The following is a 72,089-nucleotide window of genomic DNA, read 5'->3' on the forward strand; positions in this document are numbered from 1 at the left end:
AGATAATCGTTTATTATCCATGCTAGAATTGTATTAAATGGAAACTCACATACATGTGTTGATACATAGACAACACACTGTCCCTAGTAAGCCTCTAGTTTACTAGCTCGTTGATCAAAGATGGTTAAGGTTTCCTATCCATAGACAAGTGTTGTAACTTGATAACGGGATCACATCATTAGGAGATCATGTAAATCACTGACACTCGCAAAAAACCTTGTGTGTATCAAACGTCACAAACGTAACTTAGTGACTATAAAGGTGCTCTACAGGTATCTCCGAAGGTGTCCGTTGAGTTAGCATGGATCAAGACTTGGATTTGTCACTCCGTATGACACAGAGGTATCTTGGGGCCCACTCGGTAATACAACATCACAACAAGCCTTGCAAGAAATGTGTCTAAAGAGTTAGCCACGGGATTTTATATTACGGAACAAGTAAAGAGACTTGCCGATAACGAGATTCAAATAGGTATAGACATACAAACGATCGAATCTCGGGCAAGTAACATACCAAAGGACAAAGGGAATGTTATACGGGATTAACTGAATCCTTGACATAGAGGTTGAACCGATTAAGATCTTCATAGAATATGTATGATCCAATATGGACATCCAGGTCCCACTATTGGATATTGAACGGAGAGTGTCTCAGTCATGTCTACATAGTTCTCGAACCCGCAAGGTGTGCATACTTAAGGTTCGGTGACGTTTTGGTATAGTTTGATTTTGAATGTTGGTAACCGAATGTTGTTTTGAGTCCCGTATGAGATCCCGGACGTCATGAGGAGTTCTGGAATGGTCGGAGACGAAGATTGGTATATAGGAAAGGTACTTTTGGCTTCCGGAAAGTTTTCGGGCATTACCAGTAAAGTATCGGGAGTGACGAATGGGTTTTTGGGTTCCACCGGGAGGGGCCACCCGGAAGGAGACCAAATAGGCCCAAGAGTGGCGCACCAGCCTCTGGTGGGCTTGGCGGCCACCCCAAGTGGGCCTATTCGGCCGAAGTAGAGAAAGAGAGAGAGGTGGGGCAAACCTACTAGGAGGAGGACTCCTCCTCCACCAAACCCAATTGGAGGAGGAGTCCTTCCTCCTCTTGGTGCGTCGGCCTAAACCCTAGGGATTTCCCTAGGGCGCCACCCCTCCCTCCCTCCTATATACAATGGAGGGAAGATATGATTTTTGCACCTCGAGCCACAGCGCAGCCCTCTCTGCCTCCACCACTTCGCGACACCCCGTAGTTATTTTGGTACGGCATGGTGAAGCCCTGCTGGAGTAGCTCCACCGTCATCACCGTCACACCGTCGTGCTGCCGGAGAATTCAGCTACCTCTTCGCCTCTCTTGCTAGATCAAGAAGGCGAAGATGGTCATTGAGCTGCACGTGTGCTGAACGCGGAGGTGTCGTCTGTACGACGCTAGATCATGATTGGATCATGGGACGGCTTGCAGTTTTGATCGTGAAGACATTCGACTACATGAACCGTGTTTCTTAACGCTTTCCACCTAGCGATCTACAAGGGTATGTGGATCCGATCTCTCCTTTCGTAGATGGTCATCACCGTAGATAGATTTATGTGTGCGTAGGAAAAATTTTGTTTCCCATGCAACGTTCCCCAACATCATTACCATAATTTATTTCACTAAATATAAGCTATGGAAACACTAAAACACGCAAACTATGCATGCAAAAGAGAATCTATCAAAAACAGAATAATTTATGAAGATTTGAAGTTAATCCAAACTTCCATGTCTTTAATAATTCTGAAAAATTACTAAAATGTAGACAATTTTCATAGCAAAACTGCGTAAAAAATTCAGAATTTTTTTATGCTCTAGTAAAATCAGAGAAATTCTGCACCCGACGTAAAAATTTCTGTTTTTGCACAAAATCAAACAAACAAGTATCCATACTATCCCAAAGGCTTTACTTGGCACCTTATTTAAATGAAAGACACAAAACATGATTACTACAGTAGCTTAATCATGTTAACACACAAAAAACAGAAAGTATAAATATTGGGTTGTCTCCCAACAAGCACTAATCTTTAAAGCCTTTTTAGCTAGGCATGATGATTTCTATGATGCCCACATAAAAGTAATAAATTGAAACACAGTGGGAGCATAATGAAGCATATGGCAAGCACATTTAATTCTAACCCTCTTCCTATGCATTGGGATTTTGTGAGAAAATAATTTATGGGAACAAGAATCAACTACCATAGGAAGGCAAAACAATCATATCTTCAAGATTTTCAACACATAGGGAGGACACTTGATATTATTACAATTCCTATAAACATAAGTTCCTCCCTCATAATTATTTTCAGTAGCATCATGACGGAATTCAACAATATGACTAACATATAAATTATTCTTTTCAAGATCCTTAAGCATAAAAAATTATTACTCTTCCCGCAAGCAAACTTCTCATACATAATAGTGGGAGTATCATAGGTTACTCGAATGCTATAAATTGTTTCCACATTAAAAGATCAATGTTCCGAAAAGGGGTATTCATAATTGTGGCGAGTTCCATAATAATAATCATGACTGCTTTTTATAACATAAGTATCATCAAAATAATCATCATAAGTAGTAACTTGGTTCTCGTCATAATCAATTGAAACCTCTTTCAAGATAGTGGAATCATTACTAAATTAAGTCATGACCTCTGCAAATTCAGTTTTATCATTATAATAATATTCAACACCATCCAAAATAGTGGGATCACTAGTACCTAGAGTTGACACTCTTCCAAACCCACTTTCATCAATATAACCATCGTAAATAGGAGGCATGCAATCATCATAACAAATTTGGTCATTGAAAGTAGGGGAACTAAAATGTTATCTTCATACAAAATTGCATCCCCAAGCTTGGGATAAACATTATTTTCAGCAAAAAAAATCTCAAACATGTCATTTTCATCAAACATAGCATCCCCAAGCTTGTGGGTTTGCATATCATTAGCATAATCATCAATAGCATGAATGACACCAATAGTATAACAATTATTATCATGATTTCCAAGTTAGTACCAAAAATATTTTCAATATTATAAGGAGTATCGTTATCTTCCCAATCATCCTCATCACAACAACTCATAGGCATAACAAAATAATCATCAAGTGTATCACCGTTGATACTACTTTCGGATTCATTCTCAATAATGATAGGAGCAATAATATTCTCAACCTTTTTACCTTTACCGTTTCTTCTATTCTTCTTCTCACTTACCACATTTTGTGTGGGTTTAAGTAATTTTTTCAATTTTCTCATTGAAGAGTTTGGTTTGATGGGAAGCTCCTCCTTGCACGCATCCTGATTCATTATGAGAAAGTAGGAGGATATTGGGAGACCTTTACCCTTTCATTAGTATTCCTCTTAGATTCTATTGGTTTTCCAACTTTCTATAGTTGGCAATATAATCATTCTCATCGCAATTTACTACGTAAAACATATATACTTCTTGCAGATTAGTTTCATTATCATTACTGATAAGGGATATATCAAACCAATCATTTCTATGTGGCAAGTCTTCACACCCCCAAAATAAATAAAGTTCATTATAGAGTTCACCGGAGACCAAATTATCACAATATTTGGAAACAATTTGAGCATGAATATGTATGCATTGGAATTAAGATGGCCAACCCTATTGCAAAGTTCACAAGTAATGGGATTAAGAGAGCATAATCTTGTGGCAAATTCATCTATCACTTTAAGCCACCAATTAGTTTGATCATGTTTATGCTTCTTACAAAATCTATCATCCCTATATGGCATGTCTTCACATATTTTATTCACTCCATAAAAATTGACATGATTATAGGAAATATTTTTATCGTGACTAGTGCAATCATCATTAGCATAATGGAAATTCGTAGAATTCGTACTAGCAATCTTACTATCATGCTCATCATCCAAGGAATTCATATTAACCATTTTATTCCTCTACTAGTTTAGCACAATTTTTCCGACCCATCAGTTTCATGAAAGACATTATAAATGCAAATAAATTGAGGCAACCTAAATTCCATTTTTATAGTCTTTTTTATAAAACCAAACTAGTGAAAAACAATAATCTAAAAGGTTATCTACAAGATCTAAAGATATACCTTCAAGCAGTCACCTCCGTGATAACAGCGCCAGAAAATAGCTTGATCTCTACTACGCAACTTTATTTCTTGTAGACGTTGTTGGACCTCCAAGTGTAGAGTTTTGTAGGACATAAGCAAATTTTTCTCAAGTGGATGACCTAAGGTTTATCAATCCGTGGGAGGTGTCGGATGAAGATAATCTCTCTCAAACAATCCTTCAATCAAATACATAAAATCTCTTGTGTCCCCAACACACTCAATATAATGGTAAATTATATAGGTGCACTAGTTCGGTGAGCATATGGTGATACACGTGTAGTACGGATAGTAGAAATAGATTTTTATAATCTGAATAAATAGAAACAACAAGGTAGCAAGTGGCAAACAACGACAAAACTTTGTATAAATGCTTGGAAATAAGTCCTAGGGTTAATACTTTCACTAGTGCAATCTCTCAACAATGCTAATATAATAGAGTCATATGATCATCCATCAAAGTGCAACAAATAATAACTCCAAAGTTCATAAGTAGTAGAGAACATATGATGAAATTGTTGTAGGTAGTAGAACCACCTCAAAGTTACCCTTCTGATCAATCTATTGGGCTATTTCTATAGGTGTCACAAACATCCCTTTATTTCGTACTAAAATAACACCAATGATACATATCAATCAACCCTAATATCATCTAGATACTCCAATGTCACCACAAGTATCCGTGGGCTAATTATCAGACATGCATCAAACTATTTCAGATTCATCATATTCAATCCAACACAAAGAACTTTAGAGAGTAGCCTAAGATTTCTATCAGGGAACGTAGGACAAGAGTCTGTATCAACCCCTATGCATAGATTACCCCAATGTCACCTCGGGAATCAGCGAGTTGAGTACCAAAACATATATCAACTGAATCAATAGACCACCCCATTATGACCACGGGTATCCACATGCAAGATATACATCAAGTGATCTCAAATCCAATATTCAATCCGACATAACAAACTCTCAAAGGGAAACATTGAAATCATCACATCAAGATAGAAACGATAGAACACCATATGATCCAACTATATTAATAAAGTTCATGATACATCAAGATCTTGACATCTCAAGAACACGAGAGAGAGAGAGGGAAAGAGAGAGAGAGAGAGAGAGATCAAACACATAGCTATTGGTACATACCCTCAGCCCCGAGGGTGAACTACTCCCTGCTCATCATGGACACTGTCGGTATGATGAATATGGCCTCCAGTGATGATTGTCCCCTCCGACAGGGTGACCAAATAGGGCTCCAAATGAGTTTTCTTCGGTATAGAGGCTTACGGCGTTAGAGCATGAGTTCTAGGTTTATTTCTGAGGATTTCTGTATATATAGGATTTTTTGGTGTTGGTATCATCCTAACCGGAGCCACGAGGAGCCCACAAGCTACCAGGGCGTGCTAGGTGGGGTGGGCGCACCCTGTTGTCTTGTGGCCCCCCTCTCGTGGTTCTTCGCTCCGGTATTACTCATATTGTCCAGAAAAAATCATCAATAAGTTTCGGGCGATTCCGAGAACTTCTATTTTCTACATAAAAACACCACCATGATAATTCTGCTAAAAACAATGCCAGTCGAGTTTAGTTGTAATGAAATAATATAAAATGCATCAAAACCATATAAAAATATTGTAAACATAGGTAAATATGTCATGAATAGTTCATAAATTATCGATGCGTTGGAGACGTATCAATTCTCAAGGCAAGCATCTTGAACCCTTGATATGATGAATGTTGGGTAATTGTTTGCTAGAATATTTGGATCATACATTAGGTTAATTGAAATGAAATTTGCATAATGATATTATATACATGTGTGGGTTCCTGTAAAGTACTTGTCGTCACTTAAACATGGTATATATGTGGATGTGGTTATTAATCTGCATGAAAGAATTAGTCACGAGAAAAAGTGACTGTGAGACAAAAATCTCGTGTGACGAGAATGATAAGTGAGGGCATGTTAGGAAATGCCAGGTGGTGGCCGTGTTGGGAACTACCAAGGGATTATGTTGTGCTAACCACTGCACGAAACTTAAACGTCATGGGTCGACAGTAGACCGAGTCTTGTTTCGGTAACCCTCATACTTGACTAGTGCTGCCACACGTAGGGTACGGTTCACTAAGTTGTTAATCCCTTTCCTCCACACACCATACAGAGAGGCCATAGTCGAAGATACCAAAGGCCTCTTGTAGGCATGTCACTTGGTCAGGGGGCATGTGTGTTTCCCGCTGAGGCCGAGAGGGGGGCACCCTTAGTTTGCACGTGGTATAAATTGTTATCCCATGTTATTTGAGATTGGAGTCTCCCCAACTTAGAGCTTTTCTTGGATATTCCTTGGTTGATTCCGGACATTGGGAAAGTTAAGGTGGTGTGTGATGGTTAGGTGTGTTTTCAATCCAAAGACTATAATCAAAACTATTTCATGTCTCGGGGTTTACTAAAGAAATCCTTTACTTGTAGGTAAAGAGTACAACCTGTGCAAAGTATAAGACCTATTCTAATAGTCCTGTCCACAGTTAAGGACTACAATCTCGGAAGGGTCAAATGTTAGTCTTAGTGTTGGTCTTCGGGGGAATTAATTAAACAAGGAAATTTATTATGAAGTATGATGTATGAATATTATCACAAATGTTGATATGGACTAATATTTTCTCTTATATGAATTGTTGTGTATCTCTTGGGAAGGTCCTACCTCCTCGATACTCTTGTTGTTATATTCAATATAAGCCTTTTAAGTGTTGTCGATTGTGGCATTCTTTTAATACTTTCTTTTAGGTTCCTTGGGACGGTTCTACCTAGTGAAACCCATTTTAAAATTTTGGTGACAATATGATTATTTATATTTGTCCAAACTTCATTTTCTGTACGAATAAAGTACTTGCATAACACGACTCTTTAATTAACCTCGTGTCATGTTATAATAATATTGAATACAATTAAAATTTTACTTCATGCATTATGCCTCCTTTATTATATCTTTTGTTCATGAGCTTTGCGATTACATTCAAAAGTACTCACTATCTTGTCTCTAGTTATTGTCTTAGACAGATCACAATTCATGGATGAGAACTATGAAGACACCCCGCAATCTAGGAATAGAAGATAGATGACTCGCGGGATAGGAGTTATGCACGTGAGTTATTTCTGTGCGAATGAAGTCCCATAGACATGGGAGATCCACAATCACTTTCTGTTGGAAATATGCCCTAGAGGCAATGATAAAATAGTTATTATCATATTTCCCGTTTCAAGATAATCGTTTATTATCCATGCTATAATTGTATTGAATGAAAACATAGATACATGTGTGGATACATAGACAAAACAATGTCCCTAGCAAGCCTCTAGTTGGCTAGCCAGTTGATCAAGGATAGTCAAGGTTTTCTGACTATATGCAGGTGTTGTCACTTGATAACTGGATCACATCATTAGGAGAATCATGTGATGGACTAGACCCAAACTATGAACTTAGCATGTGATCGTGTCATTTTGTTGTTATTGTTTTCTGCGTGTCAAGTATTTATTCCTATGACCATGAGATCATATAACTCACTGGCACCGGAGGAATACCTTGTGTGTATCAAACATCACAACATAAATGGTGACTATAAAGGTGCTCTACAGGTATCTCCGAAGGTGTCCGTTGAGTTAGTATGGATCAAGACTGTGATTTGTCACTTCGTGTGACGGAAAGGTATCTCGGAGCCCACTCGGTAATACAACATCACAAACAAGCCTTGCAAGCAATGTGACTAAGTATAAGTCACGGGATCTTGTATTAAGGAACGAGTAAAGAGACTTGCCGGTAACAGATTGAAATAGGTATGCGGATACCGACGATCGAATCTCGGGCAAGTAACATACCGAAGGACAAAGGGAATGACATACAGGATTATATGACTCCTTGGCACTAAGGTTCAACCGATAATATATTCGGAGAATATGTAGGATTCAATATGGGCATCCAGGTCCCACTATTGGATATTGACCGAGGAGTGTCTCGGGTCATGTCTACATAGTTCTCGAACCCGCGGGGTCTGCACACTTAAGGTTCGATGATGTTTTAGTATAGTTGAGTTATATGTGTGGTTACCGAATGTTGTTCGGAGTCCCGGATGAGATCACGAGCGTCACGAGGGTTTCCGGAATGGTCCGGAAACGAAGATTGATATATAGGATGGTTTCATTTGGTCACCGGAAAATTTCGGGCATTACCAGCAGTGTACCGGGAGTGACGAATGGGTTCCGGGTATTCACCGGGAGAGGCCCACCCACCCGGGAGTGAGCCTAGTGACCCTAGGGTGGCGCACCAGCCCTTAGTGGGATGGTGAGGCCAGCACAATAGGTCCATGGCGCCACAAAGGAAAAAAACCAAAGGAAAGAAGAAAAAAAGGAAAGAGGGAGGTGGGAAGGAAGAGGAGGACTCCTCCTTCCCCAAACCGAATCGAAGTAGGAGTCCTCCTCTCCCTTCGGCCGATGCACGAAGGGACTCCTTGAGCCCCAAGGCTAGACCCTCCCCTCCTCCTATATATACTCGTGGTTTTAGGTCTTTTGTGACACAACTTTCCCACGCGCAACTCAAACCTATACCACGTAGTTTTACCTCTAGATCGGATTTTTGCGGAGCTCGGGCGGAGCCCTACAGGAGTAGATCATCACCACCACCGGAGCACCGTCACGCTGCTGGATAACTCATCTACTTCTCCATCTCTCTTGCTGGATCAAGAAGGCCGAGATCGTCATCGAGCTGTATGTGTGCTGAACGCGGAGGTGTCGTCCGTTCGGCGCTAGATCGGAACGGATCGTGGGACGACGGTGATTTGAATCACGAAGCTGTACCACTACATCAACCACATTTCTTAATGCTTCCCGCTTAGCGATCTACAAGGGTACCTAGATCTAATCTCCTCTCGTAGATGGACATCACCACGATAGGTCTCCGTGTGCGTAGGAATTGTTTTGTTTCCCATGCTACGTTCCCCAACAGTGGCATCATGAGCTAGGTTCATGCGTAGATGTTATCTCGAGTAGAACACAAAAGGTTTTGTGGACGTTGATGTTCAATTTGCTGCCCTCCTTAGTCTTTTCTCGATTCGGCGGTATTGTTGGATTGAAGCGGCCCGGACCAACATTACTCGTACGCTTACGAGAGACGGGTTTCATCGACTAACATGCAACTCATTGCATAAAGATGACTGGCGGGTGTCAGTTTCTTCAACTTTAGTTGAATTGGTTTTGACCGAGGCGGTCCTTGGAGAGAGGTTAAATAGCAATTTGCACAACGCCGTTGTGGTTTTTGCGTAAGTAAGATGCGATCATACTAGATACCCATAGCAGCCACGTAAAACATGCAACAACAAATTAGAGGACGTCTAACTTGTTTTTGCAGGGTATGCTTTGTTGGAAATATGCCCTAGAGGCAATAATAATTAGTTATTATTATATTTCTTTGTTCATGATAATCGTTTATTATCCATGCTATAATTGTATTGATTGGAAACACAATACTTGTGTGGATACATAGACAAAACACTGTCCCTAGTAAGCCTCTAGTTGACTAGCTCGTTGATCAAAGATGGTCAAGGTTTCCTGGCCATAGGCAAGTGTTGTTACTTGATAACGGGATCACATCATTAGGAGAATCATGTGATGGACTAGACCCAAACTAATAGACGTAGCATGTTGATCGTGTCATTTTGTTGCTACTGTTTTCTGCGTGTCAAGTATTTGTTCCTATGACCATGAGATCATATAACTCACTGACACCGGAGGAATGCTTTGTGTGTATCAAACGTCACAACGTAACTGGGTGACTATAAAGATGCTCTACAGGTATCTCCGAAGGTGTTCGTTGAGTTAGTATGGATCAAGACTGGGATTTGTCACTCCGTATGACGGACAGGTATCTCGGGGCCCACTCGGTAATACAACATCACACACAAGCCTTGCAAGCAATGTGACTTAGTGTAAGTTGAGGGATCTTGTATTACGGAACGAGTAAAGAGACTTGCCAGTAAACGAGATTGAAATAGGTATGCGAATACTGACGATCGAATCTCGGGCAAGTAACATACCGAAGGACAAAGGGAATGACATACGGGATTATATGAATCCTTGGCACTGAGGTTCAAACGATAAGATCTTCGTAGAATATGTAGGATCCAATATGGGCATCCAGGTCCCGCTATTGCATATTGACCGAGGAGTCTCTCTGGTCATGTCTACATAGTTCTCGAACCCGCAGGGTCTGCACACTTAAGGTTCGGCGTTGTTTTATGCGTATTTGAGTTATATGGTTGGTTACCGAATGTTGTTCGGAGTCCCGGATGAGATCACGGACGCCACGAGGGTTTCCGGAATGGTCTGGAAACGAAGATTGATATATAGGATGACCTCATTTGGTTATCGGAAGGTTTTCGTGCATTACCGGAAAAGTTTCGGGCTCATCGGTAGTGTACTGGGAGTGCCGGGAGGGGTGCCGGGGACCATCGGGAGGGGTGTCACGCCCCAAGGGGTCTCATGGGCTATGGGAAGAGATAAACCAACCCCTAGTGGGCTGGAATAAGTTCCCACTAAGGCCCATAAGGTTTGAGAAGGAAAAACACAAGGTGGAAAGAGTTTCCAAGTGGGAAGGTGGAATCCTACTCCAAGTAGGATTGGAGTAGGACTCCTCCACCTCCAATTTCGGCCAAACCTTGAGGGTTTGAGGCTGCCTCTTCCCTCCCCCTCCCTCCTATATATACTGAGGTATTATGGCTGATTTGAGACAACTTTTGCCATGGCAGCCCGACCACATACCTCCACGGTTTTTCCTCTAGATCGCGTTTCTGCGGAGCTCGGGCGGAGCCCTGCTGAGATTAGATCACCACCAACCTCCGGAGCGCCATCACGCTGCTGGAGAACTCATCTACCTCTCCGTCTCTATTGCTGGATCAAGAAGGCCAAGATCATCGTCGAGATGTACGTGTGCTGAACGCGGAGGTGCTGTCCGTTCGGCACTAGATCGTGGGACGGATCCCAGGACGGTTCGTGGGACGGTTCGCGGGGCGGATCGAGGGACATGAGGACGTTCCACTACATCAACCGCGTTCACTAATGCTTCTGCTGTGCGATCTACAAGGGTACGTAGATCGGAAATCCCCTCTCGTAGATGGACATCACCAATATAGGTCTTCGTGCGCGCAGGAAATTTTTTGTTTCCCATGCGACGTTCCCCAACATGCTTGTGATATTATATGGCCAATGACGTGATGTGATATATTGGTTGTATGAGATGATCATGTTGTAATAGTTAATATCGACTTGCACCTTGATGCTACGGCAATCGGCATGAGCCATAGGTTGTCTTTAAACTAAAGTTTTTGTTTGCAGATGCGTTTAGTATATTGCTAGGTTGTAGCTTTAGTAGTAATAGCATAGATAACATGACAACCTCGATGGCGGCACGATGATGGAGGTCATGATGATGGAGACCATGGTGTGGCACAGGTCACAAGAAGTGTTGGAATTATGCCCTAGAGGCAATAATAAAAGTATAGTTATTATTATAATTCCTGTATCAAGATAATAGTTTATTATCCATGCTATAATTGTATTGAATGAAGACTCATTTACATGTGTGGATACATAGACAAAACACCGTCCCTAGCATGCCTCTAGTTGGCTAGCCAGTTGATCGATGATAGTCAGTGTCTTCTGATTATGAACAAGGTGTTGTTGCTTGATAACTGGATCACGTCATTGGGAGAATCACGTGATGGACTAGACCCAAACTAATAGACGTAGCATGTTGATCGTGTCATTTTGTTGCTACTGTTTTCTGCGTGTCAAGTATTTATTCCTATGACCATGAGATCATATAACTCACTGACACCGGAGGAATGCTTTGTGTGTATCAAACATCGCAACGTAACTGGGTGACTATAAAGATGCTCTACAGGTATCTCCGAAGGTGTTAGTTGAGTTAGTATGGATCAAGACTGGGATTTGTCACTCCGTGTGACGGAGAGGTATCTCGGGGCCCACTCGGTAATACAACATCACACACAAGCCTTGCAAGCAATGTAACTTAGTGTAAGTTGCGGGATCTTGTATTACGGAACGAGTAAAGAGACTTGCCGGTAAACGAGATTGAAATAGGTATGCGGATACTGACGATCGAATCTCGGGCAAGTAACATACCGAAGGACAAAGGGAATGACATACGGGATTATACGAATCCTTGGCACTGAGGTTCAAACGATAAGATCTTCGTATAATATGTAGGATCCAATATGGGCATCCAGGTCCCGCTATTGGATATTGACCGAGGAGTCTCTCGGGTCATGTCTACATAGTTCTCGAACCCGTAGGGTCTGCACACTTAAGGTTCGACGTTGTTTTATGCGTATTTGAGTTATATGGTTGGTTACCGAATGTTGTTCGGAGTCCCGGATGAGATCACGGACGTCACGAGGGTTTCCGGAATGGTCCGGAAACGAAGATTGATATATAGGATGACCTCATTTGATTACCGGAAGGTTTTCGGAGTTACCGGGAATGACGAATGGGTTCCGGGAGTTCACCGGGGGGGGGCAACCCACCCCGGGGAAGCCCATAGGCATTTGGGGATCCACACCAGCCCTTAGTGGGCTGGTGGTACAGCCCACAAGTGCCCTATGCGCCAAGGATAAAAATCAAAGGAGAAAAGAAAAAAAAAAGGGAGGAAGTGGGAAAGGGGAAGGACTCCCTCCCACCAAACCTAGTCCAACTCGGTTTGGGGGGGGAGGGTCCTCCCCCCTGGCTCGGCCGACCCCTTGGGGATCCCTTGGACCCCAAGGCAAGGTTCCCCTCCCTCCTCCTATATATATGGGGCTTTTAGGGCAGATTTGAGACGACTTTCTCACGGCTGCCCGACCACATACCTCCATAGTTTTTCCTCTAGATCGCGTTTCTGCGGAGCTCGGGCAGAGCCCTGCTGAGACGAGATCATCACCAACCTCCGGAGCGCCGTCACGCTGCCGGAGAACTCTTCTACCTCTCTATCTCTCTTGCTGGATCTAGAAGGCCGAGATCATCGTCGAGCTGTACGTGTGCTGAACGCGGAGGTGCCGTCCGTTCGGTACTAGATCGTGGGACTGATCGCGGGATTGTTCGCGGGGCGGATCGAGGGACGTGAGGACGTTCCACTACATCAACCGCGTTCTCTAACGCTTCTGTTGTGCGATCTACAAGGGTACGTAGATCACTCATCCCCTCTCGTAGATGGACATCACCATGATAGGTCTTCATGCGCGTAGGAAAATTTTTGTTTCCCATGCGACGTTCTCCAACAGTGGCATCATGAGCTAGGTTCATGCGTAGATGTCTTCTCGAGTAGAACACAAAAGGTTTTGTGGGCGGTGATGTGCGTTTTGCTGCCCTCCTTAGTCTTTTCTTGATTCCGCGGTATTGTTGGATTGAAGCGGCTTGGACCGACATTACTCGTACGCTTACGAGAGACTGGTTTCATCGTTACGAGTAACCCCCTTTGCTCAAAGATGACTGGCAAGTGACGGTTTCTCCAACTTTAGTTGAATCGGATTTGACCGAGGAGGTCCTTGGATGAGGTTAAATAGCAACTCATATATCTCCGTTGTGGTGTTTGCGTAAGTAAGATGCGATCCTACTAGATACCCTTGGTCACCACGTAAAACATGCAACAACAAAATTAGAGGACGTCTAACTTGTTTTTGCAGGGTATGATTGTGATGTGATATGGCCAACGATGTGATGTGATATATTGGATGTATGAGATGATCATGTTGTAATAGAAATATCGACTTGCACGTCGATGGTACGGCAACCGGCAGGAGCCATAGGGTTGTTTTTATACTAACATATGTGCTTGCAGATGCGTTTACTATTTTGCTAGGATGTAGCTTTAGTAGTAATAGCATAAGTAGCACGACAACCACGATGGCAACACGTTGATGGATGATCATGGTGTGGCGCCGGTGACAAGAAGATCGTGCCGGTGCTTTGGTGATGGAGATCAAGAAGCACGTGATGATGGCCATATCATGTCACTTATGAATTGCATGTGATGTTAATCCTTTTATGCACCTTATTTTGCTTAGAAAGACGGTAGCATTATGAGGTGATCTCTCACTAAAATTTCAAGACGAAATTGTGTTCTCCCCGACTGTGCACCGTTGCTACAGTTCGTCGTTTCGAGACACCACGTGATGATCGGGTGTGATAGACTCAACGTTCACATACAACGGGTGCAAAACAGTTGCGCACGCGGAACACTCGGGTTAAGCTTGACGAGCCTAGCATGTGCAGACATGGCCTCGGAACACATGAGACCGAAAGGTCGATCATGAATCATATAGTTGATATGATTAGCATAGGGATGCTTACCACTGAAACTATACTCAACTCACGTGATGATCGGACTTGGGATAGTGTAAGTGGATCATGAACCACTCAAATGACTAGAGAGATGTACTTTTTGAGTGGGAGTTTAGCATATAATTTGATTAAGTTGAACTCTAATTATCTTGAACATAGTCTAAGTCCACTTTGAATATATTTGTGTTGTAGATCATGGCTCACGCAAGTGTCATCCTGAATTTTAATACGTTCCTAGAGAAAGCTAAGTTGAAAGATGATGGAAGCAACTTTGTAGACTGGGCTCGTAATCTTAAGCTAATCTTACAAGCTGGAAAGAAGGATTATGTCCTTAATGCTGCGCTAGGAGATGAACCACCCGCTACGGCTGATCAGGATGTTAAGAACGCTTGGTTGGCACGTAAGGAGGACTACTCAATAGTTCAATGTGCAGTCTTGTATGGCTTAGAACCGGGACTTCAACGTCGCTTTGAGCGTCATGGAGCATTTGAGATGTTCCAGGAGTTGAAGTTTATCTTTCAAAAGAACGCCCGGATCGAGAGGTATGAGACCTCCGATAAATTCTATGCTTGCAAGATGGAGGAAAACTCGTCTGTCAGTGAACATGTGCTCAAAATGTCTGGGTACTCAAACCGTCTAGCTGAACTGGGGATTGAACTCCAGAAGCTATCACTGACAGAATCCTTCAATCACTGCCGCCAAGCTATAAAGGCTTTGTGTTGAACTACAACATGCAAGGGATGAACAAGTCTCCCGGCGAGTTGTTTGCGATGCTGAAAGTCGCAGAGTCTGAACTCCGTAAAGAGCATCAAGTGTTGATGGTGAGCAAGACCACTAGTTTCAAGAGAAACGGCAAAGGCAAGAAGGGCAATTCGAAGAAGAGCGGCAAGCCTGTTGCCAATCCGCCGAAGAAACCCAAAGCTGGACCTAAGCCTGAAACAGAGTGCTTCTATTGCAAGGGTATGGGTCACTGGATGCGCAATTGCCCCAAGTATCTGGCAGATAAGAAGGCGGGCAAAGAAAAATCAGGTATATTTGATATACATGTTATTGATGTGTACTTAACCGGCTCTCGTAGTAGTGCCTGGGTATTTGATACCGGTTCTGTTGCTCACATTTGCAACTCGAAACAGGAACTGCGGAATAGACGAAGGCTGGCGAAAGACGAAGTGACGATGCGCGTAGGAAACGGTTCCAAGGTTGATGCAATCGCCGTCGGCACAGTGTCACTTCAACTACCATCGGGATTAGTGATGAACTTAAATCATTGTTATTTAGTGCCTGCGTTGAGCATGAACATTATATCTGGATCTTGTTTATTGCGAGACGGTTACTCTTTTAAGTCTGAGAATAATGGTTGTTCTATTTCTATGAGTAACATCTTTTATGGTCATGCACCGAATGTGAGAGGATTGTTCATAATGAATCTTGATAGCGATACGCATATACATAACATTGAGACCAAAAGAGTTAGAGTAAACAATGATAGCGCCATATTTTTTTGGCACTGCCGCTTGGGTCATATTGGTGTAAAGCGCATGAAGAAACTCCATGCTGATGGACTTTTGGAGTCACTTGACTTTGATTCACTTGACACGTGCGAACCATGCCTCATGGGCAAGATGACTAAAACTCCGTTCTCCGGAACAATGGAGCGTGCAAGTGACTTGTTGGAAATCATACATACCGATGTGTGTGGTCCAATGAGCGTGGAGGTACGCGGCGGATATCGTTATTTTCTCACCTTCACTGACGATTTAAGTAGATATGGTTATGTCTACTTGATGAAGCACAAGTCTGAAACATTTGAAAAGTTCAAGCAATTTCAGAGTGAAGTGGAAAATCATCGTAACAAGAAGATCAAGTTCCTACGGTCTGATCGTGGGGGTGAATATCTGAGTTTCGAGTTTGGTACTCACTTAAGACAATGTGGAATTGTTTCGCAGTAAACACCGCCTGGAACACCACAGCGTAATGGTGTGTCCGAACGTCGTAATCGTACTTTGTTAGAGATGGTGCGATCTATGATGTCTCTTACTGATTTGCCGTTATCATTTTGGGGTTATGCATTAGAAACAGCAGCATTCACTTTAAATAGGGCACCATCGAAATCCGTTGAGACGACACCATACGAACTGTGGTATGGCAAAAGACCAAAGTTGTCGTTTCTTAAAGTTTGGGGATGTGATGCTTATGTCAAAAAGCTTCACCTGAAAAGCTGGAACCCAAAGCGGAAAAGTGCGTCTTCATAGGTTATCCAAAAGAGACAGTTGGGTACACCTTCTATCTCAAATCCGAGGGCAAAGTGTTTGTTGCTAAGAACGGAACTTTTCTCGAGAAGGAGTTTCTCTCGAGAGAATTGAGTGGGAGGAAGATAGAACTTGACGAGCTGGTCGAACCTCTCATCCCTCTGGATGGTGGCGCAGGGCAAGGGGAAACCTCTGTCGTTGCGACGCCGGTTGAGGAGGAAGTTAATGATGATGATCATGAAACTCCAGTTCAAGTTTCTGTTGAACCACGCAGGTCGACGAGATCACGCGCTGCTCCAGAGTGGTGCGGTAATCCCGTCTTATCAATCATGTTGTTAGACAACAATGAACCTGCAAATTATGAAGAAGCAATGGTGGGCCTAGATTCCAACAAATGGCTAGAAGCCATGAAATCCGAGATAGGATCCATGTCTGAGAACAAAGTGTGTACTTTGGAGATACTACCTGAGGGCCGCAAGGCTATTCAGAACAAATGGATCTTTAAGAAGAAGACGGACGCTGACGGTAATGTGACCATTTATAAAGCTCGACTTGTGGCAAAGGGTTTTTCACAAGTTCCACGAGTTGACTACGATGAGACTTTCTCACCCGTAGCGATGCTTAAGTCCGTCAGAATCATGTTGGCAATAGCTGCATTTTTCGATTATGAAATCTGGCAGATGGATGTCAAAACGGCGTTCCTTAACGGTTTCCTTAAGGAAGAGTTGTATATGATGCAACCCGAAGGTTTTGTCGATCCTAAAAATGCTGACAAGGTGTGCAAGCTCCAGCGATCCATTTATGGACTGGTGCAAGCATCTCGGAGTTGGAACAAACGCTTTGATGAGGTGATCAAAGCATTTGGGTTTATACAAGTGGTTGGAGAATCTTGTATTTACAAGAAAGTGAGTGGGAGCTCTGTGGCGTTTCTAATATTGTATGTGGATGACATATTACTGATTGGAAACAACGTAGAGCTTTTGGACAGCATAAAAGGTTACTTGAATAAAAGTTTCTCTATGAAGGACCTAGGAGAAGCTGCTTACATACTAGGCATTAAGATCTATAGGGATAGATCAAAACGCCTGATAGGACTTTCACAAAGCACATACCTTGATAAAGTTTTGAAGAGGTTCAAAATGGAACAGTCCAAGAAGGGGTTCTTGCCAGTGTTACAAGGTACGAGATTGAGTAAGACTCGGTGCCCAGCAACTGATGAAGATAGAGAGCATATGCGCTCCGTCCCCTATGCTTCGGCCATAGGTTCTATCATGTATGCGATGCTGTGCACTAGACCGGATGTTAGCCTGGCCATAAGTATGGCAGGTAGGTTCCAGAGTAATCCAGGAGTGGATCACTGGACGGCGGTCAAGAATATCCTGAAGTACCTGAAAAGGACTAAGGAGATGTTTCTCGTGTATGGAGGTGACGAAGAGCTCGCCGTAAAAGGTTACGTCGATGCAAGCTTTGACACAGATCCGGACGACTCTAAGTCGCAAACCGGATACGTATTTATTCTTAATGGGGGTGCAGTAAGCTGGTGCAGTTCCAAGCAAAGCATCGTAGCAGATTCTACATGTGAAGCAGAGTACATGGCTGCCTCGGAGGCGGCTAAGGAGGGTGTCTGGATGAAGCAGTTCATGACAGATCTTGGAGTAGTGCCTAGTGCACTGGATCCAATAACCTTGTTCAGCGACAACACTGGTGCCATTGCCCTGGCAAAGGAACCAAGGTTTCACAAGAAGACCAGACACATCAAACGATGCTTCAACCTCATCCGCGACTACGTCGAGGAGGAGGACGTAAATATATGCAAAGTGCACACGGATCTGAATGTAGCCGACCCGCTGACTAAACCTCTTCCACGGCCAAAACATGATCGACACCAGAACTGTATGGGTGTTAGATTTATTACAATGTAATTCACATAGTGATGTGAGGGCTAGATTATTGACTCTAGTGCAAGTGGGAGACTGTTGGAATTATGCCCTAGAGGCAATAATAAAAGTATAGTTATTATTATAATTCCTGTATCAAGATAATAGTTTATTATCCATGCTATAATTGTATTGAATGAAGACTCATTTACATGTGTGGATACATAGACAAAACACCGTCCCTAGCATGCCTCTAGTTGGCTAGCCAGTTGATCGATGATAGTCAGTGTCTTCTGATTATGAACAAGGTGTTGTTGCTTGATAACTGGATCACGTCATTGGGAGAATCACGTGATGGACTAGACCCAAACTAATAGACGTAGCATGTTGATCGTGTCATTTTGTTGCTACTGTTTTCTGCGTGTCAAGTATTTATTCCTATGACCATGAGATCATATAACTCACTGACACCGGAGGAATGCTTTGTGTGTATCAAACATCGCAACGTAACTGGGTGACTATAAAGATGCTCTACAGGTATCTCCGAAGGTGTTAGTTGAGTTAGTATGGATCAAGACTGGGATTTGTCACTCCGTGTGACGGAGAGGTATCTCGGGGCCCACTCGGTAATACAACATCACACACAAGCCTTGCAAGCAATGTAACTTAGTGTAAGTTGCGGGATCTTGTATTACGGAACGAGTAAAGAAACTTGCCGGTAAACGAGATTGAAATAGGTATGCGGATACTGACGATCGAATCTCGGGCAAGTAACATACCGAAGGACAAAGGGAATGACATACGGGATTATACGAATCCTTGGCACTGAGGTTCAAACGATAAGATCTTCGTAGAATATGTAGGATCCAATATGGGCATCCAGGTCCCGCTATTGGATATTGACCGAGGAGTCTCTCGGGTCATGTCTACATAGTTCTCGAACCCGCAGGGTCTGCACACTTAAGGTTCGACGTTGTTTTATGCGTATTTGAGTTATATGGTTGGTTACCGAATGTTGTTCGGAGTCCCGAATGAGATCACGGACGTCACGAGGGTTTTCGGAATGGTCCGGAAACGAATATTGATATATAGGATGACCTCATTTGATTACCGGAAGGTTTTCGGAGTTACCGGGAATGTACCGGGAATGACGAATGGGTTCCGGGAGTTCACCGGGGGGGGCAACCCACCCCGGGGAAGCCCATAGGCATTTGGGGAGCCACACCAGCCCTTAGTGGGCTGGTGGGACAGCCCACAAGTGCCCTATGCGCCAAGGATAAAAATCAAAGGAGAAAAGAAAAAAAAAAAAGGGAGGAAGTGGGAAAGGGGAAGGACTCCCTCCCACCAAACCTAGTCCAACTCGGTTTGGGGGGGGAGGGTCCTCCCCCCTGGCTCGGCCGACCCCTTGGGGATCCCTTGGACCCCAAGGCAAGGTTCCCCTCCCTCCTCCTATATATATGGGGCTTTTAGGGAAGATTTGAGACGACTTTCTCACGGCTGCCCGACCACATACCTCCATAGTTTTTCCTCTAGATCGCGTTTCTGCGGAGCTCGGGCGGAGCCCTGCTGAGACGAGATCATCACCAACCTCCGGAGCGTCGTCACGCTGCCGGAGAACTCTTCTACCTCTCCGTCTCTCTTGCTGGATCAAGAAGGCCGAGATCATCGTCGAGCTGTACGTGTGCTGAACGCGGAGGTGCCGTCCGTTCGGTACTAGATCGTGGGACTGATCGCGGGATTGTTCGCGGGGCGGATCGAGGGACGTGAGGACGTTCCACTACATCAACCGCGTTCTCTAACGCTTCTGCTGTGCGATCTACAAGGGTACGTAGATCACTCATCCCCTCTCGTAGATGGACATCACCATGATAGGTCTTCGTGCGCGTAGGAAAATTTTTGTTTCCCATGCGACGTTCTCCAACAAGAAGATCATGCCTGTGCTTTGGTGATGGAGATCAAGAAGCACAAGATGATGGTCATATCATGTCACTTATGAATTGCATGTGATGTTAATCCTTTTATGCACCTTATTTTGCTTAGAACGACCATAGCATTATAAGGTGATCTCCCACTAAAATTTCAAGATGAAATTATGCTCTCCCCGACTGTGCACCGTTGCGACAGTTCGTCGTTTCGAGACACCACGTGATGATCGGGTGTGATAGACTCAACGTTCACATACAACGGGTGCAAAACAGTTGCACACGCGGAACACTCGGGTTAAACTTGACGAGCCTAGCACGTGCAGACATCGTCTCAGAACACATGAGACCGAAAGGTCGAGCATGAATCATATAGTTGATATGATTAGCACATAGATGCTTACGAGTGAAACTATTCTCAACTCACGTGATGATCGGACTTCAGTTAGTGGATTTGGATCATGTACCACTCAAATGACTAGAGAGATGTACTTTTGAGTGGGAGTTTATCAGTAATTTGATTAGTTAAACTCTAATTATCTTAAACATAGTCTAAGTCGACTTTGCAATATTTGTGTTGTAGATCAATGGCTCACGCAGTAGCAACCATGAATTTTAATACGTTCCTAGAGAAAGCTAAGTTGAAAGATGATGGAAGCAACTTTGTAGACTGGGCTCATAATCTAAAGCTGCTCCTGCAAGCTGGAAAGAAGGATTATGTCCTTAATGCTGCGCTAGGAGATGAACCACCCGCTATGTCTAGCCAAGATGTTTTGAACGCCTGGTTAACACGTAAGGATGACTACTCAGTAGTTCAATGTGCAGTCTTGTATGGCTTGGAACCGGGACTTCAACGTCGCTTTGAGCGTCATGGAGCATATGAGATGTTCCAGGAGTTGAAGTTTATCTTTCAGAAGAACGCCCGGATCGAGAGGTATGAGACCTCCAATAAATTCTATGCTTGCAAGATGGAGGAGAATTCGTCTGTCAGTGAACATGTGCTCAAAATGTCTAGGTACTCGAACCGTCTAGATGAGCTGGGGATTGAACTCCCGCAAGAGGCTATCACTGACAGAATTCTTCAATCACTTCCACCTAGCTACAAGAGATTTGTGTTGAACTATAACATGCAAGGGATGAATGCTACTGCAGCAAAAGACCTTCCAACGGCGCCAGAAATAGGAGTGTTGCTTGATACTCCTCAGCAACGGCACCAGGAATCCTTCTGCTACAGCTACGCCTTAAGGGACTTCCTAGGCAAATATGCAAAGGATTTCCCCCGTGGCCTTGGAGCCTTGCGTTGGTGTTCCCTCGAAGCGAAAAGGGTGATGTAGCACAGGGGTGTTAAGTATTTCCCTCAGTTTGAGAACCAAGGTATCGATCCAGTGAAGGAGTATCACAAGTGCGTGCACAAACACAAAAACCTTGCTCCCAACGCTATGAAGGGGTTGTCAATCCCTTATAGATTGTTTGCCAAGTGAGAACTGAAAGCAGCAAAGTAACAAAGCAAAGTAAAAGTGAACGTGGAAATGATAGATGTGAATAGACCCGGGGGCCGTAGTGTTTACTAGTGGCTTCTCTCATGAAAGCAAGTAGACACTGGGTGAACAAATTACTGTCGAGCAATTGATAGAACCGCGCAAAGTCGTGACGTCATCTATGGCAATGATTATATCTATAGGCATCACGTCCAAAACAAGCAGACCGATACTTTCTGCATCTACTACTATTACTCCACACGTCGACCGCTATCCAGCATGCATCTAGTGTATTAAGTCCAAAAGAACAGAGTAACGCCTTAAGCAAGATGACATGATGTAGAGGGATAATCTCATATCTACGACAGAGCCCACCTTGTTACCCTTGATGGCAACTACATGATGTGTGCCTTGCTGCCCCTACTATCACTGGGAAAGGTCACCACACGGTAAGAACCCAAAACCAAGCACTTCTCCCATTGCAAGAATCAAAGATCTAGTTGGCCAAACAAAACCCAAGACTCGGAGAGACTTACAAGGATATCAAATCATGCAAATAATAAATCAGCAAAGACTCAAATATATATCATAGATAATCTGATCACAAATCCACAATTCATCGGATCTCGACAAACACACCGCCAAAGAAGATTACATCGGATAGATCTCCATGAAGATCATGGAGAACTTTGTATTGAAGATCCAAGAGAGAGAAGAAGCCATCTAGCTACTAACTACATGTTGGGGAACGTCGCATGGGAAACAAAAATTTTCCTACGCGCCCGAAGACCTATCATGGTGATGTCCATCTACGAGAGGGGATGTTTGATCTACGTACCCTTGTAGACCGTACAGCAGAAGCGTTAGTGAACGCGGTTGATGTAGTGGAACGTCCTCACGTCCCTCGATCCGCCCCGCGAACCGTCCCGCGATCAGTCCCACGATCTAGTGCCGAACGGACGGCACCTCCGCGTTCAGCACACGTACAGCTCGACGATGATCTCGGCCTTCTTGGTCCAGCAAGAGAGACGGAGAGGTGGAAGAGTTCTCCGGCAGCGTGACGGCGCTCCGGAGGTTGGTGATGATCTTGTCTCAGTAGGGCTCCGCCCGAGCTCCGCAGAAACGCGATCTAGAGGAAAAACCGTGGAGGTATGTGGTCGGGCTGTCGTGGAAAAGTCGTCTCAAATCAGCCCTAAAACCTCCGTATATATAGGTGAGAGAGGGGGGCCTTGCCTTGGGGCTCAAGGAGCCCCAAGGGGGTCGGCCGAGCCAAAGGGGGGAAGGTCTCCCCCCCCCAAACCGAGTGCTACTTGGTTTGGTGGGTGGAGTCCTTCTTTCCTTTCCCACCTCCTCCTTTTTTTTCTCATTGATTTTCTTCCTATGGCGCATAGGGCCTTCTTGGGCTGTCCCACCAGCCCACTAAGGGCTGGTGTGCCACCCCCAAGACCTATGGGCTTCCCCGGGGTGGGTTGCCCCCCCCCCCCCCCGGTGAACTCCTGGAACCCATTCGTCATTCCCGGTACATTCCCGGTAACTCCGAAAACCTTCCGGTAATCAAATGAGGTCATCCTATATATCAATCTTCGTACTTGGACCATTCTGGAAACCCTCATGACGTCCGTGCTCTCATCCGGGACTCCGAACAACATTCGGTAACCAACCACATAACTCAAATACGCATAAAACAACGTCGAACCTTAAGTGTGCAGACCCTGCGGGTTCGAGAACTATGTAGACATGACCCGAGAGACTCCTCGGTCAATATCCAATAGCGGGACCTGGATGCCCATATTGGATCCTACATATTCTACGAAGATCTTATCGTTTGAACCTCAGTGGCAAGGATTCATATAATCCCGTATGTCATTCCCTTTGTCCTTCGGTATGTTACTTGCCCGAGATTCGATCGTCAGTATCCGCATACCTATTTCAATCTCGTTTACCGGCAAGTATCTTTACTCGTTCCGTAATACAAGATCCCGCAACTTACACTAAGTCACATTGCTTGCAAGGCTTGTGTGTGATGTTGTATTACCGAGTGGGTCCCGAGATACCTCTGCGTCACACGGAGTGACAAATCCCAGTCTTGATCCATACTAACTCAACAAACACCTTCGGAGATACCTGTAGAGCATCTTTATAGTCACCCAGTTACGTTGCGACGTTTGATACACACAAAGTATTCCTCCGGTGTTAGTGAGTTATATGATCTCATTGTCATAGGAACAAATACTTGACACGCAGAAAACAGTAGCAACAAAATGACACGATCAACATGCTACGTCTATTAGTTTGGGTCTAGTCCATCACGTGATTCTCCTAATGACGTGATCCAGTTATCAAGCAACAACACCTTGTTCATAATCAGAAGACACTGACTATCTTTGATCAACTGGCTAGCCAACTAGAGGCTTGCTAGGGACAGTGTTTTGTCTATGTATCCACACATGTAAATGAGTCTTCATTCAATACAATTATAGCATGGATAATAAACGATTATCTTGATACAGGAATTATAATAATAACTATATTTATTATTGCCTCTAGGGCATAATTCCAACACTAAAACCTCCGTATATATAGGGGGAAGAGGGGGAGCCCTGCCTTGGGGCTCAAGAGGCCCCAAGGGGGTCGGCCGAGCCAAGGGGGGGAGTCCTCCCCTTCCAAACCGAATCCAACTAGGTTTGGAAGGAGGAGTCCTTCCCCTTTTTCCCACCTCCTCTTTTTTTTCCTTTTCTCTTTGATTTTCTTCCTATGGCGCATAGGGCCTTCTTGGGCTGTCCCACCAGCCCACTAAGGGCTGGTGCGCCACCCCCAAGGCCTATGGGCTTCCCCGGGGTGGGTTGCCCCCCCCCCCCCCCTGGTGAACACCCGGAACCCATTCGTCATTCCCGGTACATTCCCGTATGTCATTCCCTTTGTCCTTCGGTATGTTACTTGCCCGAGATTCGATCGTGAGTATCCGTATACCTATTTCAATCTCGTTTACCGGCAAGTCTCTTTACTCGATCTGTAATACAAGATCCCGTAACTTACACTAAGTCACATTGCTTGCAAGCCTTGTGTGTGATGTTGTATTACTGAGTGGGCCCCGAGATACCTCTCCGTCACACGGAGTGACAAATCCCAGTCTCGATCCGTACTAACTCAACGAACACCTTCGGAGATACCTGTAGAGCATCTTTATAGTCACCCAGTTACGTTGTGACGTTTGATACACACAAAGCATTCCTCCGGTGTCAGTGAGTTATATGATCTCATGGTCATAGGAACAAATACTTGACACGCAGAAAACAGTAGCAACAAAATGACACGATCAACATGCTACGTCTATTAGTTTGGGTCTAGTCCATCACATGATTCTCCTAATGATGTGATCCCGTTATCAAGTGACAACACTTGCCTATGGTCAGGAAACCTTGACCATCTTTGATCAACGAGCTAGTCAACTAGAGGCTTACTAGGGACAGTGTTTTGTCTATGTATCCACACATGCATTGTGTTTCCAATCAATACAATTATAGCATGGATAATAAACGATTATCATGAACAAAGAAATATAATAACAACTAATTATTACTGCCTCTAGGGCATATTTCCAACATTGAGATGGGATGGGGCATCTTCACTAGGAAGGCCAGAGAATTGCTCTTTCATAACAAGATTTAGCAAAGCTGCATTGATTTCATACGATTCCGCACTAGTGGCGGGAGCAATCGGAGTACTAATAAAATCATTATTATTGGTACTCGAGAAGTCGCAAAGTTTGGTGTTTTCAGCCATGATGACTTCAACAAACAAACAAGCACACAAGCAAGCAAGAAAACCAGCAAAGGAAAACGGCAAAAGGCGAAAGGCAAAAGGCAAAAGAAAACGGGAAAGGAGAAAGGCAAATGAAAACGGCAAATGTGAAGTGGGGGAGAGGAAAATGAGAGGCAACTGGCAAAAAAGTAAATGCAAGAGATGAGTTTGTGAGACCTACTTGGATAGATCTCTCCTTCCCCGGCAACGGCGCGAGAAATACTTCTGCTACTGCAACAAAAGACCTTCCAACGGCGCCAGAAATAGGAGTGTTGCTTGATACTCCTCAGCAACGACACGAGGAATCCTTCTGCTACGGCTACGCCTTAAGGGACTTCCTAGGCAAATATGCAAAGGATTTCCCCCGTGCCCTTGGAGCCTTGCGTTGGTGTTCCCTCGAAGCGGAAAGGGTGATGTAGCACAACGGTGGTAAGTATTTCCCTCAGTTTGAGAACCAAGCTATCGATCCAGTGAAGGAGTATCACAAGTGCCTGCACAAACACAAAAATCTTGCCCCCAACGCTATGAAGGGGTTGTCAATCCCTTATGGATTGTTTGCCAAGTGAGAACTGAAAGCAGCAAAGTAACAAAGCAAAGTAAAAGTGAACTTGGAAACGATAGATGTGAATAGACCCGGGGGTCGTAGTGTTTACTAGTGGCTTCTCTCATGAAAGCAAGTAGACGGTGGGTGAACAAATTACTGTCGAGCAATTGATAGAACCGCACAAAGTTGTGCCATCATCTATGGCAATGATTATATCTATAGGCATCACGTCCAAAACAAGCAGACCGATACTTTCTGCATCTACTACTATTACTCCACACGTCGACCGCTATCCAGCATGCATCTAGTGTATTAAGTCCAAAAGAACAGAGTAACGCCTTAAGCAAGATGACATGATGTAGAGGGATAATCTCATATCTACGACAGAGCCCACCTTGTTACCCTTGATGGCAACTACATGATGTGTGCCTTGCTGCCCCTACTATCACTGGGAAAGGTCACCACACGGTAAGAACCCTAAACCAAGCACTTCTCCCATTGCAAGAATCATAGATCTAGTTGGCCAAACAAAACCCAAGACTCGGAGAGACTTACAAGGATATCAAATCATGCAAATAATAAATCAGCAAAGACTCAAATATATATCATAGATAATCTGATCACAAATCCACAATTCATCGGATCTCGACAAACACACCGCCAAAGAAGATTACATCGGATAGATCTCCATGAAGATCATGGAGAACTTTGAATTGAAGATCCAAGAGAGAGAAGAAGCCATCTAGCTACTAACCACGGACCCGTAGGTCTGAAGTGAACTACTCACGAGTCATTGGAGGGGCGATGATGATGATGAAGAAGCCCTCCAACTCCAAAGTCCCCTCCGGCAGGGCGCCGGGAAGGGTCTCCAGATGAGATCTCGTGGAAACGGAAGCTTGCGGCGGCGGAAAAGTATTTTCGTGGCTCCCTTGATTTTTTGTGATTTTTAGGGAATATATAGGCACAAGATCTAGGTCAGGGGGCGCCAGGGGGGCCACAAGCCTGCCCACCGCCGCCCCCTGGTGGCGGAGTGGGGGCTTGTGGGCAACCTGTAGCCCTCCTCGCTTGGCCCACAAGCCCCGTGATCTTCTTTCGTTCGGGAAAAAATCATTTCAGGAATTTTTTTCCGTTTGGACTTCGTTCCAAAATCCGATCTGAAAATAGCCAAAAACACAGAAAAAACAAGAACTCGCACTCGGCACTGAATTAATAAGTTAGTCTAAAAAAAGATATAAAAGGTACATAAACATCCAAAGATGACAAGATAACAGCATGAAACCATCAAAAATAAAGATGCGTTTGAGACATATCAATGAACAAGTCACCCGGCGAGTTATTCGCGATCCTGGAAGTCGCAGAGTCAGAAATCCAGAAAGAGTATCAAGTGTTGATGGTCAATAAGACCACTGGTTTCAAGAGAAACAACAAAGGCAAGAAGGGTAACTCCAAGAAGAGCAGCAAGCCTGTTGCCAATCCAATGAAAAACCCAAGGCTGGACCTAAGCCTGAAACAAAGTGTTATTATTGCAAGGGACTGGGTCACTCGAAGCAGAACTGCCCCAACTATTTGATTAACATTTTTGAAACACAAGGATGATATATTTCTAATACATGGTCAATATATTTTAAAATTTTGATCTACTGTTTTGAATATTTGTTTAACGTTTTTCCAAATTTTTGATTTATATTTTCTAAATACATGATTTAAGTTGTTTACTCACATCAAATATTTTTGTATACATGAGATTTTGTTCTACAAATTCTTGATTTAGATTTTCTAAATACAAGATCAATGTTTTTCACACACTTTGTATATTTTTGTATACATGAGAAACATTATTTATGCACATTTATCATTTTTATAGCTTATTTAAGATATTCAGAATACATGGTCAAACAATTTCTGGCCACATTTGAAAATAAAACATATGCTTGATTAACATTTTTCAAATGCAAGATTAACAATGTTTTACATGTTGCACATTTTTTTTCTATAAGCATTATAACATTTCAAACACTTGGTTAGCCTTTTTCAAATACAAATTTGAATTGTTTTTTATACATGATTATTTTTCTGTATACACATTCTACATTTCTAAATGCTTGAATAACATTTTTTCAATTGCTTGATTAATGTTTTAATAATAGAAGATATACTTTGCAGATATATTGTATATGCTTTGAATATACTTTTGTATACATGATTCTTTACACTTCCATAAAAATTTCAAATGCTTGTTTAGCATTTTTTTAAATGTTTTTATGTAAGGTTTGTTTAGTAATATATTTATGTAGAATATTTGGATGTATAAACGATAGTAAAAATATAAATCAAAAAACTAAAAACCAAGCCCGTGGCTTTCTATGCGCCTGGGCTGGCCCATTTTGGACAAAGCTATCGCGAGAGCATGGTCTTGCTATGGGTGAGACATAGCGCTTCCCAACAAAGCCCGGCCCCTTAAGAGTTAGGTCTTCTCTTTAGGTCTTCCCTTGCAAGGCTGCAGACTTCGGAAATGGACAGGTCCATCTAGGTTCTGGCGGGAGGGAGCCTTTTCCGGTTTTTGAAATTTCTGGAAGCTTTTCAGTTGTTAATTTTTCCGTTTAAGGTTATCAGGACTGGCTTTTGTTTGTTATTTACTTATTTTTATCTTTTTACCTTTTACTTTATGTTTTATATTTTATTTACTTGTCCCTTTTCCTAAAAGGCACAACATTTTTCAATTTTGATGAACTCTTTTTCAAGCGAACAAACTTTTTCCCAAATTAATGAACTTTTTCTAATTTTTTATGAAGTTTTGATTGATATTCTATGAACTTTTCTGAATATAGAGATTTTTTTCCAAATTGTGATGATTGTTTAAAACATTATGTACTTTAAAAAAAATAGGTGGGCTTTTGCCAAAATTCATGGACTTTTCAAAGTTTTTTTAATATTTTTTCAGTTCAATTATGTTTTTAAAAGTTAGTATTTTTTTAATTTGTATGAGTTTTCCCAAATTTAGTGAACTTTTGAAAAATTCTATTTTTTTGTTTAGTTGTTTAAAGTTTTGTTTTAAAATTTGATGAACGTTTTTTAAAATTGATGAAATTTTCTGGATTTATTTTTCTAAAATAATTCATTAAAATTTTCGCAAATTTGATGACTGTTTGCCAAATTCAAAAAACTTTTTTATGTTATGTGAACTTTTTTCAAAATCAGTGAAGATTTTCTAGAATTGGTGAACTCTTTTTCCAAAATTTTGCTGAATCTTTCTTATTTTTCTGAACAAATTTTCAAATTCGTGATATTGATCTTAGATCCATAAACATTTTCTAATTTCATGATTTTAGAATAATAATTCAAAAGACAACTTGTGTATGAGATCGAGTAACCACCAACCAGAAAACCATGCTTGCGCTAGCTTTTTTTATTGGGCTGGTCCACGATCGGGGTGTGTGGCCGTCAAGTCGCCAACTGGTGTGTGAAGCGCCGGAAAATCCTATTGGTCGCTCTGTGCGAAGTGCTGTTGAGGCTTCGCACAGAACGGGCGGGATATTGGGCTGGCCCAGGTAGCAACCTTGTAGATGTTCCAACCGGTTTTTTCCAGTTTTGGAAAACTTCTAGAAGGTTTCGCGAACCAGTTTTTTTTTCTGTTTCTGTTTTAAAATTATTATGGAATTTTAAGAAATTTTTCAGAATTTAGAAAAATGTTCAAGGTTTTAAAAAAAAGTTCCGTAATTTTAGAAAATGTTCCCAAATTTAAAAAATATTCCGCAATTTAAAAAACTGTTTCAGAATTTGAAAAAATCTTCCAGAATTTGAAACATATTCCAAAATTTGACAAAATATTTCGGATTTTGAGAAAACATTTCAGAAAAAAAGTTCCCTATTTTAAAAATAGTTCATGCTTTTAAAAGTTAATTTAAAAAAATCACCGTTGTATGTTTTGATAAAAGAAAGACAAAAGTGAAAACGGAAAGAAAAACGAACCAAAAAACAAGCAGAAAATTAAAAAAAACTACAGTTATGGTGCACCTACTGGGCCGGCCCAGTCGGGGGTCGCCCTGTGCGAAGCTCCGACTGGTTGCCGCAGTGAGTGTCGATTAGGAGCTTCCTGAAGCGCCAACTAGGAGCTCCTGGCGTACCAGCACTTTTCTTTTCTTACGATGGGCTAACAAAAAATAGAACAACATGTGAATCTTCCATAATAGGTACTTCCTCCGTCAGGATTTGTTAGGTCAACTAGAAAAAACTAAGGTACCAAAGCAATACATTAAGGCTAATTATGTGTGATTTAGATGCGTGGGACCGGCCAATCAAATTAGCTTGTAATTATGGAGTATACTGTACAAAAGGTATGTCTGGCTTACTGCGAGGCATATGCTCCTCTCGCTTGTGGTGCTTCTGTTAGTGTGTTGGGCAAATAACATGCATGCTTTGGGCGCCCTTGGATTGCGTGTATTTAAATGCGGAGGTATTTAATTTACAAGTGTAATGTATCGAGCTAGTTGCCATTTTTGGCAGTAAGTAAAACAACGGGAGATGACATGTATTGTTTACATGTCTATTGCTAGCAAAACGATATTCCAAACATGACCTTGTGATTAAGCTTCTAAGAGCGGTTTTGGGTACCTTTTAAGGATCGGTTTTAGAACTCCTGCATTTTTTCCTGGTGTGTTTTCTCGACAGTTTTCCCGGTTTTCTTTTGATTTTTCCTCTCTTTTTTATTGTTTATCTGATTTTATTATTTTTTCATATAAACGTTGAACATATTTTGTATACAGGTCGAACATTTTTCAAATATACATTTGACATTCATTTGGATTTATGTTTAACTTTTGTAGCATGCACATTGAACTTTGTTTTATATACACAGAGTACTTTTCTAGATATATTTGAATATTATTCGAATATGTAATTATCACATTTTCAAAACGTGCAAACATTTGATAGGTGTTAGAATATATTTTAAATGGCATGACCATTCATTATATGTTAAGATTTTTTCTAATCCACCACAAATGTTTCTAAAAAATGAAGTAAGCTAATTTCAGAAAATATTACAAGGGTAAAAGATATTGACTAACATACGTATTATTATTGGGCTGGCTCACTGCATGATCTTCTTAGGGTGATGTGCTAGTCTGTGTCACAATAGGCAAGATAGAGCGGATTGTGATGGTGTGTGTTCCATTGATCCCTAGATTTTTTTTCCCAAACATTTTCGTATTCACTATTTATCATACCCCTTCTTATTGCGGTAAAAACGGAAACAAAGTGAAAGCGACGAAACTGGAATTAGTAAAAAAAATTGAAGTCGACATCGTTCAGATGGCTAGGTTCCTTGTACTGGAACCTATCCCTTCAGGGTTGAAGTCCTACACTTAGTTATAGGAATGGTCTTGTTTTTCTGAATTTATTCCAAACTTTCTAGCGCCATTTTTCAGTAGTATGATGTGCCTGTCAACTATGAGCCACGAGGTGTCCATGATGACTTCATCATTCTCAAGATATGTCAGCTCGGTCTCTCAAAAAACTCATAGGCATATGGTGTGTGTGTGAGAGAGAGAGAGAGAGATAGAGAGAGAGATAGAGAGAGAGAGGGAGAGAGAGAGTCAAAGTTTGTAGGAGGCACCTACGCCTCTACTATGTTTCTCAAAAAGATACATTGTTTTTTTGAAGATAAAAATGAATCAAAAAATGAGTACGTAAGTAAATAATGCCTGGCATGAATATGAATCAATATGATGTGGACACACCCAACAAATTCGTATGGTAATATGATTGGCATATATAACAAGGTTTACTATTCTACATCATTTTTTATTTTTGACAATATAATAAGGTAAAATCTAGATGACAAGAACAACTATGGTGTAGATGAAATATTTTTTTTGTTAGAAGAACTTACTCACGCAAAAAGAGTATATGGTTTTGGGCTCGAGTGGGCAATCATATATTATTCTTAAAAGGTTCATCCCCACTATAAGCAATTTACTCATCATGCATTTTTTTTCACCTCACAAAGTGTGCCATTTCATCATCCATTAGCATTATTTTTGGGTCATGCACACCATTCACTACCCTTAATTCTTACAACATGCAGTCTCTCACTTCTCCCACTCATTCATTCTATACATGGCTGCCTCATTATAGTTAGTCGCATAATTATCCATGCTACGCCTCTTAGAAAAACTCGTGTCATTAGCATGTCATCTTATTTATGTGGTATGAAATTGTACTAGAATTAGCTGCAGATATTGATCTTTAGGCTCAATTAAAAAGGTGAAAAATATGAATTAAGGAAGGCAATGTATGCATACAAGTAATGCGTGGTGTGTCGTGTATTCTACTCAAATATTTTTCTTGGAAAACTCTACAATCCTACATGACTTGTTTAGACACGTTTATGGAAATTAAAGAAATGCCGAATATTAACCGATAGTCTAACTCAAGGTATGAGAATCCCGACTCGACTCCTAGAATCCTACGACTTCACGACCCCACGAAAACGTGTCGATCCAAGTCCCACTATGTATCCGAATCAGGTATTATCCATGTTGAATAGTGATCCAAATCATAGAATCCTATACAAAACTATAGAAACTCGACTATGCTATGGACTATGTCCGAATCTACTAATTTATCTAAGCCATTTGTTTAGTTGTTGCTATGCCATCATCCAAGACCCTTTTCACATGCTTCATGGCCCTTTATTCCCCTCCTAATCCCAAATGCCTAGTCGCCGACACCTTTGATCTAGCTCTCGGAAACCCTAGACCAAAATTGAATATGAGGCTCGTCGACAAATGGAATTGGCGTGAGAAGGAAGATGCATCAAGATCAATCGAAGAAGGTGAGTAAGACCCTTCAAAGTCCGGCACTACATGTTAGCTATACAAGTGATCCGCTATTCACATACTCTTTAAAAACCTCCTAAGTAAATTTGTGTGTTGAAGATTTAAATGTTCTATATATTTCCCTCTCATATATGTTCCATACATGCAAGCTACTCCCTCCGTTCCTAAATATAAGTCTTTCTAGAGGTTCAACAAATGGACTACATACGGATGTATATAGACATGCTTTAGATTATAGATTTATTTATTTTGCTCCGTATGTAGACAACTAGTAAAATATCTTAAAAGACTTATATTTAGGTACGGAGGGAGTAGATAGTAGGTTACGCATGAAAAGATGTTGAATGCAGCTAGCATTGATGTGTATGTTTTTTTGCTCTATATTTAGTGTTGGTACTCTATAGGACCCATATAAATCTCTCGCGTGGATACAACATATCTTATTTGATTAAATCTAGTAGAATCCTCGATTCCACGACTTGATACTACAATTCAATTATTTCTAAGGAAAATCAATCCGACTCCAAATCCCGAGTCTGGCTACCTTGGTCTAGCTGTTGATTTTGTTTCACTAAAAATTTTAATTTATCATTTTTGAAAAATAATCTCGAACCATCTAGTTACCAACTTAACAAAACAAGCATTAAGATGGAGAAATGATATTATATACCTACATGTCTCTTAATATTGCCGCAACAACACGCGGGGAATCGTTAGTGTACACACACACAAAAGTTAACCATAATTTTTTGCACATGCAAATATGGGGATTTCATATCCATTGATCCGAAAACGCCTTTTCTAAGAGCATCTCCAACAGCCGCGCTTCGCGCCGCGCTCAAAAAATGTGTTTGCCCCGCGCGCTTCGGCTGGTTTAGCGCGGGGATAGGCGTTTGCTCCAGTAGCCGCGTTAAAATGCACAGGGCACGCCGCTTCAGCAGCGCGCACAATATTTTTCGGTGCACAGATGGATTGCAAAATCGCAAAATACTAAAAATAGATTGCATAAAATAAAAAACGATACAAAGTTATTTTACATCAGTGCAACTAGATAGATAGTTCGAAAACATAGATAAAAGTACGGTGCAAGTAGATAGATAGTTCGAAAACATATAAACTACTCCCAGTCGCTCCAATCATCACCATCATCATGGTCGTTGGTGTCGTCAGAGGTTGACAGCCGTATGTCCAACCAACGATCGTCGTTCTCAGTGAAGAACGACCTCCCGCCTGCAGCAACGAGATCGGCATGCGCACTCGCCAATGCCTTTCGCCAACGTCTGTCCAACCGCTCCTCGCGGCGCCTTCGCGTGTCCTCCTCGCAGCGTTGCGCCCAGTATTCTTGCTCGTAGGCGACGTCCTCCGGGTGGCGCCGGCGCCACTCCGCCATGACCCACTTGTCCTCCTGGGCGACGAGGAGGCGGCGCTGCCGCGCAGTGTGCTCCGCACGGTCTTGTGCGGAGTTAAGACGAGGCGGCAGGGCGACGTCTAGCGCCTGCTGGAGCATGTGGACGTCCTGGAAGTTCATCTGCCGGCGCGGCCTGCCTAGGCGCCACGCCGCCGCGTCGAACGCGCGGGCGGCCTCATGCGCCGTCTCGTAGGTGCCGAGGCGAGCCGGAGATCGCCGGAGCGTATCTCCGAATAGTACCCGCCGTTGGGGCGCAGGCGGACGCCGCGGTAGCACGATGCTCCTCGGCGGCGCGGCGGCATGGTGGCGCGTCAGTGGCGGGGCGCTGGAGCGGTGGAGGCTTGGGAGGCAGAGGAAGAGAAGAGGAGCGGTGGAGGAGCGGTGGAGGCGCGCGTGGCGAGCGCTGCATTTTATAGGCGCGTCGGACGCGGCGCGGCAAAATTGACGCGCGAGCTGCCGCCTTTTCGCGCGCGCGCAAGCTGTTCCCGCGCGTGCGGCTTTCCCGCCGCCGTTGGAGCGCCCCAAAACCTCCCGCGCGCGCTAAAAGCTGGGTTTACCGCGCGCGCGTCTTCGTTGGAGATGCTCTAAGAACTAGCATATGATTGGATGGTAAAAAGGGTTGTTGCCCCTCCTTCATACCCTAGATAAAATCAGCATAGCAAGCATTCATGTAATGTTGTGATCCATTTGTGCAGCCAATTTCTTGATGTGCATCTGGTTAATTTTTCTCTAGCTCCACCATGCACCCTATATTTCATAAAGGTGCCATACAATTTTATAGGAAGACGATGTTCCGTTAATATCGGGAAGGCTCCGACGACGTAGTCAATATTGAAGGTTATGCATGCATGTGTGCATATGTGTTTTACTCATTATTGTTTTTATAAGAAAAACACCTGTCTGTTACAGTTTCACTGTACACAAACTTTTCATTTTCACATCAGTTTATAAATTGTTCTTTCTGTTTTCATATTATCCTTGTTATTTCATAAATTTCACAATGGATATAAAATTTTGAGGGGTATCTCCATAATTTACTTATATGGGTATATTATTCCCTACACAGTACTCCCGTTGTTTCTGTTTGCTTCACACATTAGGTTCGTCTTAAGTTAAACCTTTCATAGTTTGACCAAATTCATATAATTAACAAAATAAGCATCCACAATGCAAAATCAGTATCATTAGACTTACCATGGAATATATTTTTCAACATTAATTTATTCAAACTTCAGAAATTTTTGATTTGTGATCAACGTAATATCCGAGGTGAAAAGAAAAGAAGGGAGTATACTAGGCTAATATAGCTAACACATGCAAGTGTGATTCACAATCATAAACAAATAAACACATGCAAGTATGCTACTAGGTGGATACCATTATTACTAGTATTTGTTTTTTCTCAACTAAAAAAACTATTTGTTTTTGCTTATATAAAAAATGTGGAAGAGGGGGGCAGCTAGTCATGCCTCGCCATTTTCATTCAAGAGATCCTCAATTAGTTAAGCAGCCAACAACCTCACATGCATGCACCGAAATCTCCGTAAGATCGCGATATATGCGACGGCCTGTGTCCAGTGCAAGAACTGCAAACAGCAACGCGACCACAGGATCGCGATCTTCAAAACTACCACTAGTACGTGCAGCACGGTGGGCATTCCCGTATTAGACTAGTGTCGGATCCTCGCTGCCGCCGATTGGATGTCCGACGGCGACGGCGACGGCGACGGCTTGGATGCTTGCGTCGCCCTCGCTAGAATATTAGAATGCGAGGGCCCGTGGTTGATTGCTCCGCCGCCCACCAACTGAACTGATGGTGTGTGCGATTTGGGCAAACCGGACTGAATTTCGTCAATCTTCCGGACCCTCTAGTGTAGATATAACACACGTCGTGCTGGTTCAATCAATGCTGGAGATGCACACATGCAATGCAGCATGGCAATGATTATAATTTACGACTTGAACTGCAAAGCTCTGATTGTAGATATTGGCACCCCGGGTAGCATCCGATGGGCATGGGAAGTGAGGGGTGAGTTCTCGGTCCGATCTGCTGTCTTGCATGGGGATTGAGGAAGCCACGACAATGCCGGGTTTTTTTTTTTTTGCTTGGTCGGCGATGAGAAACTGTTGCTGGACTTCCGACAGATTACAGCGAAAAGGACTGCCGCACTAGAGGACGTACCCGTTTTTGTGACCAGGATGATGAGACTATCGACCATCTCATGGTTGGATGTGTCTTTGCACGAACGATATGGGTGCCCATGTGAATGGCCATGGGCACACCGGAGTGGAGGCCCACTGTCGAGGATCGAGCTTACCAGAAGACCTAAGGCGGTAAAAGGAATCACAAGCAATAATGACAGTTGTCATGTGGGAGCTGTGGGAGCATCGCAATGTGATTGTCTTTGACGGGGCAACGCAGTCGGTAAGGAGTGTATTAGCCAAAATAGAAGCGGAGGGACGCTTGTGGCATTCTTCTTAGGGTGAGTACGATCCGATATGACGAGTGATCGCTCGGTGAGTCATTTGTGAGTAATCCGTTAGGCCAAGTGTGGTTGCGAGACGGTGGGCACGCTGTACACATGTTTTTAACATAATGTTGTACGCGGACCTTGGCTGCTTTCATCCTTTCCCTCTCTTAATGCATAATAAGCACACTCTTGCGCATTCTAGAAAAAAGATAATATGAAGTTGCACCTTTAAAAATTATTTTTTGAAATAATATGAAGCACAAATCTACGTCGCCAGGCCCCTACACTAGTAGAAAATGGGTCTTTCGGTCGAAGCCCAAAACCATATTAGCCCCGGTTCAAACTAAAACCGGGACCAATGCCAGGCATTGGTCCCGGTTCGAGATGGCAGGCCCTAGCGGGGCAATAGCCCCGGTTCGGTTCGATGCATTAGCCCCGGTTCGCGCCAAAAACCAGGACTAAAGATCCAGCGACTGACACGTGGTGTTCTGCGGTGGTGGAAACCGTTCGTATCCCCCTTTAGTCCCGGTTGGTGGCTCAACCCGGGACTAAAGGTCTGACACGTGGCCTGCCGTAGTGGTGGCAACCGTTGGTATCCCTCTTTAGTCCCGGTTGATGGCTCAACCCGGGACTAAAGGCCCGAACGGTTTGCATCCCGCTTCCCAAAACCACAACCGAAGCAGAGTCTCTGTCGCGTCGCCATTTCTCTGTTCTTCTTCCTCTCTCGCTCTCGCTCTGTTCTTCCCCTCTCTTCTTCCCTTCTCTTCTTCCACCATGCCAACTCGCTTTGGAGAGGTGCTCGCACATGGCAAGACCAAGCTCGATGTCGTGTACACGAACGAGAGCAGGGAGGTGCCGCATTTTCTTAGACAGTTGAAGGAACGATGGCTTGACGCCGCGGTGGATCATGAGAAGTTCTTGGGGCTTGATCTGGAGTACACGGCCGATCAACGCGGTGTTGCCATCATCCAACTATGTTTCAAACACCATGTCTTGATCTTCCAATGGGCGAGGTAAGTTTTGAGACTTTCTTTGATCCAAGGCAATGACATTGTAAGTTTATTTGTTCCAATCATAGTTGGTTCCCTTCAAATAGTTGTAGTGAAACAATTTTGATTAGTTGAAGGGGAACACAATCTGATTGGAATAGTGTTCCACAATCTGAAAAATCTTATTAGAATCAACTACTGTTTAATATGTTCCATTGGAATCATAGTTGGTTCGCTTCAAATAGTTGTAGTGAAACAATTTTGATTAGTTGAAGGGAACACAATCTGATTGAAATAGTGTTCCACAATCTGAAAAATCTGATTGGTTCAGTATGTTCCATTGAAATCATAGTTGTAGTGATACAATTTTATGCGGCGTTCTTTGATCCAAGGTTATGAAAATTGCATATAGCTAGTGATCTCTCTAGGTTTCATTGGATAGCAATATGATTTGTCATAGTCATGAAAATTGCATATAGATAGTGATCTCTCTAGGTTCCATTGGATAGCTATAGTGATCTCTCTAGGTTCCATTGGATAGCAATATGCAATATGTCTAGCTTATTGAATATTTGCAAAACCGTGGGAGAATATATATATATATATATATATATATATATATGTCATAGTTAATTTACGGTTTCTTGATCAATTCATAGGATATGAAAATTGCATAGGATAGCAATATGTTCCATTTGAATCCTAAAGATAATTTTCTCTTTAGTAGTGAAACATGTTTCCTTATTGCAGCAGTATGTAACATTTGTTCTATTTTAATTTGTTTCTGTTGCAGTAGTGACAAGCATTGTCCAGAACTCATGGACTTCCTTCGCAGCGGCATCACTTTCGCTACCGTTGACATAACGAACGACAAGCTGAATATGAGGTACAGCTTCGGTATTGAGATACCAACTGGTTGCCTCATTGATCTCCAAACGGTATTCATGCTTCGACATGTCAGGACTTCGATGGCTCATATGGCAGTTGCCTTGATCGACGAGGAGTATGGTAATATGAAGACTAATTTCCCAAAGTCTCAACACAAACTTTGGGAGAAGGCCCCACTTGATTGTATCAACATTGAGTATGCAGCAAAAAATGCATACGTTTCATACGAGTTGCACCGTAAGATTCGAGTCGTCAACTATGGTCAGCGTCACCTCGAGGAAGGTGGACATTCTGATTCAGACAATTCAGACGAGTAGTGTTCTCAACGTCGAACACTTGTATATATATATCTATGGTAGCTATTATTATGTACTGTTTGGACTAGTATCATGTAGTGCTTGGACCAATTTATATATGTCTAGTTTCTGTTTGTGCCATTGTAGTTTCCAAATTTGAATGGTTTAGCCCTTTCTAACTTCATTTGCTACTTTTGAATGGTTTAGCCCTTTCTAACTTCATGATATCATGCATTTCGACCACATATATATACAAAAAGTCTTCAGTTCAAATAAGTTTAAAAAATGGAATCCCTTTTGTAACAGATCTGTTTTTGATTAAAACAGTCTTTTAAAAATGAAAGACCATTAGTCCCACGTGGCGTGCAGCGAAACCACGTGGCATGCCGCGGAACCACTTTTGTTGCGGGGGTCGCTTTTCCTTCTTCTCCTTGTGCTAGATATTTGTTATGCATTAGGGAAAGAAGGAATAGCGACCATCATCGACGGTCGAAAAATCAGGTGAGGGAGTGCCCACCATACATGAGAGAAGAAGAATGCCGACTATTGTTGTGGGGGTCGCTTCTCCTTCTTCTCTTTGTGCTAGATATTTGTTATGCACTAGGGGAAGAAGGAGTAGCGACCATCATCAACGGTCGAAAAATCAGGTGAGAGAGTGTCCACCATATATGAGAGAAGAAGAATGTCGACTGTTGTTGTGGGGGTCGTTTCTCCTTCTTCTCCTTTTGCTAAATATTTGTTATGCACTAGGGTAAGTAGGAGTAGCGACCATCATTGACGGTTGAAAAATCAGGTGAGCTAGTGTCCACCATATATGAGAGAAGAAGAATGTCGTCTCTTGTTGTGGGGGTCGCTTCTCCTTCTTCTGCTTGTGCTAGATATTTGTTATGTGCCTTTGGATGGTGCATTTTGAACACACAAAAAGTATGGAGTTTAAATAAGTTGAAAAAAAATGAAATCCGTTTGTAACGGATGAGTTCTCGTTTGAAACTCTGATACTTCGAGAGAGATTGTTCGTTTTCTACACGAAGTGCATCCAGTTTTTGCCGTAACCCTGTCAACTTTCTCGCACATGCTATGTGGGTGAAATGATGATACCATGCCAACTTGGAACCTTTTCAGAGTTCATTTCAAATGCTTTTCAATTTCATGGTCTTATAGCTCAAAATAATCAGTAAATGCATAAAAATAACAAATGAAGTCAGAATGGGTTGTAAATTGATGATGTGGCTTTGAATGATGTATTTTGAACACAGAAAAACTATGGAGTTCAAATAAGTTCAAAAAAATGAAATCCCTTTGTAACAGACGAGTTTTCGTATGAAACCCTAATAATTCCAAAGAAATTGTCCGTTTTGTACACGAAGTGCATCCAGTTTTTGCCGTAACCCTCTCAACTTTCTCGCACATGCTATGTGGGTGAAATGATGATACCATGCCAACTTGGAACCTTTTCAGATTTCATTTCAAATGCTTTTCAATTTCATGGTCTTATAGCTCAAAATAATCAGTAAATGCATGAAAAAATAACAAATGAAGTCAGAAAGGTTGTAAATTGATGATGTGGCTTTGAATCATGCATTTTGAACACAGAAAAACTATGGAGTTCAAATAAGTTAAAAAAATGAAATCCCTTTGTAACAGACGAGTTTCCGTATGAAACCCTGATACTTTCAAAGAGATTGTCCGTTTTGTACACGAAGTGCATCTAGTTTTTGCCTCTAGTATTATTGAAACTAAAATTATATAGAATTTTGTTACAAACTTTAATAGCAAAAAGAATTATCATAAAAGAAAATAAATAAGTAATTAGAATTTTGTTCAAAACATTAAAAGCAAAAAGAATTATCATAAAAGAAAATAAATAAGTAATTAGAATTTTGTTACAAACTTTAATAGAAAAAAGAATTATCGTAAAAGAAAATAAATAAGTAATGAGAAACAAAAAAGAAAGCAAAAATAGGAAAAAAATTTAAAAAAAGTGCCACCTACAGGGCCACCACGGCGTGCATACGACTAGAAACCCATTACTAGGGCCAGGATGCAGGCCCGCAGTAGGCCCAATAGGCCCACAAGCACAGAGAGTGAATTTAGGCCCGTAAGCCTGCAGTAGAGAGGAGCTCGAAGTGGTTGGTTCGGCAGGGCTTATAAACCACTCCGAGCCCCTCTCGGCTAGCAAGGTGGGACTAAACATAGCATCACACCGCGCAAGGCCTTTGGTCCCAGTTGGTGGCACCAACCGGGACTAAAGGGAGGCATTGGTACCGGGTTGTGCCACCAACCGGTACCAATGCCTCTGCTTCCCGCCCTTTGGGCTGCTGAAAAGAGACCTTTGGTCCCGGTTTGTGCCACCAACCGGTACCAATGCCTCTGCTTCCCGCCGTTTGGGCTGCTGAAAAGAGACCTTTGGTCCCGGTTGGTGCCACCAACCGGGACTAAAGGTGGGGCTATATAAGCGTTAGTTTAGAAATTTTGATCACTTCCCGTCGACGTCGTTGTCGTCGCCCCGCGCCACCCCGCCCCGACGCCTTCCCGCGCCGCCCCGAAGCCGTCCCCGCGCCGCCCCGCGCTACACCTCGCCGTCGCCGTCCCCGACACCGTCGCCGTGAACAAAGATTTTTTTTCAAAAATAAGGTCAACTCAGATAGGTTTGGTGCTCTTTGTATGTTAACTCAGGTAGCAGATCAATCTTCAGAGTAGATGTAGGTCAACATAGGTTTACTTTATGGTCCGTGCATGGTATAGATTTAGGCTGTTCAATGTTTATGGTTGATATATTAAATAAATTGACTACAATTTGAGATTTAGTTTAAAATTTATGCTTCTCGCTAGATTATGTTTCTCTATTATTGTGTCTCAAGGTACTTCAATACTTATCCCGCAAAAAAGTACTTAACTACTTTATTTATGGATATATTTTTTATTTTTTTGCAAATGCTATTTTGAAATATAGCAAGTTATTAGCGCGCTATAACTTGTGTAGCATTTGGAGAAGGGCCTCGCTATATTTTGTAGCACACTATTTTTTCGCTGATATATATGCAAAGATCGAATATGTCAAATTTTTATGAATTTTTTCTGTTCATAGAATTTTTATGATTTTTTCTGTTGTAATTTTGTTCATAGAACTTTTATGATTTTTTCTGTTGTAATTCTGCTCATAGAATTTTTATGATTTTTTCTGTTGTATAGGAAAATTGTGCATGATCAAAGTCATTTATGAATATGTTCATATTTAGAATAGAGGAAAAAGGAAAAAATAAGAAGAGAAAGTGTTTAATATAATTAGTTAGAAAAATAATAGTACTATAGTTAAACTAGTTTATTTTTAGTAAGTACTACTTTATTTTATTTATAGTAAGTGCTTCATATATAGTTAAACTAGCTAGTTGATTTAATAAACTACTTTATTTTACTATATATAGAAGTAGTTTGTTTTTAGTAAGTACTACTTTATTTATTTATAGTAAGTACTTAGTAGTTGAACTAGTTGATTTAATTAATAAAACTACTTTATTTAACTACATATATAGAAGTAGTTCCCGCATCGACGTCGACTTGTTGTTATATATAATCGTAACACACTTTATTTAACTACGTATGATGATGATTAATTAGTAAGACTTGTTGTTATATATGATGATGCATGATGCGAGCATGAAGAGTTATTATATATAGATGTTCAATTCTTTCGATATATATAGTGTGTCATGATTATATTGTTGTTTACACACATTACCACATTAAAACAGGAAATGTTTGACGATGCATATTGGGAGTGTGAATATTGCGGCGACTCTGGGGATATGTGCGACATGCCTCACCTGCGAGACGATAGGTTCTTCAGCATGAAGCTTGACGAGAACGGCGATATGTACCTCCCTTAACATGCAAGAAGATATGTGTTGGAGAGGCTCGGTTTCGAAGACCACGAGAGAATTGAGACGAGGAGCGCTAAGCTGAGGACTATACATGGTCACACATTTGTTATCCAAATATTTAATTCAATTTTTCAAAGAGAATTTGGGTGCCCAAAGTGGGAAGATCTTTGCAAGGCATATGAATTTCAGAAGGGAATGGAAATCACCTTCGATCTTCGTCCTGAAGATAATATGCCAGACAACATCGACAGTTGGGTGGTTGTCGATGATATGCTTTTTGTTTTACCTTCATGTGAGTTTCTCAACCATATTTGTCAAGTAATTTGCATTTATATTTATAAATAGTTGGTGTAGTCAACCTGTTTTCCTCTCGCAATTTACATGTCATGTGGTGTTCATCGTTTATTAAAACTTTGGCCACACGTTGCAAGTTCCTAGTTATTGGGCCATAGTTATAATTATATCATGTTACATGTTGTACAAACAACAACAACAGCCCAAATTGTCCTTTGAATGATCATAGCACATGTGGTCGTTTTGAATGGTTTATATAATGCCCACATCTTATGGACAATTACAAAATTCCTAAGTATTTTTGAAACATTAAATTATTGCAAAATTTGGATGGTTGTCAATGATATGCTTCATGTTTTACCTCCATGTGAAGTAATTTGCATTTATATTTAGAAATAGTTGGTGTTCATCTATATATACTAAATTTGTTAAATTATAATTTACAGCTTATTTCGTTGCTTCGACTGAATTACGAAAATTAATTGACACGACACACTACACGTATGGATCACATCTAACTTGGGAGGAGAAGGACCATCTTCTCCACTTTCTTGTTGCTGGTGTTTTGGTTTCTAGGGATACCTTCCCGAATCATTTTGGAATTGGCCAAAATTATTCATTTTACATGCCACTGGTGCATAGGTTGAGTCCAGATGACATTCGCCGAAATGTCTTGGTAAGAGTTCCCTAATTAAGTACGCTCCACTATTGCATAAATGGTGTTGATTACATTGCTAACTAGGTTATTATTATGTTCTTCAACAGCAACTGCCACATGATGTAGTGCCTCCGTTAATGGACCCAGAAGGTCAAATGAGAATTAGAAGCCCGCTGAGGGCTGAGTTCTATGCTCCATACTTGATGAATTTCAAATCAAGATCAAAAAGACTCCAAATTGAAGCATGGAGAGAAATAAAGAAGGTTCGCAAGCCACAAGCTGGAGACCGTTGGATCTCGGTGATTCATCATGGAGTCATAGGTGTTATTCTGTTTTATGATATTATATCTAAGAGCGAGGACTAGGTCTTATGAGAGACATGTTATTCTAGTTTATATTATTACTTGACATGATCGATTAATTAGGATGCATGATGCATATGATGACTATATATATTATGATGTTTCTCTGTTTTATTTTATGTGTATCATATGATAACTTGGTGTATGATTAAGTTGCTGATGAGTTGTTAGATGATCGATTAGAATACTATTGTCATTCGACGAAAATGATATGAAATGATATAGTGTAAAAAAGATGCATATATGTGCATGTAACTAGTGTCTACATTTTGTAAATATGTTCGACAAAGCACGACGGATGACCAAGCACAGAGATATATAAGAGAGGACACTTTTCTCTATTAGCTAGCTAATAACAACCTAAATTAACTCCTAAACCAGCCCCTTTAAAAAAAACTCAGCTCGAGCCAGGTGCTGACGCGTGGATGCCTTTTGGTCCCGGTTGGTGTCATCAACCGGGACTAAAGGTCCCCCCTGCCTGGCCTGGCCGCAGCGGCCACGTGGAGGCCCACCTGTCCCGGTTCGTGTAAGAACCGGGACTAAAGGCAAAGGGCATTAGTAACGACCTTTTTGTCCCGGTTCCAAAACCGGGACAGAAGGCCCTTATGAACCGGGACAAAAGGCCCTTTTTCTACTAGTGCTAGAGAGGGAGTTATATGCTCAAAGCACTTGTTATTTCTTTCCTTCCATAGACTCCATGCCGCCACTAGAAAAATCTCCATGAACATGTTCCGGGGGTGCGCTGTCCTCTGATGTTGCAGTATCTCCAGCCTATGTCGTCGATCCGACCATTTGATGTTTAGCATATCCCAACAGCGTTGGCTAAAGCTGCATTCGAAAAAGAGATGTTCAAGGGTTTCCTCCACGTGCTGGTCACATAGCATGCAGTCCAGAGTAGACCTGATGTTGTAATGCCTTCGTTTGAGCATATTCCTCGTGTTAAGCCTGTCCATCAGCAAGAACCATCCGAATACCTTAATCTTTGGGACACATTTTGTTTTCCACAGCCAGCTAAACGCTGCATGCACCGTGGCTCCTCTGAAATAGAACCGACAGTACGCTATCGTTGTAAAGGTGTCAACTCCCCAGGCACATACGAGTCATCTCCTCTAGGGTTTAGCCGCACATCTCTAATTTCCTGTTGCATCACCTTCAGCTCTTCATGTGCTTGTTCCGACACCGGCAGTGAGAAGGCTTCCTGTAGCGAGCTTGTCCCCAAGAAGGTCTGAACCGAAACATCCTCAGTTCTAGCGAAGGAGAAGGCACGGGGAAACTTTTCTGCATAGACGACATTGTTCCAGTCATCCTTCCAAAAGAGCGACGAAAGGCCATTGTTAACCCTCACTCGCGTTATCCCTCGAAACACCGGCATAAGTTTAGTTAGTTCTCGCCACCACAAGGAGCCACATCGATCTCGCGCATGGGGTATTGCTTCACTATAGTGCGTGTTCCAAATCAATGATACCCATGGGATCTCCTTTCGGTTGTAGAACTTGTGAAGCATCTTCAGGAGCATGGCATCGTTCTGCAGCTTGAGATTCAAGACCCCCAGGCCGCCATTTTCTTTGGGGCGGCAAACTGCTTCCTAGGCCACTAGGGCATTGCTTTTAAACCCATCCTCAGTCTTTTTCCTCCACAAGCACCTCCTCCGGATTTTATCAAATTGTTCCACGATTGTCGGGGGAATTCTTAGAGTCCCCATTGAGAACACAAGCAGCAAGGTGATGAGTGAGTTCATCAAAGCTAATCTGCCCGCATGCGACATCAGCGACATGGCAGCTGTGATTTTCCTCTCTGCTTTACAGACAAGCGGCGTCATGTCTAGGATAGTAGGCTTAGACGTACCCAGCGGGAGCCCTAGATAGGTGAATGGCATGGTTGCTTCTGCACATCGGAAGATCGAGAGGATGGTGTCGCAGCCGTCCTGCGTCACGTTAATGGGAACTAGGGTTGATTTCTGATAGTTAATCTTGAGACCTATCGTCGTGGCGAAATCGTCCAGTATTCGTTTCATTCTCGCAGCTTGGACAGGACACGCGTGCATGATGATGATGGTGTCATCGGCGTATTGGATTACTGGAAATGCAGCATCACCTCTAGGATCAATGGGGTGGGATAATAAGCCAAGATTCAACTGTTTGTTAATCTCAGTTTGGAGGAGATCAACCGCCAGTACAAAGAGCAATGGGGAGAGAGGGTCTCCCTGTCTTACTCCACATCTGCAGGGAAACTGTTCACCAGGGACGCCATTCAGTAACACCGATGATTTCCCTGACGAGAAGATGCATTTGATCCATTGGATCCACTTCGAATTAAACCCCATATGTGGCATGACGGTGATCATGGCCGAATGTTCAACCGTACCAAACGCTTTAGTGAAATCCAACTTGAGAAGGACCACCTCCTTTTGGGAGCTTTGGCATTAGTGAATGTACTCGAAAGCCCATGCCAAGCAATCATGAATAGATCTACCACGGAGGAACCCGTACTGGTTTCGATGCACAATCTGTAGAATAATTTTCTGAAGCTGCTGTGCCAGTATCTTGGTGATCATCTTGAGGCAGCAGTTAAGCAGGGTAATGGGACGATAGTCGTTTACTGTCTCAGGCGAAGCCGTTTTCGGGACGAGTGTGATGTGTCCATAATTGAGAGATTCTAAGTTGGGATTACCTTGGTGGAATTCATCACAGAGATCATAGAAGTCCTTCTTGATGATGTGCCAGCAAGCTTTTAGGAAGGCGCCGTTAAAACCGTCCGGCCCTGGTGATTTGTCAGCTGGCATCTCTTTAACTACAGCATCAATTTCTTCTTTTGCAAAGGGGACAGTGAGAGCTTCAAAATCGACACCTTGTCGCCTGAGCTGCGTTAGATCAAATCTTATATCTGGTGGTCTCGCTGTGCCCATCCTTGTTCTGTAGGTGTCAAACAGGAGAATCTCCTTGTTTGCATGTGTCTCAACCACGACTCCTTCATCAGTTTTGAGCGTGGCCACATAGTTGCGCCTATAGCGTTCAGTTGCCACCGTTTGAAAGAACTTGGTATTTTCATCTCCAAACTTGATCCATCTGATCGTGCATCTCTTGCGCCAGTAGTCTTTCTGGTATTGTAGCAACCTGGGAAGGTGAGTTTTGAGAATGCGCCGGAAGTTTCTTTCTGGCGTAGTGAGAGTACGTCTGTCTTCGATGGCATCTATCTCCAACAATGTATTGTTGGTGTTGATAGTTGCTACCTTTAGGCGGGAGATACTGTTGCTGCATCGTTTTAGCGCAAATCTTACTGCCTTAAGTTTCTGACAAATTATCGCAGCTGCATTGTTATTCCTGCCATGTTTGATGGGTTTATTCCATACTTGCGAGACCGTATCCATAAATCCTGGGTGAGCAATCCAGTAGGTTTTAAAGCGGAAGATTTTGTTGCGTGGAATGTTAGTTTGGGATTCTTCTCTAGCTCGTTTTCACATTGGCGACAATGTCTGTCAAAGGTTCCTTCTCAGTGAGTTTTGGATCGTTCTACCGAGACAGCGACGACAGAGGTGCGTCAACGATTCGTTCTAACGACGATAGTAAAAAATGTTCATGGTCCACGGTCTTTGATGTAATTTGTATTGTGTTTGAGATACTCCATCCGTTCATTTATATAAGATGTATTTATTTTTTGATAAAATACCATAATGTAAGATGCATTTCTTCTAAATCATGATAATTCCCTTTTTAGCTCTTAAAAAAAGGAAAGTATCTCTTTTCTGATTGCGTATATCTCTCCTTGTATCAAAATAAGGAAATTATCTCTCTCGATTACATGTATACCTTACGTTCCTAGACTCACTGATTTACTTGGCACTAATCAACAAATTTGCCGAGGGTAATATTGTCTTAACACCTCTATAATTATGTGTCTTATAACCGTCTTAAAAATTATACACCTTACATAAAAGAACGGAGGGATTACTTTGTAGTACTTGTCTTAATATATTCAGGCCCTTTCGGAAAAAGAAGTTTTCAATAGCACCAGAAGACATGTTTGACACGTGCATTTCCCGTTGGGCCGTGACGATACGTGTTAAACAGATATGAATTTTTTTTCTACGTGCCCAAGCCAAGGCTCATTTTATGTGTGCAACTTTGCAGTGCATGCATGACCAATACGTGAGACCATGCACCTTTTTTTTGTGAGGGCAATGTGACACCATGCATCTGAATATCTTTCCTTTTTTAGATAAACTATACATCTGAACATCTTTCCTTTTTTAAACAAACCATACATCTGAATATGTTTTTTTATGGAAGTTATGTCCTATATTTTATTCATAGTTCACGGCTTCATCAGCCGTAACCTCCGAGCTAACACACTCGGGGAAACATATAAGCAGGTTTTACATAACGGTCCCATTTGGATACTCTAACCGAGTTAGAGGTTAGAGTTAGATTCAAACCCTATACTAATTTTAAATTAACTCTAATTAAGGAAGTGCTTGGATGGCAGAGTTAGATTGTCAATAAATGTATCGTTTCCAATCATTTGACTCCTTTAACCAGGATTTGGTGTGGTGAAGATAGAGGAAAAAGTAATTTTTTCTGGGTCCACCTAACTCTAACCCAAATAAGCACCTTTTGGATGGGTTAATTTTTTCGAATACGTTAGATGCATCTAACTAACTTTAACCCTCATGTTTGAATGTTTTAAGTTAGTTCAGTCTAATTTAATCAATTCTAACTCCAACCCATGAATCCAAATAGAGTCGATGGGTTCATGCAACCTTTTCCTAACTAAGATATGTACGACTTTATTCGCGGATCGCCGTACCCAAACAAGCCCGAACTCCTAAAAGAAAGTGAGAACAACTTTCACCTCTTCGACTAGTTGGCCATCAGTCGAGCGGTCCTTTTCTGGCCCGTAATTTTTCTCACTACCGTTTGAGAGTCCGTCTCTACTACTATAAGCTTCTGATTTTTTTATGGATATACTATGAGCTTCTGAATATCTGATGGCCATTGCTCGCACGATGGCCGATGTCCGGCTTCCCCTGTCACGGCCGTTGGCGACATACGAGTAAAGTCCGTTTTAAACCCTGAACTCGAAGGCATCGTTGGATCTGAACCACAACCTCCAAATCCCGGAAATCGGCACCCCCAACTCTCTTATCCCGGTTGTTTAAGCCCTGATGAGAGGATTTGCTGATGTGGCAGCACCTGAACCCGGATTTGCTTCTTAAGTACACCACAGTGGGCCATCTCTCCCCATCTTTCTCTTTTTGGTGCGGTGCGGTGGGGAACAGAGCTAGGGTTCCTCCCGGCGACTGGGGAACACAGAGGCCGACGGCGCTGCTCTTCACCACCATGTCTTTCTCCTCAGGTGCTTCGTCGGCTTCTTCTCACGGCGGAGGCCTTCGAAGGAGAGGCGTGGCTACAAGGTCTCCGGTTCCGTATCGGGAGCCACCGATGGGGTATGAGCCGGCAAGGATGTGCGGCCAGTGCGGCAGGAAGGCGCCGCGGTGGATCTCCTGGAGCCCGGCGAACCCTGGCAGGAGATATTATTCCTGCGTAGATACTCGGGTATGTTTGATTCCTCGCATGTTTTGTTTGTCTGAAATTTTGTTCGTCTGAATCTCTGAATTTTTCTGTCATGAACTGGACAGCATGGCTTCGTCGACTGGCATGACGACCCAACAACACCATTTTTGCGTCAATTGTTGGGTGATCTACGGGATAAAGTTTGGAGGTTGGAGGATGAGCTTGCTGGTCATTCAAGAGAAGGAGAGGTTGCTGTTCTGAGAGAGGAAATGGAGAAGAAAAATGAGTTGCTTGCAGAAATTAGAGCTAGATGTGGTAGGATAGATGAGATGCAGATGTTCAAGTCTTTGTTTTATGGCATGATTTTCTTTGTTGCTGGTTTAGTTGCAGGGCTAGTTATATGTCAGCATTTCCTTTGATAGGAAAGATCAGTACTGGATGAATAAGGTTGTAATGGATAATGAGAATGTAATGGCAAATGAAATTGGCAGCATTTCTTGGCATCATTTCAAATTGGCAACAAAGTTCATAATGTAAGCTCCATATAGTTATCAACTGACACCATGAAACAAGTTCTGAATTGCAGCTCCACATAGTTATCAACTGACAGCAAAATATGCTCACAAGTTCACACAAAAGATCTTAAGACAATTACTGCATTAACACAATTACTGAAGATCTTAACCAGTAGTTGGAAAACATCTTTAGCAATTGCCACTTGCAGTAAAGTATGAAATCCACCCTGTCCCTGCTCCTCTCCCTCTTCCTGGAGCTCCTCTCCCTGCTGTTGATGCTCCTCTCCCTCTCCCTGGAGCTCCTCTCCCTGCTGTTGCTGTTGGTGCTCCTCTCCCAGCTGTTGCTGTTGGTGCTCCTCTCCCAGCTGTTGCTGTTGTTGCTCCTCTCCCAGCTGGTGCTGTTGCTGCTCCTCTCCCAGCTTGTGAGCTTGCTGCAGATGAAGCTCTTGCTGCTTTTGCTCTGCTATTTGATGCAGTAGTCTCTGCTTGCTGCAAACACAACAGAGGAATGAAGAAATGCAAGTAGGTGAAAAGCATAGAAAACATAGAAATGCAAGTTGCTGATAGTACCTCTGTTTCTCTCTGATTTTCTCCCTCTTTTCCCAAGATTTGATCTTGTTTTTTTGGTTCTATCTCCATTTTTTTACAAGAACTTTTGTTGTGTCCCTGACCTCCACATGATCCACAAGTAATCTGACAGTCATGCTTGCTCAACTTCTTACCCTTAGGTGCTTCACCCTCTTCTCTCCTCCTATCATTGTTCTTTTTCCTAGCTCCTGGCATGGCAATGTAGTGAGGTGCCATAGGCCTAGGCTTATCAGAAACTGGCTAGTTTTCTTCTCCTTGCATAGGTTGTAGACAATGTTCATATATTTTGTTGAATGTTTCTATGTAGTAGCACTTGTCAATATAGTCCTCTATATTCCTTCCACTCTTGTAGATAGCTGCAATGGCATGACAACAAGGCAGGCCTGCCAGCTGAAAATAACCACAAGTGCAGTTCCTCTTTTCTAGATTGACTGTATATTGTTTTCTTCTCCCTTTCATGTGTCTCACCTCAAAGCCCTCCTTGCCATTCCACAACACCTCAACATACTGTGTCATCTTAATGCTGACATTCAATTTCCTCAGAATATTGGGACATATTTTACCCTTCCATTTTGCACTTTTGGATCTTTGCTCTTGCACTCTGACATACACCTTCTTTCTAATCATTTCTTGTTGTGAGATAATGGGATAGAACCTTGCTTCTATAATGGCATTGTTGAATGACTCACAAAGAATGTTATCAACATATTCACAGTTTGCTCCAGCTGGGAAAAATGCCCTAGCCCAATGCTTTGGCTCTGTCCTCATGATGTCCTTAGCACCTTCTGGAGTGAGTTGTGCAAGCTTGGCCTTGTTGTAACTAAAATCTTCTCTGTTAGCAGACTTAGCAATTGCCCAAAATCTTTTCTGGAATTCATGGTCCTTGTGCTTCTTCCTCCAGTTGGCATAAATGTGTCTAGCACACATTCTATGCTCTGCTTTGGGTAGATAGTCCCTCATGCTGTTGATCTATCCCTTCTGTTGGTCAGAAATAAAGACCCATCCTGCTCCTTGGTCATTGATATCCAAGTCTTTGATCAACAATGCAATGAACCACTTCCAACTATCATTGGTCTCTTTCTCAACCACTGCCCAAGCCAGTGGATACATTTGATTATTAGCATCCCTTCCAATTGCAGCCAATAGTTCACCTTGACAAGCTCCCTTGAAAAAACAACCATCTAGTCCAATGACCTTCCTGCACCCTGCTTTAAAGCCTTGCTTCATTGCATGGAAGCAAACATAGTACTGCTGAAATATATTATGTTCCATATCTGTTGGATCTAAGGTTATGGCCACTGTACTACCAGGGTTGCTCCTTAGCAGTTCCAATTGGTAGTCAAATACCTTTGTGTACTCACTTTTCATCCCACACATGAGCTTATCTAGAACAATTTTCTTTGCTGCCTTGCATTTTGAAACTGACACATCAGCAAACATGTCTTTCAGCACTGTGGCTTTAATGCTGTCAATTTTCCAAAGTGGATTGGCTATGATGATGTGCTCATACCTTTTTGCAATCACCTTGGCAGTAACAAGCTTATTCTCTCTGTTTTGTGCACACTGGTGTTCATCTTCAATGGTGATTATTTGAAACCTAGAACATCTACTTGTCTTTGATGCATACAACATCCATGGGCAATTAGGCCAGTCACATTTAGCTCTCACCCTCTGCTCCTCAGATTTCAAGAAAGATATGCTCCTTTTAGTAGCAAGCCCATACCTCTTCACTGCTTTCACCAACTGCTGCTTACTTTTGAAAACCATTCCCAAACTAAATTGGGGGATTTCTGATTCAGGATTAAACCTAATGTACTGGCTGTTCCTTCTCACCATCTGACCATCTTCATCTTCATCATAAGAGTAGTCCTCATCAGAGGACTGGAACTCCATGTCATGTACAGCTTCTTCAACATTAGCCACTAGCTCAATAGGAACTGGACCCGATGACTCCTTTGCAAACCAAATTTCTGAAGCTTTCATCTTCTTCTTGAATTTTCTTGCATGCTTTCTTAGCTCAACCACCTCTGATTCTTCCCCACTATCATCAGTATGTGCCACATAATCAGGGTCATCTGAATCCTCAGAGTCTTCACCATTTTCTACAACTTCTGGAATTGAAGGAATACTTTGGCTAGCAACAACTGGCTGAGATGAATTGACTACTTGAGAACATTGGGAAAGATCTTCAGTCCTGACATTATGCTTAACAGGGCTTTGGATCACTTCAGTAACAACTCCACTTTCATTTGGAACCAGGATAACATCTTCTTCTTCTGCAGTGATAACTACATCTGGTTCACCCTCACTACCATTGTTCACTAAGTCATGCAATTCCTCTTCTTCAAAATCAGAGCCACTATCTTCATCATCTGCATAATCTTGCTCACCATTGTACTCCACGTAAATGTCAGCAACCCCTGCATCTGTAATGTGATCTGACATCTTCATGCAACCTTCATCAGTATATAGAAACATCAATCCATTAACCAACTCTCTCCCTGGCATAAGAAAGTACAATTTCATGCTCTCCTTTAGTGTCAAATGATCAGCTAAAAATCCCTTCAACTCTGGCAGTGACAACTTGTCCCTGTCAACAACAGACATTGCAGTATCTCCCCCAACATAATCAAGAGAGGGGCCTATACGGATGAACTCCCCTCCAAAGTGAAACCTCACATTCAGAACCTCTGCTGGATCCATGCCAACTGAATATTCAGAAAAAAAGAAGAAATGAACATTCAGAACATACAGAACATACAATGCAGGTGATTTTTTTGGTACAAAATCGATACATCCTTACAATGCATATAATTCATCAGTGCACGTACAAGTTGTTGCCCCAAAAACAATCGATTAAACCCACCTTTGACCCCCAAATTTCCCCCAAAAACCCTACCTTTCACCCCCTGTAAACCCTAAACCTAACTCTAGGAAGGAAGGCAAAAAAAGGTCAGATTGTTTGCGGGGGAAGAGGATGACGCACCTGTTCGTTTGCAGCCGCCGTGGTCGTCGGAGGTCGCCACGATCACTAGCTCTGCATCGCCATTGCCGCCGCGGGAGGGAGCTGATGCGTCGGGAGAAAGAACAGAGAAAGGGAGCGAACGGAGACTCGGCGACCAAACGGGATGGGAGCATTTACAATTCCAGCGACCACACGGGATGGACCCACAAAACCCTACTGACTAAGCGATCCCAGCCTTTTTCCCCGTTTGGATACAACGATGAGGGCTTAAACAACCGGGATAGGAGAGTTGGGGGTGCCGATTTTCGGAATTTGAAGGTTGGGGTTCAGATCCGACGATGCCTACGAGTTTAGGGTTTAAAACGGACTTTACTCGCGACAGACGGAAAAATACTTGCAGCAAAACCGGTGCGGCCCCTGGGATCTCCACGAACCGCACCAAAACGCCGTTCACTCGAAGCCCGTGGGCCCCGGCCCGCCCCGGCCCCGCCTATAAGAGAGACGGACCCTCCGCTTCCCCGCGTCTCTAGAGCCGAGCCAACCATCGAACGAACGCCGCAACTCCCTTCTCCCTCCCTAAAAAAAACTCCCTCTCCCTCCAAAACCGCGAGCGCCAGCGGGGATCCATCCATCGCAACCCAACGGCCGGACGGACGCGCGGCGCGGCGCGGACTGATCCGATCGGTCGACCGGCGCACACATGGCCGGCGACGACTGGCGCTGCCGGAAGCACCCGCCCGTGCCCTGCGGCGGCGTGTGCCCGCACTGCCTCTGCGACCGCCTCCTCCGCCTCTGCCCCGACTGCGCGCGGACGCGCCCCTGCCCCTGCGCCTCCCCCTCCTCCCCGTCCTCATCGGCCTCCTCCGCCTCCGTCGGCCGGGTATGCAGCCTCATCGAGCGGGAGCGCCGGATCGGGCGCTCGCGGTCCGTGGCCGGCGGCGACGAGCGGCGCCGGTCCAGGGTCTGGGGCTGGGCCTCTTTCCGGAAGCCGGCGGCCGGCAGGGGCATGGAGCTGGAGAACGAGGAGGAGCATCACCACGCCGCCAAGGACGCCGAGGAATTGGAGCGGTCGAGCTCTGTTTCCGGGCTCAAGGTGACGCCCAAGGCCGGAGGGTGGGGCCGGTTCCTTCCCGGCCCGATCAAGGCGCTGCGCCACCGCAAGTCGCGCGCTGCCGCCGGCGCCGGCGCCCGAGGCGACCGCCGGGAGGGCGTGAGGTGAGGTCGCCGGCGCGCGGCTAGGTTGTTTTCTTTCCGTGCCTGTTGATGATCAATGGATCTCGTTGGCTGGTGATTCTGTAACTCCGAGTCGTCCTGGCCCCTTTGGGTCTCGCCCGTAATTATACACAATAAAGTTGTGAATAGAATTGTGTTAGTTGATCCGATCCCGTTTCTTCCCGAGCCTTATGAATGTTGGCGATCCACACTTCTCTCTGGTCCGGCAATGGCGATCGATTTCTCAGTGACTCGCTTGTTTGTGCGACGTTTCGATCGGCATAGATACATGATCCTAGCTAGTGACACATTACGGCATTAGAGAAGTTACACAAGTGCATGCGGTTCGCGCCCGTCGGCTTCCGCCGCTCGTGGCATGTGCGGCCACGGGCGCCGCTGCGAGGGGGCAGATGATGAGAGGAGAAAAGATACGCGCGGGCGCGGTGCGTGTGTCCTGTAGCCGGCGTCGCCGCGCCAGCGTCTGAGGACCGTCCTTTGCCAACAGTTTTGGCTGTTTCCGCGGGTTTCTGCATGCTTCCGTTCCGTCCACACCATGGCGGCAGCACGGCGCCGCCTCGTCATTTTCCGGTTGGTACGGATCGATGGCGCCATGACGAGCCGATTGTGCGTGCGTGCGTGCCGATGGAGACGTCTCTTTGTCTTGTGCACGTCCGCCGCGCGAAGCTGCTGTCCCGTTCGATGCCGACATGCGTGCCATGCCGTCGCGTGTCGCGCCCCTGGCGTGCCGTCGTGTGCCGCCGGGACGGGTGGACATGGCCGGCCGGTGATCTGATCCCTGCTGGCGGTGGCGTCGATACGTTCGAAAGACGTGGTGTAGCTGCTCTGTTTCGACCGCTTCCCCCGTGCGTACGCGCGCGCGCACGGACGGGCTGCACGAGGCTGGGCCACACGTGCTGGCATGCAGCCGAAGTACTCCGCGGTGACGTCCGGTCTGCATGCGTTCGTGGTGACCACTCGTGCGCAGCGCACACATGCTGACGGTCGCCCGTACCACGTCGTGAGCAGGCGCCCCACGCGTATGTACAATCGCACGCCACAGGGCGTTCCAGAGCGTCGATCAGCGTGCGCAGATGAGCATTGAGCAGGCGCGTCGGTCGAGCGATCTGTGCGTGCGTGTGCATGTCCTCGGGCCGGACGGATGGGCTCTGCATCTGCGTCACTAAATGCGTCCCCTCTCTATAAATTGGCGCGCGTATAGTAGGAACGCCACAGGTTTCTTCCTACACCGCACGCCGTGATACAACTTGCTCCTGAACAGCCAGATTGAACGCAAGAGAGCAACTTGTCGTGCTATCCGATCTGGGGGGGCCCTGATTTTGACATAAATATGCCGGAGGCTCTATAGGTATGTACTACCAAGTATGGAACGGTCATCTACTACTAAAAGGTGGTGTTTCTTTACCTAGGGACTAGACTAAAAAGCCCCTTTTAGTCCCTAGGTAAAGAAACAGGAGGGACTTTTTTTTAAGGGACTAGAAAAATACTCTATTGTAGAGACTTTTTTCTTTAATTCCTGAAACTAAAAAAAGTCTGATCTCTTGAAAAGAAACATCACCTAAGACAATGAGACAATGGATCAATGATGGCATGATCATGGTGCAGTTGATACAAGTTTTCCCTTAGAGGATAAGAGCATACAACGAGACACACCAAATGACTCATCACACGTTCGCGAACACACTTGGTTAGTGATCCGACAAAAAAAAGTAAAAAAATGACCCAATCAAATCTTTTTTATCATTCCTATACGTCTGGATTGTCCACGAACCCTCATTCACATCTCAAATATAAGGAGAATATGAGGGCTCGCGGACGCGTTCGGTCAGTCCGCCACATAGGACGCCATCTCCGACCATATTTTTCTTCTTTTTTTTCTTTCTTCCTCGCCACCAATCACGTGTAAATGACCGGACATGGAGAAAACAATGAGGAATGCGGCTGCACGAACAAACAAATAGGAGGCACGTCCGGTCACTGACCGGACGCGTCCACAAGCTTTAGATGTCATATTTGCTATGTCCGGTTATAAATGCTCTAAAGTCACTTTGGATCTTCCACGAACCAAAACAAGTGCGTAGTACATCTTTCCGTCATGTGAAGACCATGAAGTAAAAAAACGTCTTTTAAAAATAAGAGAACACCGTGAAATTTGAATTTTCCTCATAAAACCACTATTATCCGTGCTTCTGACATGTAGAGCTTGTTCGGTTGCAAGGAGTTCAAAGGGATTGTAGTGGATTTGAGAGAATTGAATCCCCTACAAGTCAAATTCCTCGCAATCCCTTCCAAACCCCTTCAATCCTTTTAAAAGTGGTTTAACTGAACAAGGACGTAAAGAAAAGAAAAACAGAGACACGAGAAGGCCATGAACGAACAAACTGTACTTTGGCCGGATCTACCAGTTTGACTCCATTACCTTACATGCGCACTGGTTCTCGGCACAGGGCATCCCCAATTATTCAATTCGTTTCAAATTTTTTATCTTAGGTTTGTCTAAAAATGAATGTAACTAAATACTAAAACATGACTGGATACATACATATCTAGACAAATCTAAGACAATTTTTTTAAGATGGAGGGAGTATAACCTTTAAACTGGACACTCTATCCATTCATGAACACGAATAGACGCGTCCATGGACAATGATACTCGAGACCGGCCATCTTAACCATGCTCGCATACATCCTCAACTATATGAAATACGTACTAAGATCTACTCCAAATACACATAGTACCAAAATATATTTCATTAAAGATCTCATTAGACTAAGGTCCTGTTTGAAACCATCCAGATTATATAATCCAGTTTTTATAATCTACTATGTCCCCAAACATGACAGATTATGGTGTAGATTATAAAAACTAGATGGACAAATTATTAAAAACTCATAATCTACTCTACACCAGCTAAAATCAGACTATGGATTGCTAATGACCCATTGCCCTTGTAAAGTTGAAGATAATTACATTCCTACCACCGCCGCCCTCCTCTTTTAAAAAAACAAAGGACGGACAAGTCATTATGCAATGTAAAATCTGGATTATAGTTTATATAACCTGGCCTCCAAACATGCTCACGTAGATTATTTTTATAAACCAGATTATATAATCTATCTTCATAATCCAGATTATCATAACCTATTATGGTTCCAAACAGGGCCTAATTTGGTGACCTTTACGTTGATATATTTTGTACATACTATACAAATGTCAAGTTAGGCCAAATCCAGAAATTTCAATTGTTTTGGAACAAAGGTAGTAGATAAAAGGGCAAACCATAGTTTTTTCTAGCGAAACATAGCTATTCATTATTGATTATTAATGATAAATATATTTTCTACAGACTATACAGATGTCAAGTTAGGCCAAATCCAGAAATTTCAATTGTTTTGGGACAGAGGAAGTAGATAAAAGGGCAAACCATAGTTTTTTCTAGCGAAACATAGCTATTCTTTATTGATTATTAATGATAAATATATTTTCTACATACTATACAAATGTCAAGTTAGGCCAAATCCAGAAATTTTATTTGTTTTGGAACAGAGGTAGTAGATAGAAGGGCAAACCATAGTTTTTCTAGCGAAACATAGCTATTATTTATTGATTATTAATGATAATGTTTACAGGAATCACTACTGGATCTTGGGGTGCTCCCAGCCAAACATGTCTTCCAACAGGAAGAGACACCGCAAATCTAGCTATGTTATGAGCTTCAAAATTTGAAACTCCAGGTTCGAAAACGAATATGCAAGAAGAAAAAGCACTAGAAGTTTCCACAATCTCTTAACCTATTCCACCATGGTTTCTCCCTGACTCTTCATGGATGTGGTTTATGATGTGCTTGCAATCCAGGGCAAAAATTTTCCAACCGGGCTCACATCCCTTTCCATTAATTTTGCAACCAACGAAAATACATCAATGTAACACCATTCGAAGATCAGGCATAGAACTAGAAAAGACCAACTAAAACATGACACTGAAAGGGGAGAGCGAGTTGGGGTATCGACAGAAAACCCACTGAAAATGACTCTGCAATGAATCATCCTCCATGGGGCGATAACCTGTCGACACCTAAAACCAGCAACCCCAAAACCTTCAAGCACATGGCTACCACCTCTCAGGCAGCATGAGAGCCAAACCATCCAAAGAGAGGGCAATCTGAATGTGTTGCATTGCGATGTCCTGTGCCAAGGAGAGGGCCTCTTTGCATGCTAGGGCTTCCAGCGTAGATGGATCTGTCATCCCATGTATTAGAAGCACTTACAAGTACTGAAGAGCCTAGATAAGTGCCATCCCTATCTCGGCATATCGCGGCATCTGAAACCGTGTTCAAATTCAGGGAAACACCAGCGTAGACATTTACTTTCACAAAGCCAAGCTCCCGTGCAATCCATCGCCTAGATCGAGGTGCTTCATGAACTGTTGTTACATAATACGGATCCTGATGCTCCATCTGATCCAGATCTGAAATAAATTTCAAAACAAACTTGTGTGTTCATACGAGCTCTCATTTATCCCCTCGTGAGTAAGCTTCCTCCTTCGGGAGCGGCGTTTCTGTTTCCGGGCTCTTCTGCATCCGGGCTCATGAAAAAAATCAAAACAAAATAGTAGACAAATTCAAAGAAATCTATTTTTTTTATGGTAGATAATTTTATGCGTGAGGTCCGCTTCAAATTTCATCTTATTTGAACATCTGAGTAGCTCTCAGCAAAAAAGACAAGTCGGGGTCTGTAAAAAAGGTTATTTTTTCACAAACTATTCCAACCCGATTTTTCTTTTTTGCCGAGAACAGCTCAGATGTTCAAATAAGTTGAAATTTAAAACGGACCACACGCATCAAAATATCTACCTTTGAATATTTTTTGAATTTTTCTAGTATTCTTTTATGTTTTCGCCAGCGGAAGCAGATGAGCCTCAGAGCAGAGTTGGATTTTCGTCCTCCTTCTTTTTCTCCTTCTTCTTCTTCTTCTCCTTCTCCTTCTCCTTCTTCCCCTCCTTCTCCTTCTCCTCCCTCTTCTTCTTCTCCTTCTAGAACAAGAAGGGGAAGATGAAGGAGGAGAAGGAGGAGAAGAAGAAGAAGAAGAAGAAGAAGAAGGAAGAGAAGGAGGAGGAGGAGGAGAAGGAGAAGGAGGAGGAGGAGGAGGAGGAGGAGGAGAAGAAGAAGAAGAAGGAGGAGGAGGAGGAGGAGGAGGAGAAAGAGTAGAAGGAGAAGGAGAAGAAGGAGAAGAAGGTTACTTATTTATTTTTATTGTCTTTTTAGTTTTCTCTTCACTTTTTTCTGGATCTAATTTCTCTCTTATCTTTTAAACCTTTTAATTGTTTATACTAAACATTTTCTAATATGGATGAGCTTTACTCCAATGCACATTGATAACTATTTAATATGCAGTGAACTTTTATTAATGTATGGTGAAGTTTTTCAAATATAGTGAACATTTTATAATACACACCAAACTTTTTTTCATATCCGGTGAACTTTTTGTAATGTATCATGAACATTTTCTTAATATAAACTGATTTCCCTTAAACATGTACTAGAGATTTTTTGAATATACTTTCTATTTTTCTTAATATATTATTTAGATTAGGTAACAACCCAATAGTCAGTTTTGTGAAAAAAAGCAACAACTTATTTCATGAAAACTCCCGACATGAAAACCAAAGAAAACGATGCCCAATAATCCAATCGGTGCTCTCTTTCTCCCGCGATAGAAGAGGCGACGGTTCCTGCCGGCCTTTGGACGTCGGCGAGACCGTGATCTCCATCCCTCTCCATCTGCTGCTCCGACGGCTCGAGGAGGGGCTGGGCTCTCGTTCCTCTCCTTGATGTTCCATAGATCTAGGGCTTTGTCTTGGTCTACTAGCGCCATTTTGGTGAGATTGGTGCGTTGAATAAGGTGGCATCACTCTCTTTCTCACCATGGTGACGTTCTTCCCAACGACATCGTTGACCCGAGTGCCTCGTCTACTTGTTCGCTCGTTCGGATTAGTATGCCCTATGTTTCCTGTGTTTGGCGGTTGTCGCCTCGTTTGGTGCCGCCGGTAAGTCAATATGGCAACATGGACGGGGATGACTCCACCATCCCCGCCCCGATCCCCGCAAATCCCCATACCCGCAATCCCCGTGAAGCTTCGCGGGTACAAAACACCCCCCATCCCCGTCAATAACGGGTACCCGATACCCGTCGGGTATCCATGAAGATCTCAAAACTCACCAAGATAGGTGAGATTGAAGAGTGCATGGTTGTTCGGAGAGGTGGAAAAAATAATTATGTGAAATATCTAGATATTAATCTGTATATTACGCATTTGTAATACGTATTATATAGTTTTTTGGGTATCCATGAAGTCCCCATCGGGGGAATTCCATGCCCATCCCCGCCCCGCCGGACTAACGGGTACCCGCCAAACAATACCCATGGAGCGAATTTGTCCCCCATCCCTGTTCCATGATAGGTAAATCCCCACGGGTACCCGTCCCCACGAGGAATGTTGCCACTTTGATCGGTAAGTGGGGCAGATTGGTGGGGTACAAGGTTGGTGGCCCGACGACGGCGAGTTTGGCGTACTTCCCCGGCGACAGCAGTGTCATGCGTCAGATCTGGATCCAGATTGATGTGGAGGAACATCCTCGACTGACACGCCATATCGTCAAGCGCATGTGTTGCAGGTCTGTTCTTCGGCTCACAACGCCTACAATGCAATGACGCTAGTCTGGATTTTGGTTTGTTGGTTCTTCGCCTCTTTCCTTAGTGTGCACCTCGGCAATGCTGGCGATCAATGGCAGTTTCAGATTTGGTTGTTTGCAGTGACTTCAATGAGCTTAATTGTAATTGCCTTTTATTAGGGTTTTTCTGCAATGTTTTCTGAACGCTTGTCATGTTCTAGTATTTTTGGTAGTTTGGTTTTTGCGAGATGGTTTTTCTGATAGTTTTCACATGTATTTATGGAATCGCACTCACATTATTGTTTAATATAATGCATGTGCTTCAAAAAAGAAAACCAAAGAAAAGTATTTAAGTTTTTTGGGGGTCACAGAAAACCGTTTAAGTGAGACTCGCGAGAATGGTCTAGCCAATCCGCAACTGGTTCAGGCGAAGCGTTATCTACTTTAGGGAGCTTCTATGTGTCGCTTCAAGCAAAGTAGTACACACGTTCTCTTTTCTTTTTTTTTCTTTTCTCCAGTTGGTTTAATTTTAATTTTATTTACAATTCATGAGTATGAAAATAACTCATGAGTTTGAAAATTGTTCAGGTATTTTAAAATAATCATGAAACTGGAAAGGTTCACAAATTTTAAAAAAGTTATTGAATTGAATATTCTTCAGGTATTTAATAAAAACCATGAATTCTTCATAAGTGCACGAATTTGAAATTATTTAGTGAATGATATTTTAAATTTCTTAATGATTTTTTAGAAAACTTGCGAATTTTATGAAAAAAATGGTGATCAAATTGTTCTTTAGTTTGCATTGCCAGCCCAAGATTCTTTAGTTTTCCCTATATACTCTTTGAATGCGCTGCTATCTTGTAATTTTTGTTTACTAAAAAAATGCAAAGCAGGTATAAATAAATTGGATAATTAGATTTTGTTTCTTCCTTTTGCTCCCCTCTTTTTGTAACATACTTTCATAAGGAATGCAAAATACTGTAGAACTATTCTTCTACGGTTCAGAGCTTAAAGAAACTCAGCTTTCATAAGCTAATGACTTCAACGTGCAGTTCATCAAGTTGCACATCTTTACATCCAAAGACAAAGAGAGACACCGAGATCAAACGCCAACGGGACACACAGCTTAACTAAGTGGAGTGCAAATGTTGCGCGGTACGCGTTCGTCCAAGTAACTGGCATTGGCACGAGCAGTGAACCAACAGGAGTAGATAAATCACAGACGAGCAGAAAATCGGATGTGGAAAATGTGCATGTCGCGCGCGCTGCCACGACCACCTGACACACACCATTGCGAATTATGGACCAGCATCGAAGGCCATCAAAGGTCGGGTGCAGTTTCACCGTGCGCAGCTACCTCAGCAGGGCGAAACCTCCGAGCGCGGTGACGAGGACCAGCGGCACGACGGACGCCCAGATCACCACCTTCCCCTTGCCGCGCCGGCTGTGCGGGCCGCCGGCGACCCAGAAGCCCGTGGCCACCTCCATCGCGCCGAAGATGACGATGGCCGCGAGGATGGCGTAGTAGGCGGCGACGAGCAGCTGATCGAGGAGGAACACGCCGCCCGGGGCCCTGAAGAAGGCGAGGAAGAGAGCTGCCGAGGACTTGGCGATGCCGCCGCCGACCAGGGCGCGCTGCAGCTTCGTCTCGTCGTGCACGGCGTCGGCCATGCCAGCGGCTTGTGCGTGCGGGCCTGGCATATCGATGCTGACACAGTCCATCGCTTGTCAGTGTGTTCTCTTAGTCTTAGCTCACTCGGAAATTTGGGAGAGGGTGAGCTAGATTGTGAGCTCGTATATATAGGCCATGGAGTTGTAGCTGCGTGGCCTCCAGGAGAGCCCGACGCCGAGCCCGAGCCCGAGCCCGGCAGACCTGTGCGCATGTTGACTTTGGTTCAGTCTTATACCATAAGCATTTTTTATTGAGAGAGAGAAAGCAGAGGACTGATTGATCGGGCTATAGCTTTGGACAGCAGGCAGCCCGAACTTTTGATCGCCCGTGCCCGTGCCCGAGCCCGACGCTACCACTAGGCAACAGAAAAGGAAAAAGAATCTGATTATTAGACGAGCCGAGCCAAGCCGTGCTGTCAGAGTGAGGAAAAGCTTTCGAGACAGTGTATGTGAACGTGCTGGCTGGAACGCCGAGTCGGCGGTCGTGCCGATGCCCGATGCGGAAATGCGGAATTCCGAGCTGCGGGCCTGCAACAGCGGGCCCCAGTCGGCGATCGTGCCGATGCCCGATGCGGCAATGCGGAATTCCGAGCTGGGGAATGTGGCAGTGGGGGATACCTTGATCAATGTCCTCGTCGGAAAGCCCCTGGATCGAGTCCGTGACCAAGCACGAATGAGTACCACTCCACAAACGTTGAGTTGAGGGATTTGCTTGTTTGATATGATCCTGAGAAAAAGAAATATAGAATAAGAGCAAGAGTATATATAATGATCTTATGAGGAGTGATGACTTTACATATAAAAGATATGTTGATTGAAATTTGCTGAGAGTTGGCAAACAAGTTATTGGTCCTTGTTGCAATCATAAGAAAATAATAAAGAAAAAGAGGTTCACATATAAATATATTATCTTAGACATTTTTTATGATTGTGAACACTCATTAAACTATTATATGCTAAGAAATTGATATTAGACAAGGAAGACAACATAATGAGTTATGTTTGCTTATTTCTGAATAGAAGTTATATGATTATAGATCCTCCAACATGTGTCGCTTGCTTCCACCCATATTTGTCAAAAACTCCCGCACTAAGTAGAGGTACTACTTGTGGTTCCAAACACCCTTAACACAGTTTTGCCTTGAGAGTTCACCATACCTACCTATGGATTGAGTAAGATCATTCAAGTAAATTGCCAGCGGTGCAAGCAATAAAAAATGCTCTCTAAATATGTATGATCAGTTGGTGTGAGGGAAATAAACTTTATACGAACTTGTGATATGGAAGAAATAAAAGCGACAGACTGTATAATAAAGTTATTTATCACAAGCGGCAATATAAAATGACGTTCTTTTGCATTAAGAGGTTGTGCATTCAACTACAAAAGCGTATGACAACCTCTGCTTCCCTCTGTGAAGGGCATATCTGTTACTTTTGTTTTCTAGTACTTACCCTCAAGCAAGAGTCATGGTGATCTTCACCATTCCCCTTTCTTCGCCTTTATCTTTTGGCAAGCGTCATATATTGGAAATGATCTAGACACATATATCCACTCGGATGTGGGTAATCATGAGTTATTATTGTTGACATTACCCTTGAGGTGAATAGTTGGGAGGCAAATTGTAAGCCCCTATATTTCTCTGTGTCCGATGGAAGATTTGATCTCATGAGTACCACGTGAATGTTAACAATTGTGAAAGACCATGAGATAATTGAGTATGTGGATTTGTTTTACAAGCTCTTATATTGACTCTTTCTTATATTATGATAAATTGGAATTCCGAGCTGGGGAATGTGGTAGTGGGGGATACCTTGATCAATGTCCTCGTCGGAAAGCCGCTTAATCAATGTCCTCGTCGGAAAGCCGCTCGATCGAGTCCGTGACCAAGCACGAATGAGTACTACCACTCTACAAATCGCGTGTTACGAATCAACCGGCTGATTTACCGGATCGTGAGCCATTTGATTTGTTTATATTAGCCCTTCATAAAAAAAGATTCAACGCACGCCATCCTCCTTCCTCGTGTTAGAGCAACTCCAACATGCCGACCTAAACGGACAACAATTTTGTCTGTTTTTTGTTCGTTTGGCTTGGCCATGCGGACACGAACGTTTCCGTGTTTGGATCGGCGCACGTGCCAGCGATTGATCGGGCCATTTTGACGGCGCAAGAAAAAATGCATGCATATTTAAAATAAAAATAACATTAATTAAAAATTAAAGTTGGTCACGAAGGCCAACGAGAGTCCATGCGTCCACATTTGCATTTAAGAAAAATTTGAACAAACTAAACTACGAGGCGGCGCGCAGCCCTAGGCGTCATCGTTGTCGTCCTTGGGGTCCGTGAGGTTGATGAGCGTCGACGCAGGGCCAGCCCACGGGAACAACATGTTCCACAGGGCGTCCATGTCGGGCGTGAGCTGTGCCGCTGCGGCCTGGCGTGCCTCCACCTCGGCTTCGCGCTGCTCCTCCTTGACGTCGCGCTCGAGCATCTCGAGGTACTCGCCGTGGCAGTGCTCCTCGACCAGCCGTCGATGGCGCCAATGTTTGAGGTACGCCTCCTCCTGCGCCGGCGTCGCCCCAACCCAGACTGGTGGCGCGCTGAAGTACATGGTTGTCTCGGAGGCAGCTAAGGAGGGTGTCTGGATGAAGCAGTTCATGACGGATCTTGGAGTTGTGCCGAGCGCACTAAATCCAATAACTTTGTTCTGTAACAACACTGGTGCCATTGCTTTAGCAAAGGAACCAAGGTTTTACAAGAAGACCAGGCACATCAAACGACACTTCAACCTCATCCATGACTACGTCGAAGGAGAGGACGTAAATATATACAAAGTGCACACGGATCTGAATGTAGCAGATCCGCTCACAAAACCTCTTCCACGGGCAAAACATGATCAACACCAGAACTGAATGGTGTTAGATTTATTACAATGTAAATCGCATGGCGATGCGAGGACTAGATTATTGACTCTAGTGCAAGTGGGATACTGTTGGAATATGTCCTAGATGCAATGATAAAATAATTACTATTATATTTCCTGTTTTAAGGTAATCGTTTATTATCCATACTATAATTGTATTGAATGAAAACATAAATACATGTGTGTATACATAGACAAAATAATGTCCATAGCAAGCCTCTAGTTGGCTAGCCAGTTGATCGAGGATAGTCAAGTCTTTCTGACTATATGCAAGTGTTGTCGCTTGATAACTGGATCACATCATTAGGAGAATCATGTGATGGACTAGACCCAAACTATGAACGTAGCATGTGATCGTGTCATTTTGTTGCTATTCTTTTCTGCGTGTCAAGTATTTATTCCTATGACCATGAGATCATATGACTCACTGGCACCGGAGGAATACCTTGTGTGTATCAAACGTTGCAATGTAACTGGTGACTATAAATGTGCTCTACACATGTCTCCAAAGGTATCCGTTGAGTTATTATGGATCAAGACTGAGATTTGTCACTCCGTGTGACGGAGAGGTATCTCGGGGGCCACTCGGTAATACAACATCACAAAACAAGTCTTGCAAGCAATGTGACTAAGTGTAAGTCACGGGATCTTGTATTACGGAACGAGTAAAGAGACTTGTCGGTAACGAGATTGAAATAGGTATGCGGATACCGACGATCGAATCTCGGTCAAGTAACATACCAAGGACAAAAGGGAATGACATACGGGATTATATGAATCCTTGGCACTGAGGTTCAACCGATAAGATCTTCGGAGAATATCTAGAATCCAATATGGGCATCCAGGTCCCGCTATTGGATATTGACCGAGGGGTGTCTCGGGTCATGTCTACATAGTTCTCGAACCCGCAGGGTCTGCACACTTAAGGTTCGATGATGTTTTAGTATATTTGAGTTATATGTGTGGTTACCGAATGTTGTTCGGAGTCCCGGATGAGATCACGGACGTCACGAGGGTTTCCAGAATGGTCCGGAAACGAAGATTGATATATAGAATGGTTTCATTTGTTCACCGAAAAGTTTCGGGCATTTCGAGGAGTGTACCGGAAGTGACGAATGGGTTATGAATGTTTACCGGGAGGGGCCCACCCACCCGGGAGTGAGCCCAGTGACTCTAGTGTGGTGCACCAGCCCTTAGTGGGTTGGTGAGGCCAGACCAATAGGGCCATGGCACCACAAGGGAAAAACACCAAAGGAAAAAGAAACAAAGGAAAGAGGGAGGTGGGAAGGAAGAGGAGGACTCCTCCTTCCCAAACCGAATTGGAGAAGGAGTCCTCCTCTCCACTTCGGTCGGCGCACCCTTGGGGTCCTTGAGTCCCAAGGCTAGCCCCTCCCCTCCTCCTATATATACTGGTGGTTTTAGGGTTTTTGAGACATAACTTTGCCACGTGCAACTCAAACCTATTCCACATAGTTTTGCCTCTAGATTGGATTTTTGCGGAGCTCGGGCGGAGCTGTGCAGGAGTAGATCATCACCACCACCGGAGCGCTGTCACGCTGCCGGAGAACTCATCTACTTCTCCGTCTCTCTTGTTGGATCAAGAAGGTCGAGATCGTCATCAAGATGTACGTGTGCTAAACGCGTAGATGCCGTCCGTTCGGCGCTAGATCGGAACGGATCGTGGGACGACGGTGATTTGAATCAGGAAGTTGTACCACTACATCAACCACGTTTCTTAACGCTTCCCGCTTAGCGATCTACAAGGGTACGTAGATCTGATCTCCTCTCGTAGATGGACATCACCATGATAGGTCTTCATGTGCGTAGGAATTTTTTTTGTTTTCCATGCAACGTTCCTCAACAATAAGGAAGTCAGTCCGCTAGTCGAGACTATTACCATAGGAGTGTTGGTGGATTTGTGTGTGCCACTGAAGGGTGGGACAGGGCATTGCCAAAAAACACGAGCTTTGGGTATCACAATGCGTGGAGGTGTGTGTTGTCGCGAAGGCAGCGAGGTAGGAAGGGCCTTCGAGGCGGCGTAGTCCAGGGGGTGGGGAATGTGGGTGTGTTGTGTGGTGGTTCCTGGCGGCGATTCTATGTTGCTCTCAGGGTCATTGGATGTGGTGGTCGTGAGGTGATTCTTCGGCAATCCTTCAACAGCTTCCTACTAGGCATCTTCGTAGGCTGGTGGCCGGCATGGACAATGGAAAGATTGTGGTAGTCCATGTGGCAATAGCTCCTTTGGTTTGGTGCAAGAGCTGATTTTATCTCCATGCGTTTCCGATTCTCTCGTCATCTTCGGTTCGTGTCTACCAGTGGCCTGTGCTTTGCTGATCTTGCATGTGTCAATCTTCGGCGGCTCGATCCTAGTATTCATATGTTGGCATTTTCGTTTGTTGATGTTTACCTTGTGCGAGATGTGCCTATGGCCCTTCATCTTTTGTGTTCGAGCTGCCTTGTAATCACTACCTCACCATCCTACCGTGCCATCATTACCTTGAAGTTAGTATTTTTGTCTTTTTCTTTAAAAATTAAGATCTGATAAGTGTCACACATGTGGCACGAACACATAACAACTCCGAACATATTTTATAACAAGTTTAGTGACGCAAAAATGACACCTTTAGTAGTCAAGCATGATTAAAAAATTGGATGGCAAGTTCTAGTTTTTTATGAGGTTGTTTTTTTTCGGATGGCAACTCTAGTTAATAAAAACATCAGGGCCGGGTTCCTTCATGCCACATGAGACACTTATTATTTGAGAAAAAATGAGCTTTCGAAACCAGTATTAACATGTATGTAAAACTTGAACATGATTTCATTAACCACCGACGTATTCAAAACTAGTCATTTAGAAATTGCGGCACGTATCCCCCTGGTTGCTCGAGCACAAGTTGACTTCAAAAAATACAAAAAACAAGATAAAAATTAAAAAAATATCGAAACAACAGCCAATTCAAAATGGTCATGCATTTTGAAAATAAGTTCACAAACCTTAAAAGTTCATGAGTTTGAAAAAAATCATCCAAATTTAGAAAGTTCATGAATTTTTTAAAAGTTCTTAAATTTGAGAAAACATTCATCAATTTCTTTAAGAAACTTCCCCAAATTAGAGAAAAGTTCATCAATTTTTAAAAAACATCAAATTTGGAAAACAAATCTACATTATTTTAAAACTGTTCATAGATTTGGGAAAAGAATCATGAATTTGTTCAAATTTCACCGACTTTAAAGAAAAAAAGCAAATTTCCAAAATTTTCATTGCTTTTGAGAAAAAGAAAGTTCATGAATTTAAGAAAAGGAATAAGAAAATAGAAAGAAGATAAAGGAAAAAAATGTGACCTTCCTATCCACATGGAACTGAAGAAAGTATAAAGGAAAGAACCGAAGATGGTAACCTCGAAAAAAAAAAGATGGTAACCGCAAGCCTGAAGATGGCGTAGTGGTTCCAGCTGTTCAAAAGCGCCAAATCGGAATGCCCTGAAAATGTCCCTAAAAAAGTTCATCGTATTTTGAAAAAAATCATTGTTTTCTAAAAAAGTTCATCGATTTAAGAAAAAATATTAAGAAAAGTTCGTTGATTTGAAAAAAGTTTTATTAAACTTGAAAAAAATCAAAAAATTGAAGAAAAGTGCATCAAATTTTAAAAGGTCCAAGGGTTTCCAAAAGGTAGTTCATGACTTCAGGAAACGTTCATCAATTTTGAAAGAAAGTCCAAAAATTGAAAAAAACTTCACCAGGTTTTACCAAAAAATGCATTGATTTTGTTAAAAAAGATTACGCATTCGAATAAAAATAAATAAAAATGGAAAAAAATACAAAATAAGAAAAGGGTAAAATGATGTAACTAATCACGACGGGGGTGGTTGTCGGGTCGCCTATTCTAGCTAACACTAGAGGAGGAGGTGGTCGGTTCGAATCATGCCTCACACCCAATGTTTTGGGTTTGAAACAGAAAGCAAAAAGATAGAGAGATCGGCCCCTAGCGGAAGGGATATCTACGCCAATTACGAAAATTATGTAGCGGGAGCCTTAAGCGCCATATAGGAATGCCAAAAACTGTAGCAAGCAGCAAACCGTTCCAAAGCCAGCACTCCATTGTACAAAATTTGGTGGGCCGTGAAGAAAACTTGGCGCGGCTCTTGCGTCGTTGCCCATATACACATGAAATTGTATCTTTTACAAAGGCCACTTTCACCTTCTGAGATGCTAACAAGTGGAATGTTAGATGTGTGTCATTTGTAGCAATTTGGGAGTTTTTTTCAATAGATTCTTTTTTAAGGGTTTATTTTCTAAAATGTACATTCATATCTCAAACCGTTTTCATCATTGGATTTTCTCGTATTGAGATCTTTAAAACTAGATACCATGTTAATCGATGTCGACAAAAACATACCACAAAAATCCCCAAAAATGTATATAGAAGCACGATTCCTCCCCCTTTTTCCCCTTTTCGAAAATCACATATATGTGCTCAGTGACATGTAAATTTGTGCTTCTCGTGAAAGGACAAAACAATTACGTTTTTTCCCTTTCTGAAAAGCACAACTCACATAAGCACATCTCTGCATCCACGAGAAGCAAATTTCTACCTCTCGTGAATGCAAAGAAAACCATATTTTTTCCTTTTTCGATAAACGCATTCGCGAAAATAAATATGCCTCTATGAGAAGCAAATTTGTGATTCTCGTGGAAGCAAAAGAAAATCACGGTAAAAAAGCATCTTCTTCCCCCCTTTCCGTAAAGCATAACTCTGTGCTTCTCATGAAATCAAATATGTGCTTCCACAAGAAGTAAATATATGATTCTCACGATAGCAAAAAAAATCGCGCGAGTCTCCGAGAATCACAATTGTCCTTATCGGGGAAGCAAATCTATGCTCCAGAAGAAAAAAATGTGCTTCTTATGGAAACTAAAATCGGTGCTTCTCGTGATGAAAGAAAAAGAGCATGCAATAAAAATAATAATAATAAATCTTCGAAACCTAAGAAAACCAGGGGTAAACCACAGAAGCCGAAAAAAATGTCATCTAAAACACAAAAACATGTAAAAAAAAAGAATAATAAGTTAAAGGAAACGCGCAATACGTAACATGTTGCGGGTGAACGCAAAATTCGGCCCACTCTCAACCCGCAAGATCCTTTTGTTAGTTGCCCTCATATACAAATGGACACCTGTATGGCTCGCTTCACGCGAGACAAAGGGAAGCCTTGCCTGAAGGGGGCACAAGATAGGCTGGCCCAGGCGCATGAGACGCCACATCCTGGTTTTTTCATGAGTTTTTCTGCAAGTTCTTATATTTCAAAATTATTAAAAAATATACAAAAATATTTTACGTAATTTTTTATGAAAAAGGTAAGCAGACATTCGAAATCTTCAAATGTGTATAGATAAAATATTTCTCATGTATACAAAAAATTGTATGGAAAATAATTTGTATGAAAAAATTGTCCATGTATTTAAAAAATGATAACCAAGCATTAAAAACGTTAAACAACTATTGGAAATTATTAATCACGCATTTGAAAAATATTAAATGTG

General features: G+C 43.0%; 1 protein-coding gene and 1 pseudogene across 1 annotated transcript; one reads left to right on the forward strand and one right to left on the reverse strand.

The window, feature by feature from the left end:
• Window positions 1-36,297: 36,297 nt before the first annotated feature.
• Window positions 36,298-49,809, reverse strand: LOC123428774 (annotated as a pseudogene).
• A 4,774-nt stretch (window positions 49,810-54,583) lies between these two features.
• Window positions 54,584-55,431, forward strand: LOC123430855. Its single transcript, XM_045114691.1, has one exon. The coding sequence runs from the start codon at window positions 54,750-54,752 to the stop codon at window positions 55,266-55,268; it is 519 nt and encodes a 172-aa protein (XP_044970626.1). The 5' UTR covers window positions 54,584-54,749; the 3' UTR covers window positions 55,269-55,431.
• Window positions 55,432-72,089: the final 16,658 nt, after the last annotated feature.

This window comes from Hordeum vulgare, chromosome 2H (genome assembly GCF_904849725.1).
Source record: "Hordeum vulgare subsp. vulgare chromosome 2H, MorexV3_pseudomolecules_assembly, whole genome shotgun sequence".
NCBI classification, from domain to species: domain Eukaryota; kingdom Viridiplantae; phylum Streptophyta; class Magnoliopsida; order Poales; family Poaceae; genus Hordeum; species Hordeum vulgare.

Coding starts and splice junctions, on each gene's coding strand:
- LOC123430855 (XM_045114691.1), top strand. CDS start 54,750: ATGGCCGGCGACGACTGGCGCTGCCGGAAGCACCCGCCCGTGCCCTGC.